Here is a 71361-nt window from a genome sequence, read left to right as displayed (position 1 = left end):
AGAGAATAAATCTGCAGGAGCATCATATTATGAGGACTAAATGCCTCTATTTATAGGATACAAAGTTAGGGTTAGGGTTTGGGGTTAAGTCATTTAACAGGGAAATATATATTTTATATATATTTACAACACGTAAAATGTTTTTTAGCAAAAATTATTTATTGCAAATTAAGGCACATCCTATATACAATCAAATGCGTTCCACGGCATACATATAAAACTAAGATGGAAAATTATTAAAAAAAAATGTAGTTTTGTTTTTCACATATATATTCTTTAATTAAAGTTAAAATAAAGAAAGCAAAAAAAAAAAAAAAAGCAAAATGGAACACGGCAATTAAGGTGCATTCTTAATTCAACTAAGCACAATTGCGTGCATTTCATGTGCATGCTTAGATCCAAAATAAATTTTAAATTGAAGTTAGTCGTATTAATGAGTATAAAAAAATTGATGCATATTTCTCGACATGCATTTATTATACGTTTTTGGAATTCTAAATAAATTAAGCTGGATTTTGAGTGTCGTACGTGGTAAAGCTCGAATGATTCAAAGTCGCACGACCCAACTCCTATCACTAACACTAATACGTACAATGTTGGTAATCTTGTTTTTTATAACTGAAATTTCATAAATTAACACCTCTCTTCATTGTAAACTTGGAATAGTATAAATGAGTGTAAATCATGTGACGGAATTTGGTCCAAAAAAGAAAAAGAAAAAGAAAATTGAACCAAAATTTGAGTGTCATGAAAAAAACTCCCGCGCGATTAAAACTTAATGAAAAAACTCGCACGAACCCCGCACGATTAAAACTTAATTATAATATTCGATTCGGTTCAACTCATATCATTTTATACATGCACCCGTACGTGGGTAGATTCTATTACGAAAATGGATTGGATTTGGGCGCAATAAGATGAGCAAGCTTATGTTGGAGAATCAAATTGGAGAAGGCGAAGATGATAACAAGATTCGTTCACAGCCACCCGATTGCATATATATATGGCTCGTCGGCTCGACATGCATGCATTTACTATAAGTTCGGAATAGTACTATAAAGAGTCTAAATAAATTTAGGCATATTTTAAGTGGTAAAAACTCGCTCAAACTCGCACTATTTAGAATCAAACTCGCTCGATCTCGCACTATATATTTAGAATCAATCTCGTTTAACCCAATTCGAATAAATTAATACTAATACATACAATGTCGCTAACAGTGTTCTTTTAATGGAGATGTCATAAATTTGAGTGCCATGGAGAAAGCTCGCTCGAATGCTGCACGATTAAGATCTCATCAACCAGACGGTGGAGAAGGCGAAGATTGCTCTGAAGTATATGCAAGTGCAGACGAAATATGGGAGTGGGCTGGTTGATTCTTGGGGGATGAGGTCTTTTCTAGTGCTTGAGAATATAGTGATGAAAAAGGAGAGTTTGAAGACAATGTTGTCCTCAAAGCAAGGATGGAAGAAGATTGTTCGTTCTGGACTGGGGCCTTGACTATTCTGAAAGGCGTTATACCTCTTGTGCAAGGATCACATACGAGACCAAGCCAAGGAATCATCAAGGAGAAATCCGCATACGCACCGTTTTGGAAGCAATCGATGATGTTTGGACGTGTTTATCGACCCTCAAGCTGTCACCGGCTTGTGCTGTTGCATTGTTCATTAGGCTGCTCATTTTCATATGCAGGATGGGATTAGTACAGAACTGCCAAAGGTGCCATGGCTGCTGGAGTTGCTGAAGATCGAAGATCAAATATTTCTCCAGGTGAATACCTCTCCCTCTCCCTCTCCCTCTCTCACATATCATATGCCATTCTTCATTGAAGTTTCTCTTCTAAACTGTGTTGTTGTTGTAGCACTTTGGTGGTTGAGATATGGTGGGGAGTGCCCTGAGCTGCAGAGGCTGGCGTGCGACGGAGCAGCCAAGTTTCAGCTCAAGAGAATTAGCAGAGACACTTCGAATGAAGATGGGGAGGAATATAATGGCTGAGTGTTAGAAAATGGAGGTGATTAATTATATAGTGGTTTGAGTGTGGTGAGTAATTGTAGTGAAGTGGTGTAGAGAATATTGTGAGTGTAGTGTGTGTAGAAGATAGAGAGAATGATTTTAGAGTGGAGCTCTTGTCTCTAAAGAACTTAGATAATATTAGATAGAGTGATATTTTTGAGATGTTTGAGATTGTTGAGATTGGTTACAAATGGCTCACAAGAGCTCTATTTATAGGTGTGGGAAGATCTCTCTAGATCCCACTACATTAGTTTGTATCTAGAATTTTCTACTAGCATCTACTTAAGGAATTCTCTAGATACTATATAGAAAATATCTAATCTCTAGAATACATGTCCTAGGTATTATTTAGAATACTCTAGATTATGCATAGCATATTCTCACTTAGAATATTCTAGATAAATGCATCACACTTCAATACTCCTCCTTGATGCATTTATCGGTTACTCCAAGCATTCTTCGCAGAAATTGGAATCTGTCCCTTGGTAGTGCTTTGGTGAAGATGTCCGCCAACTGCTCTTCTGTTGGACAATACTTCATCTCGATAAGTTTCTTTGCTTCAACATCTCTCAAGAAGTGATACTTGATGTCGATGTGCTTGGTGCGATTGTGCTGAACTGGATTCTTAGCCATTGCTATAGCTGACTTGTTATCGCAGTAGATCTCTGTCGATGAGTCTTGCGGTTCGCCCATATCCGCTAGTATTCTTCTAAGCCATATAGCTTGACATGCTGCTTCGGCTGCTGCAACATACTCAGCTTCTGCTGTTGATAGTGCAACTGAGTCTTGCTTCTTTGATCCCCAAGAAAAAATTCCTGAGCCAAGCTTGAAAGCATAGCCTGAGGTGCTTTTCATGTCATCTTGAGATCCAGCCCAATCACTATCGCTATATCCACTGATCTGTGAGTCAGACTTTGGTTTGTACCAGATACCATAGTTGAGCGTACCTTGCAGGTATCTGAGAAGTCTCTTTGCTGCTCCATAGTGGGTCTCCTTCGGACTTTCCATGAATCTGGATAGAAGGCTTGTTGCATACTTGATGTCAGGCCTTGTTGCCGTTAAATATAGTAGACTCCCAATCAAACTTCGATAGTTTGTAGAATCCGTCGGTTTTGACCCATCTTCTTTCTTCAACTTCTCATTTGGAATGAGAGGTGTAACCACTGGCTTGCAGTCTTGCATCTTGAACTTCTTGAGCATATCTTCAATATACTTCTTTTGTGATAGAAAGATGCCTTCTTCCTCTTGACTTATCTCCATTCCGAGAAAATAGTGCATTAATCCTAAGTCCGTCATCTCAAAGGTGCTCATCATGTCTCTCTTGAAATCCTCGATCAATTTTGTGTTATTTCCTGTGACAATTAAGTCGTCAACATAAAGAGAGACAATCAAGATGTCTGTACCTTGAGTTTTGATGTATAGAGTTGCTTCGTTCTTGCTCCTCATAAACCCTTGACCGGTGAAATATCCGTCTATTTTGCTGTACCAGGCTCGTGGCGCTTGTTTGAGCCCATAGAGAGCTTTCTTGAGACGAAGAACTTTGCCTTCTTGCTTTGTGAATCCTTCTGGCTGCTCCACATATATCTTGTCTATTAGATCTCCATTGAGAAAGGCTGACTTAACATCAAGCTGATAGATTTTCCATTTCTTCTGAGCCGCTAGAGCTATGAGTGCTCGAATTGTGTCCATCCGGGCCACTGGAGCAAACGTTTCTGTGTAGTCGACTCCTGGTGCTTGAGCATATCCTTTTGCGACAAGTCTTGCCTTATGCTTCTGGATCGAACCATCAGGATTCAGCTTTGTCTTGAACACCCATTTGACTCCAATGACTTCCTTGTCACTTGGAAGATCCACCAATTCCCAAGTATCATTCTTTTCTATCATTTTTATCTCCTCCTCCATTGCTTTAATCCAAACTTTCTCTTTGGATGCTTCTGCATAGTTACTTGGCTCCAAAGAACAAAAGTTGCATGTCTCATATATATCAGTGGATTCATATAAATCTGCTAGAGTTCTTACCCGAAAAGGTGGAAAGTCTGGTGAGGAGTCTGAGTCGGATCCACTTGAGGTATTGGCTTCTGAAGAGGACCGTGGTGGGCTTTGTTGATCTTGTTCTCCATGTTCTGTGACTTCTTTTAGGAGTGTAGTTGTTGTCTGCCTTTCAACACTTTCTGTCTCCCAATTCTAAGAGGCTTGTTCGTCAAATTCCACGTCCCGACTTGTCACCAGCTTCTTGGTCTCAAGATTGTAGATTCTATAACCCTTGGATTTAGAGCTGTAGCCGAGGAAGATTCCCTTCTCCGTCTTGTCCTCCAGTTTGTGTCTTTTTACTGAGGGAATGTGGATGTAGCAGATACTTCCAAAGACCCTCAAATGTTTGGCTGAAGGCTTTTGCCCTGACCAAGCTTCGATCGGTGTCTTGTTTAGCACGGCCTTTGTTGGACATCGGTTGAGTAGGTAGACTGATGTATACACTGCCTCTGCCCAAAACTTCTTTGGCAATCCTTTCTCCGCCAGCATGGATCTCGCCATCTCCATGACTGTTCGATTCTTTCTTTCCGACACGCCGTTTTGTTGTGGAGTGTAGGCCACCGTTAGTTGATGCTCCACACCTTCATCTTCACAGAACTTGTCGAACTCTTTTGAGTTGTATTCGGTACCTCGATCGCTTCTCAGTTTCTTTATTTTGCGACCACTTTGTTTCTCCACAAAGTTCTTAAATCTCTTGAAGATTCTAAAGACTTCTGATTTTTCTTGGAGGAAATATACCCAAGTCATTCTAGAGTAGTCATCAATAAAGAGGATGAAGTACCTGTTTTGGTTTACTGAAGGTGTGCGCATTGGACCGCAAACGTCGGTGTGGACAAGCTCTAGTATCTCCTTGGCTCGCCATGTTTTCTCCGTTGGAAATGGTTGTCTGTGTTGCTTTCCGATCATGCATCCTTCGCATACACCTTCTCTTTCATTTAGAAGAGGCATGTCTCTCATCATATTTTTCTGATGAAGTAGCCTTAAGGCTTTTAGGTTGAAATGCCCAAATCTTCGGTGCCATAGACTCGTATTGTCGAGTTGAGCCACCATTGCCTTTTGTGGATATTGCCATTGAATGGGAAAGTTTCTATTTTTTCCCATTTTTACTACTGCAATATCTTGGTTATTTTTCTTGTCGTAAATTCGACAAGAATCTTTCTCAAAGTGGAGGGCATATCCACTTTCCATCATTTGGCCAACACTTAATAGACTTTGTGCAAGACGAGGTACTAGGAGAACATTTCTAATAAATCGCGTACCTTTATTAGTTTCTATGGCAATTGTACCTTTCCCTTTTGTCTCCACCAGTTCTCCATTGCCCATCTTCACCTTCGTCTTGACTGAAGTATCTAACTCACGGAAGATGGTCTCGTTGGATGTCATGTGGTTGCTGCATCCGCTATCGATGTACCATTCTTCTTCTTGTGCTTCCGTTGCCGAGTGACATGCATAGAACATGTACTCATTCTCATTTTGATTTTCTGAATAGTTGGCTTGATGATTTCTTCTATCTCTGCAATCTTTTTCCACATGCCCGAACCTTTTGCAGTTTTTGCACTGTGGCTTTCCTCGATGATAGCAGTCCTTCTCTAAGTGATTTGTCTTCTTGCAAATTCCGCATGGTGGAAAATTTGCCTTGCTCTCCTTGTTGCTGGAGCTTCCTTCCTTGTGATTGGTTTTAAAATTTCCGCCGCTTCTTGACTTATTGCCTCTAACGTTGAGCTTGGACTGAAAGGCACTCTCTAGTGAACTTTCATGTCGCCTACTCAATCGTTGCTCGTGTGCTTCCAAGGAACCCATCAGCTCCGCGACAGGCATTTTTGACAAATCTTTTGATTCTTCAATCACCGCCACTACTGGATCATACTTCTCGGTAAGGCTGATTAAGACCTTCTGTACGATCCTTTCATCGGAGACGTTCTCTCTGTATGACCGCATTTGATTGATTATTTCCATTATTCTTGAGAAATAATCTTTTGCGGCTTCTGAATCTTTCATTTTAAGATTCTCTAGTTCTCGCCTTAAACTTTGCAGTTTAATGGTTCGAACTTTAACATTTCCTTGGAACTCCTCCTTAAGGATATCCCAAGCTTCTTTTGCAGTAGTGGCTCGAATAATTCTTGCCATGATAGAATCACTAACAGATTGTTGGAGAAGATAAAGAGCTTTAGCATTTTGTTGCTTTAATTTCTTACGTACCTCGGATGAGGATGTCTTGTCGATATCTTCTCCCGGCATGGTGATTCCTTCTTCAATGACATCCCAAAGATCATGGGATTCAAGGCAAGTCTTCATACGAACACTCCAATAGTCATAGTTTTCTCCATTGAATATTGGAGTCGTGATGGAGAGACTTGACGACGCCATAACGCCCGCTTATGATCGAACAAGCTCTGATGCCACTTGTTAGAAAATGGAGGTGATTATATAGTGGTTTGAGTGTGGTGAGTGATTGTAGTGAAGTGGTGTAGAGAATATTGTGAGTGTAGTGTGTGTAGAAGATAGAGAGAATGATTTTAGAGTGGAGCTCTTGTCTCCAAAGAACTTAGATAATATTAGATAGAGTGATATTTTTGAGATGTTTGAGATTGTTGAGATTGGTTACAAATGGCTCACAAGAGCTCTATTTATAGGTGTGGGAAGATCTCTCTAGATCCCACTACATTAGTTTGTATCTAGAATTTTCTACTAGCATCTACTTAAGGAATTCTCTAGATACTATATAGAAAATATCTAATCTCTAGAATACCATACATGTCCTAGGTATTATTTAGAATACTCTAGATTATGCATAGCATATTCTCACTTAGAATATTCTAGATAAATGCATCACACTTCAATACTGAGGGATATGGTCCTCCTTAGGTATAACATTCAGCTGCAGAACTTTGTACCTGGCAAGACCACCTACGTCGTCTCCGATGAGCTCGACCTAGTCAATGACTGTATCCGGGATGAATCGAGGAACGACGTTCCCCAAAACGGCGTCGCATCAGGGATGGAGATGGATGGTGGAGGTAGGCCATCCTGTTCTTGGTATATATGGGAAGATGATACTGGACTTTTTTATTCAATTTTTTCATCATTTGCAAGTTCTTTTTTATTTTTATGATACTACAATTTTTGTAGTCGATATCTTCTTGCTGTTGTGCTTATTTGATCTATGATGATATAAAAATGATGATATCATGTATATACGATTGAGTGGTGTATAATGAAATACTCCCTCCCTTCCTCCTCCATTTTTTCACTCCTTTTTAATTTGTCCCTCAAATCTTTATATCTCGAAATACTATTATAAGTTTGGATCCTAAGGAAGAGTCTAAACTAAATTTAAACAGGATTTTAAGTGTCATGGTAAAAACTCGCTCGAACTCGCACTATTATAATAGTAATACTATTAATTAATACATATATACGATGTCACTAATAGTATTCTTTTAAACCGACATTTCATAAATTTGAGTGTCATGGAAAAAGCACACTCAAACCCGGCACGATTAAAACCATACACTATTATATTCGATTCAGCTCAGCTGATATCATTTTACACCATCTAAAGTTTACGTGGCTAGATTATTTTATTTAATAAATTAATTAAATAAAATCCATTCAATTCAACTCGGATCAATTTACATAATCTAATAATGGACAAATTTTCAATTCATTTCAAACCAATCATATCGGAACAAAATATAAAAATTAAATACACTCAAGATAAAAGATGTACATTATTGCTTCAAAGTTCAAACACGTTTATTATAGGCTCTGAAACAATATTAAGTAGTGTAAATAAATTGCACCATATTTTGAGTGTCATGGAAAAAGCTCGCTCGAACTCTGCACGATCATGATTCATGCACGATTTGACTCGGCTGGGCTTGAATCATTTCACACCATGCAAAAATGGCATCAATGCAGGTCGAGAAGATGAAGAGTATTCTAGAATAAATTAGTTTCTAAGGAGCAAGTTATTTATGAAAAGAGAATATGAATGGATACAAGATCAGGGTGTAGTGTGAAACTTGATGAGAGGTGTTATAGAAGAAAACAATGGGGTGGTGTCAACTTCTTGCATGCACACGCATGTCTCTCCCACCACCGCCGCTCATGCTTTGACAAAGGAAGCTAAGATGTACATCGGTAGATTCTTTTATGAGAACGGATTGAATTTCGATGCTGTCAAGCTCCTGCAGTCGAGGAGTTAAAAGGATTGTTGGAAATTGGTTGTGAGTAACCAATCTTTGAGAATTTTTCGAGTACCGAAAACATTTAATTTAGCATAATTAAATGGGACAGGATCGATCTACGTTCCGAGTAGATGATCGTAGTATATTTATTTACTCAAAACCGATTTCCGGTGAGTGAGAAATAATTGTTTAAAGTTGGGTACTTGAAACATTGAGCTGTGGGAAAAGATAAGCATTAAATAAGATTTAATGCTTATCCCACATCGGAATGTGGATAACATTTATTACAGTATAAAAGCTATTACATCATAGGATGTAATAAAACTGTGTGCACACGTGACGGGTTGCACAGCCCACACGCGCGCGCCGCCGCCGCCGCCGCCCGCCCGGCCCCGGCCCCGGCCCCGTCGCCCGACGCCCGGCGCCCGGCCCCGGCCCCGGCCCCGGCCCCGTCGCCCGACGCCCGGCGCCCGGCCCCGGTCCCGGCCCCGTCGCCCGTCGCCCGGCGCCCGGTCCCGGTCCCGTCCCCGTCACCCGACGCGCGGCCGTGGACTTGGATCTTGGCAATTGGTCTTTGGGTGGTCTTTGGGCTGGCCTTTGGGCCTACCCTAGGCCCACATCGACCCTTATCCTTTTGGACCAACGAAAACTTGGTTCGAGGCCCAACTCGGTTGGGCCTACGCGCATGCACACGAAGCCCGCTCGGGCTTGGCCCGGGAGCACCCTTGGTCTCCCAGGAAGCTTCCACATTACTGCAGAGCCGTTACTTCTGTAACCGCTGTCGGAGAATTCATGGCAAATTCAAACAGCAGGGCTGTTACGTCCGTTTCTGTCTGTAACTCCCGACACACTTAAATACCATCAATGGTATTAACTCCCCCTATTGATGTGGACTGTGCCCTATAAATAGGACAGCCACTCCATGCATCCATACACCTGAAAATCATCACAACCAACATCACTCTGACACTCTGCATACTGCATCTGTTGAGTTCTGTTCTCGCCTCGTTCCAGTTCGCCGGAGCTCGTTGGTGTGCGGTGCTGCTACCTACGAGACGAAGCCGTTTCATCTTTGGGGACGACACGCCAAACCGAGAGCACTACCGGGGCGTATCTCGTCTTGCGGACAGAGGACCTTCCTCGACTCGGCTGCCTTTACTGGTTATTAGATTGTAATTTTCAATACAGTTTTTCCCTTGTATTCTCAACTCCTACATTTCTGTTTCATTGTACTACGCCCGCAAGCTGTAATTCCAACAATCGCAAGACGAGATAGCTTGCAACGTGGGAGTTTTTGAACTTGTAAACTGAACTTAAAACTTTCGTAACTTAAACACCTTTGCTGGAGATGTCGACCGGTCCTGCGAACTCCACCGAGGCTGCCAATGCCGTTGCCGCTGCCGCTGCTGCCGCCGCCTCCGCCGCGGCCGCATCAACCGTGGCACCCGCCACCTCTGCCGCTGCTGCCTCCACTTTTAGTGGTGGTCCTTTTGGTGGTTCAACACCACTTCCTTTCATGTTTGGTGCTAACCAAACTACACTTGGAGGAGATAGTTCCGTGCAAGGAACGGTTGGCCAAACTCCGTTTGGGTCAACATTTGGTTCCACTTCGAGTGGTTCCGTGGGGTCCATGTTTGGACAGAACGTTGGGGCCTTCGGGACCAACATGATGGGCTATGGCCATGTGGTGGGGTCGGTTCCAACCCAACCCCCAAGGGCGAACGCAACCGCCGACAAGCCACCAAAGTTTTGTGGCTCCGACTATAAGAGTTGGCGTCAAAAGATGTTCTTTTACCTCACGACGTTGGGGTATGCGGGATACTTGACGGACAACGAGCCGCCCACACCGGCGGAGAACGAGACGAGCTTCACCGTTCGTGCAGCCTATGATGCGTGGCATAATGGCGATTTTCTTTGTAAAAATTTCCTTCTAGGTGGTCTAGGGGATAGTTTGTACAAAGTATATGTTGATGTAAAGACCTCCAAAGTGTTGTGGGAGGCACTAGACAAAAAGTATAAGCTAAATGATGCTAGCACTAAGAATACTTGTGTAACCAGGTACATGGAGTACAAGATGGTGGACTCGAGGCCCGTCATCGACCAAGTGCAAGAATTCCAACTCATCTTGCACGACGTACTCGCCGAGGGACATGTGGTCTCCGACTCATTCACCGTGGTGGCGGTGATTGACAAGTTGCCCCCAAGTTGGAAGGACTTCAAGACCTACCTCAAACACAAACGAAAGGGGATGACGTTTGAGGACTTGATCGTGAGGCTTCGCATCGAATGCGAGGAAAGGAGGATCGATGGCAAGGGGAAGGGCCAAGTTGAGGCCAAAGCTAACTTGTTGGAGCGTGGTGGCCCATCCAACTCCAACAAACGTGGGCGTCCTAATTCCAAGGACAAAGGCAAAGGCAAAGCCAAAGCTCCTGCCCGCAAGTTCGAAGGGGATTGCTACAACTGTGGCAAACCGGGCCACTTGGCGAAAGACTGTCGCAAGCCCAAAAAGAAGAAGGCGAAGCAAGATGCCAACGTCGTCGAGAAGGATTTCGACGATTGGAACGAGGAAGACTTAGCGGCGGTTATCACCGAGGAGGTCAACCTTGTTGAGAACCAAGGTGCTTGGTTCATTGACACGGGCGCAACCGTGCACGTGTGCTCCGACAAGAGGCGCTTCTCTACCTACAAAGCTGTTGAAGGGAGGAAGCTAAGCATGGGTAACCAAGCGTCGTCGGAAGTTGCCGGAATGGGTGATGTGGTGCTCAAGCTTTCATCCGGCACGGAGATAACCTTGAAGGATGTGCTGCATGTCCCGGACATCCGCAAGAATCTCATCTCGGGGTCCATACTAGTTAATAAGGGCTTTAGACTAGTATTTGAGTCCGAGAAAGTTGTTGTAACCAAGTTTGGAAAGTACCTTGGTAGGGGTTTTCTCACCAATGGGCTTTTCAAGCTTAATGTTCAGCCTGTCAAGCGTGTAATTGGCAAAACTATCAATGAAAATGCTACTACTTCCTCTTACTTGGTTGAGTGTTGTGATTTATGGCATTGTAGATTAGGACATGTTAATCTAAATGCGATAAAAAGATTAGTAAATATGGATTTACTAAAAATAAACGAGTTTAACACTCAAAACAAATGTCAAATTTGTGTTGAAGCAAAAATGACGAAGTCTCCGTTTCATTCTGTGGAAAGGAGCACTAAACCTTTAGAACTAATCCACACCGACGTGTGTGATCTAAAGTTTGTGCAAACTCGAGGTGGTAAGAAGTACTTTATCACTTTTATTGATGACTGCACAAGGTATTGCTATCTTTATCTTCTAAGAAGTAAAGATGAGGCTATTGAAGCTTTCAAGAACTTCAAAACAGAAGCCGAGAATCAACTTGGTAGTCGAATTAAGATGGTTCGAAGTGATAGAGGGGGAGAATATGTTGCTCCGTTTGAGGAATTATGCAACGCTAGTGGTATAATACATCAAAAAACTGCTCCATATTCACCTCAATCTAATGGTGTTGCTGAACGCAAGAATCGAACTCTTAAGGAGATGATGAATGCCATGTTGATTAGTTCTGGGTTACCCCAGAACATGTGGGGGGAGGCTGTTCTATCAGCCAACTATATCCTCAACAAAATACCACTCAAGGGAAGGGACGTCACTCCCTATGAGTTGTGGAAAGGCAGAAAGCCCTCATACAAATACCTTAAAGTGTGGGGGTGTTTAGCCAAGGTACAAGTGCCTCCACCCAAACAAGTCACAATCGGTTCTAAAACAATTGATTGTATCTTTATTGGGTATGCACTAAACAGCAATGCACATCGCTTTTTGGTTCACAAATCAGATATTCCAACAATGACTGTAGGAATGACGATGGAATCAAATAACGCTGTCTACTTTGAGAATATCTTTCCTTGTAAAGACAAGGGAAAAGAAGCAGCTAGTACAAGCAACGATACTAGAGAAGAAGCTACTAGTTCTGAACCTGTTGAGACAGTGCCCGAATCGCGAAAGCGACCAGGCCCTGACCTTGAAGTGTCAGAACCAAGACGTAGTAAACGAGGCAGGATTGCCAAGGACTTTGGTCCAGAATATATCGCCTTCATGCTAGATGAAGAACCGTCATCTATCAAAGTGGCGTTCTCTAGACCAGACGGACTACTCTGGAGGGAAGCAGTCCAGAGTGAAATTGATTCAATCATGCAAAACCACACTTGGGTGTTGGTTGATTTACCCGAAGGTTGTAAACCTTTAGGATGTAAATGGATCCTAAAAAGGAAATATAAAGCTGATGGATCAATAGACAAATATAAGGCGCGCTTAGTCGTTAAAGGATTTAAGCAGCGTGAGGGGTACGATTTTTTCGATACCTATTCACCAGTGACGAGGATTACATCTATTCGAGTGCTTCTCGCGATTGCTGCTCTGCACAATCTTGAGATTCATCAAATGGATGTTAAAACAGCGTTCTTAAACGGTGATCTAGAAGAAGAAGTCTATATGGAACAACCTGAAGGGTTTGTAGTACCTGGACAAGAGAAAAAGGTATGCAAACTAGTAAAGTCTCTCTATGGACTGAAACAAGCGCCGCTGCAATGGCACTTGAAATTTGACAATGTCATGTTGTCAAATGGCTTCAAAATCAACGAATGTGACAAATGTGTCTACATCAAGAGCACTAGTAATGGGTACGTTATGGTGTGTCTCTATGTAGACGACATGTTGATTATGGGAAGCAACAATCGTATCATTGTTGATACAAAGAACATGTTAAAAAGAAATTTTGACATGAAAGACATGGGGTTAGCTGACGTGATCCTTGGAATGAAAATTCTCAGGACCACCGATGGAATAACTTTGACACAATCTCATTACATTGAGAAAGTGCTCAAAAGGTTTAATGCGTTTGACAAATCGCCTGTAAAAACCCCATTAGAACTCAACGTTCACATGAAGAAGAACACGGGTGAACCTGTTGCACAGGAAGAATATGCAAGAATCATTGGGTGCCTTATGTATATTACAAATTGCACTCGACCTGATCTTGCATGCCCAGTGAACAAATTGAGTCGCTATACAAGCAATCCAAGTAAAGAACATTGGAAAGCACTTGAGAGAGTTTTGAGATACTTAAAGTATACTCTAAATTTTGGAATACACTACACGAGATACCCCCCGGTACTTGAAGGGTACTGTGATGCTAACTGGATATCCGACGCGAAAGACTCGTTATCAACGAGTGGTTACGTGTTCACTATAGGGGAAGGAGCAATCTCGTGGAGGTCTACAAAACAGACATGTATTGCTAGATCAACTATGGAATCAGAGTTCATCGCTTTAGACAAAGCAGGTGAAGAAGCCGAATGGCTACGAAACTTTTTGGAAGATATTCCATGTTGGTCAAAACCCGTGCCGCCTGTCATGATAAACTGCGACAACCAAGCAGCTATTGGGAGGGCGAAAAGTGGGTTGTACAACGGTAAGTCTCGACACATACGTCGACGACATAATACCGTAAGACATTTGATCGAAAGTGGAGTTATCTCAATTGACTATATAAAGTCAATAGATAATCTGGCCGATCCGCTCACTAAAGCTTTGAATCGAGATCAAATGTATAAATTGCTAAAGGGAATGGGTGTCAAATCCACAATATAAGGATGATTATAGTGGTAACCCAACCATGATGACTGGAGATCCCAAGAACGTGGTTCAATGGGAAAACTAAGCTATAAGACTCCAAGTAGAACACTCAAACTACTTGCATTCCCTAGAGAGCAACTGAGTGTTGAAACCTGCTTAGTGGTAAGGTTAAGTCATTGACTTTTAATGATTCCTAAACACCTCAGGGAGGTTGAGTATAGCAGGATACTCGGAAAAGAATCACCTATATAAGTGAGATGTGGGGGCCGCATCGACCTAACGCTTATGAATCCAAAGAGATGTCCAAGGCCCGCAAAGGACAAAAACGTGAGAACGAAATGAGGTTGAGGCGTTAGTGTGTTAATACTGTTGTCTCGGTATACACGAAGGAGAAATGGTTCAAAGACATCAAGTTCTACCAATTCACCAGTATATCCGATAGTATTAACTAAGGATGGTTCAAGGCCGCAAACCACCTATTCTAATGCACTAAGGTCTCTTGAGAACAGAGCTTGTGTCTGCATTTGCATTTGGCTATTTCCACTCATGTGGGGGATTGTTGGAAATTGGTTGTGAGTAACCAATCTTTGAGAATTTTTCGAGTACCGAAAACATTTAATTTAGCATAATTAAATGGGACAGGATCGATCTACGTTCCGAGTAGATGATCGTAGTATATTTATTTACTCAAAACCGATTTCCGGTGAGTGAGAAATAATTGTTTAAAGTTGGGTACTTGAAACATTGAGCTGTGGGAAAAGATAAGCATTAAATAAGATTTAATGCTTATCCCACATCGGAATGTGGATAACATTTATTACAGTATAAAAGCTATTACATCATAGGATGTAATAAAACTGTGTGCACACGTGACGGGTTGCACAGCCCACACGCGCGCGCCGCCGCCGCCGCCGCCCGCCCGGCCCCGGCCCCGGCCCCGTCGCCCGACGCCCGGCGCCCGGCCCCGGCCCCGGCCCCGTCGCCCGACGCCCGGCGCCCGGCCCCGGCCCCGGCCCCGTCGCCCGTCGCCCGGCGCCCGGTCCCGGTCCCGTCCCCGTCACCCGACGCGCGGCCGTGGACTTGGATCTTGGCAATTGGTCTTTGGGTGGTCTTTGGGCTGGCCTTTGGGCCTACCCTAGGCCCACATCGACCCTTATCCTTTTGGACCAACGAAAACTTGGTTCGAGGCCCAACTCGGTTGGGCCTACGCGCATGCACACGAAGCCCGCTCGGGCTTGGCCCGGGAGCACCCTTGGTCTCCCAGGAAGCTTCCACATTACTGCAGAGCCGTTACTTCTGTAACCGCTGTCGGAGAATTCATGGCAAATTCAAACAGCAGGGCTGTTACGTCCGTTTCTGTCTGTAACTCCCGACACACTTAAATACCATCAATGGTATTAACTCCCCCTATTGATGTGGACTGTGCCCTATAAATAGGACAGCCACTCCATGCATCCATACACCTGAAAATCATCACAAGCAACATCACTCTGACACTCTGCATACTGCATCTGTTGAGTTCTGTTCTCGCCTCGTTCCAGTTCGCCGGAGCTCGTTGGTGTGCGGTGCTGCTACCTACGAGACGAAGCCGTTTCATCTTTGGGGACGACACGCCAAACCGAGAGCACTACCGGGGCGTATCTCGTCTTGCGGACAGAGGACCTTCCTCGACTCGGCTGCCTTTACTGGTTATTAGATTGTAATTTTCAATACAGTTTTTCCCTTGTATTCTCAACTCCTACATTTCTGTTTCATTGTACTACGCCCGCAAGCTGTAATTCCAACAAGGATATGGTCTATTAGCGCCTATCTACCACTACAAAACCTACAACAACACTTTTCTACCCCTACGACTACGGTTTTTAACACTAGTCTATCAGCATTTTTCTTGAAGTGGCGATGGATCTTTAAAGATGTGACCAAAGAAATGAACGAACGAGTTGATATGAGGTTAGAAGATGCGATATCATGGGCTGAAACTGGTTGCACCGTCATGCTTGATGGATGCAAATGGCCGGAGTTTATGGTGAGTGTTTTGGTGAAAATCATCACAAGATTTCATTGATCACAATATTGTGTTTAGAAAAAAACTCGCTTCAACGCACCGTGATTACAAACTCAAATTCTTTGCATTTATCTAACATGTACATTAACTATAGCTAGGCTCCGAATAATATTAATGAAGGTAAATAAGTCAAGCGGGATTTTGCAAGCCACTCAAAAGAAAACTCGCTCGAACTCGCACGATTAGGGCTCAACTCTACTCGACTTAGTTGGAATCCTTTTGCACCATCTAATACACTGCTAACACGGAAAATTTGTATATAATTAATATATCTATATATATATTTATAAATAAATATTAAAATTATTTCTGTGTTGTCCAATTAAAAGTTGTAGATCATAAATATGTCTCCTAATTTTCTCTATTCTATAACTTTTGTGTAATTAAGACTAATGTTAATGTCTGCAATAATATTATGGACTTTTGTTAGCACTTAATCCTTATTCATATATTAAAAACAACAAACATCTAAAAAATAGAATGAAGTTTTTATGCCAAGTTTCAGCGCAAGAGAAGTTTAGCAGAGACACCTATAAGAGAAGGATGAAGATGGGCAGGAATGGGTGAGGGATATGGTCTTCCTTAGGTACAACTTTGTACCTGGCAAGACCAACGTCGTGTCCGATGAGCTCGACCTAGTCAATGACTGTATCCGGGATGAATCGAGGAACCACATTTCCCAAAACGGCGACGCATCAGGGATGGAGATGGATCGATGCTGGAGATATATATGTAGACCATCTGTTCTTGGTTTGGGAAGATGATACTGGACTTTGTGATTCAATTTTTTCATCATTTGTAATCTGTTTTATTTCAATTTATGATGCTACATGCTACATATTTTTGCAGTCGATATCTTCATTCTTGCTGTTGTGCTTATTTTATTTATGATGATATAAAAATATGATGACTATCATGTATACACGAGTACGTGGTGTATAATGACATACCCCCTCACTCCGTTCTCCAGTTTCTTACTCCCTTTGCCATTTTAGTTTGTCCCTCAAATCTATATGTCTATTTCTATTTTTCATAAAATTACTTAACACAATCTCATAAAAGTGAGATCCTTATTTCACTTTAACACTATAATAAAAATTAGACTATTATTCCACTTACAACACACTTAACTATTTTATCAAAAGCTCGCGTCATTCTCAAAAGGGAAAAGAATTGGACGTAGATGGAATATATATGAAATACTCCGTATGAAATAAGAAATTTAGAACTCAAAATACTATTATAAGTTCAGAATAATACTATTAAAGAGTCTAAATAAATTTAGACGGATTTTAAATGTCATGGTAAAAATTCGCACGAACTCGCACGGACGTTAAGAATCAAACTCTTCCAATCCAATTAGAATAAATTAATATATACTACTATTAATTAATACATATGATGTCACTAATAGTATTCTTTTAACTGATATTCCATGAATTTGAGTGTCATGGAAAAAGTACGCTCGAACTCCGCACGATTAAAACTCACACTATTATATTTGATTCGGCTCAGCTAAATATCATTTTATATATACCATCTAAAATGTACGTGGGTAGATTATTTTACTAAATGGATTGGATTTGGGTGCTGTAAAATCACCAAGCTTATGTTGGAGAATCAATTCAACATCTCGGAGAAAAAATGCAAGCCATTTTTCACTAAAAATTGCAAGCTAATGTCATTCTCAAAAGGGAAAAGAATTAGGCGTAGATGGAATATATATGAAATAAGAAATTTAGAACTCAAAATACTATTATAAGTTCGGAATAATACTAGTATTAAAGAGTCTAAATAAATTTAGACGAATTTTAAATGTCATGATAAAAACTCGCTCGAACTCGCACTGTTAAGAATCATCAAACTCTCCCAATCCAATTCGAATAAATTAATACTACTATTTAATACATACGATTAAAACTCACACTATTATATTCGATTTGGTTCAATTGATATCATTTTACACTATTAACTCCACCAAATCCACAAAGTTTTTCATGCCTCAACAAGATTTTTCTTTCTACAATTCTCATGTGATTGCTCGAAATTAGAAATTGGATTCATGTGACCCACATAATTGAGTTGAAACCAATTATAGCAACTCGCTCAAACTTTATGAGCCACTTGACATGAGAAAAATATAAACATTAAAAACACTAAAGATAAAAGATGTACATTATTGCTTCAAACACATTTATTATAGGCTCTGAAACAATATTAAGAACGTAGTGTAAATAAATTGCACCAAATTTTGAATGTCATGGAAAAAGCTCGCTCGAACTCCGCACGTGCGATCATGACTGGTCACACACGATTTGTCTCGGCTGGGCTTGAATCATTTTACGTCATGCAAAGTGGCACCAATTAAGTTAATCGTGATGATAAATTTGTGTTGTCTAAGCTAGTAAGCAAGTTGTTTCGAAGGTAAAGAGTATTCTAGATAAGTATAGTTTCGAAGGAGCAAGTTGTTTATGAAAAGAGAATATCAGTAGACTGATATGGATACAAGAGGGCGTAGTGTTAGACATGATGAGAGGCGTTATAGAAGAAAAAATTGGGGTGGCGTCAACTTCTTGCAGGGGCAGGGAGACATATATCCCACCACCGCTAGCTGCTGATGCTTTTGATAAAGAAAGCTAAGATGCACATCGGTAGATGAGAAGGGACTGGATTTCGATGCTGTCAATTCTCCCAGCTTTCATAGCATCATCTCCCGCTTCTGTCAAGCTCCTACAGTTGAGGAGTTAAAAGGATGAATCTTTAAATATGTGATCAAAGAAATGAACGAGCGAGTTGATGATGAGGTGAAGATCATGGGCAGAAACTGGTTGCACCAGCATGCTTGATGGATGCAGATGGCCGGAGTTTCGTGAAAATCATCACAAGATTCATTCGCTCGTCTCACGTAACTCATTTGTGTTCAGAAAAAATTCGCTTCAACGCATTGCGATTACAAATTATCTCAAATTCTTTACATTTATCTAACATGTACATTAATTATAGGCTCAGAATAGTATTAAGTGGGATTTTGCAAGCCACTCGAAAGAAAACTCGCTCGAACTCGCACGATTAGGACTAAACTCTACTAGACTTGGTTGGAATCCTTTACACCATCTAATACATTGCTAACACAGAAAATTTGTATGTACTATACCTATATATTTATGAATTATTTCAATGTTGTCCAATTAAAAGTTGTAGATCATAAATATGTCACCTAATTTTCAAGGTTTTATATAAACGAATTACTAATAATATATGGTGTGATCATTTTTAGTTATTTTATATATTGTATATATCTAGATGAACACACATTATGTTAGGGTTGTATACGAATCAAATAATTTTGTTCGATTCGGTATTCGTATTCGAATTTTGATATTCATATTCGAAAATTTACGAATCGAATCCAAATACAAATAATATTTTTGATTCGATTAGTTACCAAATACAAATTGAAAATTTTGATATTCGATTCGATATTCGTAAGTATTCGATTTGATTAAATATTTATAATATATATATATATATATATATATATATATATTATTTATAACTATCTAATCTAATTATAATTGAATAGAGATAACTAATGAAAGATATAACAACAACCAATCTAAACCTTATGATTAAATAGATAAGCTAATAAATTATAATTAAATGTATTAAACAAAAAACAAAAATGATTAAAACTAAATCTTAATATCTCTAAGCCCTAAATTCAAGAGCAAAACGCTCACCTTTCTTTCACTTTCATATCTCTAGGTTGAATATAGAATTTTATATTGTTTAGAATATTATTTTAGATATTTTTTTATATATAATTTTGAATTGAATCGAATATTCGAATCAAATACGAATAGTTTGAATATCAATTCGAATCGAATACGAATCAAATTTATTATTCGAAAGGTATTCGAATATTGATTCGAATCTTGAATAATTTCATGAATACAAATCGAATATAGTGCTATTCGTTTCGATTCGATTCGTTTACAACCCTATTATTATTAAATATAGTTATTTTTGTAAATATAAAGTATTATTAATCAAAAATATATAGCATGGTTTTGCACACCCTAACCACAATGATAGATATATTTTGGATTTTACAAATATAAAGAAGAGAGAACATTAATTATGCAATTTTTGAATAAGTTATCCATCAAATTCAGATCATGAACAACACCACTCCATCATTCATCGCCACTCCAATTATTCTTCACCTTGGGTCCCGTCGGCCCATCCTTCCCAAAAACCTCATCTATCACCTTCACCAAACCCTCCAACGCCTTCTTCAACTTCCCCGGCAGCAGCTTCTTCACCCTCCTCACTTCCACCGCCGTATCGTATTTCTCCGTCGGCCCCCATTTTCTCTCGTAGCTCAACCACGCCGGCTCCGCCACCCCCTCCGCCGCCACCACCGCGAACCTCGCCCCCGCATCCATCACCTTATCGCTCCTCGCCCAATCATTCCTTATCCCGACCCCATCCCCCGGCCCCTGCAGATACAGCCCCTCCTCATAATTCCCGGCATGCCCATTCCTCGACGCGTACCACACAAATCTATTGCCGCTTTGAAACTGCAGCAGACGAGAATCAACCCATCTCCCGCCGCTGTGTTGGGAGAAGTAGACTTTGTGAAGAGCCCCATCGAAATTGCTCACCCTCAGCGTCACGTGCTCCCAATCGCCCACGTGCTCGCCGGCTCTCCCCAGCGACAGCCGCTTAATCAACCCAACTTTTGCGATTGCATGGCCATTGAAAGGGTAAAACAACCACACCTGAATATCCGTGAAGGTCCCGCCGAGGATCGGTTTGAAGTGGACGTAAGCCTCCGCACTCGGTAAATCCCCAACCCTAACCCTATCCCTGGCTCCGCGCTCGGCCGGGAGGTCGAGCCAGTACAAGCCGTCGCCGGAGCCTCCCCGAGGGAGGTTCGCGCCGTCCGGCTCGACCCGGACCGGGTTCGATTCCTCCCCTTTCTTGTACAGCAATGCACCGTTGCTGAAAAAGCAGTTAACCGAAGCGGGGAGGTAGCTCTCATCGGGGTGGAAGTATACATACGGTGCGTAAGCTCGAAACACAGCTTCCATTTGGCTTCGGCTAAGCCTGCCGCTTGTGTAATTAGGGTTCTTGTTAATCAAACTAGATAACGCGACGGCGTCGTTTTGGATGACGAATGTGCCCACGCTTACTGGCTGCGCGCCGGCGCCTCTAATTCTGGGCCGCAATCCGTAGACGTTTATGCCTTGGCTCCAAATCCAGTCGTCTATCTCGGTATCGGCCGTGAAGTCGGATCGGACGCATCGGATCTTGTCCGGGGACGGCTTTTCCGGCGAGGTGGTGACGACGAGGCCGAGGGATTTGTAACCGTCGGGTGGAATTGGGAGCCAGAAAAAGGCTGGGTTGCCGGAGCTGTTATCGTTGGACCAAATTAGAGAGTAGTTGGTCGGCTGCGTCAGAATTTGCGCCGATTGATCGGTTTTTGCCACCAAAACCCAACCGGAAAGCGGGCGGTTGTTGGGCTGAGCGTAGCTGCCGAGCATCGAAAATCCATCTGGGATTGGGGAAGGTTCGAAAAAGGTTGCACCTGAATCGTCTGGCCCTCCTTTGTCTGTCGCCCAAATTCTGTGAAACGACGTCACTTGTCGGACTTGCAGGCCTCCCAGATCGATCTCTCCCGTCGCAAAATCACCACCTGATCACATTAAAGATTAATTAATGACAAAATGTAACAGTTTTATATAAAAGATTAAAGGTTTGATTTTTGTTGGTATATAAATATATATATATACCTGCAGGCCAATTGGGCAGCGGAGAAGGAAGTGTGAAATTGGTGTCGATGGGCAAAGCGTGGGTTTTGTGGAAAAAGGAATTGCAGAGCACCAACAATTTAAATTTGATAATAAGTGACAATTTGAAATGGCTACACGAACCTAGGCGAATTCCCACAAATAGTAACAGAAACAGATGTGTAATAAGCATATTCCATGCATTATCAACACTGAGAATTGTCATTTTGGGAAATTTTAAACACCGGGTAATAATTCGGTTTGGGGCTGTCCCCAGCTAGCTCCTTCAGTAAAAGATGAAGAGGAAAGAAATGAATTCTTTAACATGAAAAGTCAAATTTTGTGAAGAAAATTACTATATCACTCACTGAAAACCTAATTAATTCATTTTTAAGAAAAAGTTTAACGCCAGATATGTACTAACCGCAGATGTATTGATTCATTTATAAATCTTTTAGGCATAGATCCTTGGGAGATATGATCATGAAAATCGGTTTAATTGATTTCAGAATTTTAGGAATCATAATGGAACTCCCTTTATTATTATTTGTGGGATCGCAAAAATATAGTATCCACCTTCCTTGCTTTTTAAACATATTAATTAGAAAATTAAATGTAATTATAAAAAGTACATTAATACTTCTACATACCTATTTACTGGTACAAAATTAAAAGATTGATAATTAAAAGCAACACAGTAAGGGATATTATAAATAAAAAATAGTAAAAAATAATATAGAAAGTTGACTACAATTTTGGGATGAAAAAGAAAAAAGATAGAGTAGTACGTACACTAGACAGAGAGTATATGTCTTGAATATGAAAAAATCACAAATTTTATATTTTATAAATATATTACATTTACATATATATATTATTGATAATGTGATTTCATGTATTAAATCAACTATTCAAGCTTTATGAATACCACATAATATTGTTAACTGTAAATATTTAAAACACCTCAAAAAACGTGTTGCAATTTGCAAATGCATATATGTAGTTTTAATATGCTTTAAGCGGTTGTGTCATTTTCCATTTTTTTTAGATACCAATTTCTTTCGGTATATATATGCACTACAACAAAAATATTGTTCAATAATGACTTAATTTTAGTGATATCAAGATACACACAATTCACATCACCGGGACTGCGGTACACATCACAAAATCTTTAACATTATTGTAATTTCAATTATTATTTGAAAATTACATCTGTTTTATTTTTTACACACCAAAAAAAAACATCTTTTACATACCTCTCCTCTCCCCCTCCCAAACTAGTTTTTTTAAGGAAACAAAACGAATAAGAAGCAATTACAAATGTAATTGAAATGAAATAATAGCCAAAACGTTTTTCCAAAAAAATAAATAAAAATCCCTACCTTTTAGATGGAAAAGCTTGATGGATCCTTAATTGCAGTAGCCGATATCGAGCAGGATTTAGATATGATATTTTCTCTTCTTCCCTTTTTTTCTTTCCTTTCCTTTAATTAGTGTTACTCTTGGTTGGATTAATTTGATGTGATCTACAATTTCTACACATCATTCAGTTACTATTTACTGAAAGAAAATAGTAAAATGGGCTTTGTAAAGTTGAAACAGGTCTTGAAAATCCCTAAACTCGGCCACAGCATACAAGAGAGGATGAAATAACTCACTATAATTAAAGTGAATTTCTTATCGTGCGTATCATGCATACAAGAGAGCTATTCTAACGTAGGTTTGTTACTTTCTAACCACTTAACATTACTTAAATATTGCTCTTATTAACAATATTTAATGTATAAAGGATTAGTGCTCAATATCTTAATTTGGACCCGGGATTTCTTATGCATTTGTTGAGAATGATCTAGATAAAAATAGAGATTATCACATATTAATGATTGGGCACATCAAATGTTTGAACTATTGATGTGGTAAGGCCACATATGAATTTATATGTTATGTGTTTAATTATTTAAATGTTTATTTATTTGTTTACTTAGCCAACGCATGAGTCATAAATTAATCTCTTATTATCATTAGAGGAGATAAGTATATATATCTAATACTCCCTCCGTCCCACGAATCTTGATGTATTTGTTTTCGGCACGAGAATTAAGGAGTTGTAGATTAGTGTTTTAAGTGTGTAGATAATAAAGTAAAAAAGTGATAAAATAGAAGTGTGTAAGTAATAACTAATAAAGTAGAAAGATTCGTGAGACAGAGGGAATAGTAGATACTTTAGTGTTAGATGTGCTTGTAAAATTATAAATACTTTTAGTCTACGGAGGATATATATAATTTTGAAGATGTATTATTACAATTTATTTGAAAACAACCAAAGAATATAAAAACGAAAAGACATAGTATATGAAATAAAAAAATACTCCTATGTATATAGAATTAATTATAAGTTGGGCTTTTGTTTATGTCTGGAGTTGAATGTGGAGCTAAGTTTAGCCCGCTATAAACTCAACTCCTTCTCCCAATAGGTTCTAACACAGATCGAATGGGTATTGGGCCTACATAGCCTACTCTATTTTTTTTTCTTTCTTCTTTTTATGAAAAATTTGTCCAACATTATTATCTTCTAGATACATGGTCATATCCAATTAAATTTTGGTTAATCATAATTTACTAGTATTTGCTGTTATGCCATGCATGATAATGATCTTATATATTTTTAGTTATAAAAAAAATCTATAAATATTTATAGTATAGTAATAATAGCTAAAAATGTGAACTTTTAATAATATTTATTTAGTTATACATATTCTGCATTTATTTATATAATTGGATACGATATTAATAATATTATAAAAATAAATTCTAAATAAGTCATAACATTAATTGACACGGATATTGACTTTTTTTAATATTTTATTTTATTATTTAGCCTATCTATTATTTATGTTTCACTAATTAGTAATGTTTGGTTGTTAGTGTGACACATAATCAATTTGTGTAACCATTTATATTTGAAAATTCAAAGAGGTTCAGCTGGTTAGCGAGTATATTATACTCCCTCCGTCCAATGAGTCTTGACACATTTTCATCGTTTTTTTTTTAAATCGGGCATGAATATTACTTGATATTTCCATGTGCACTTTTTTAATGTTGAATCTTTTATATTATTATTATTATACTTATCACTAATATTTTATTTCAAATTGTTATTGCAAAGGATATTCTTGTGCTTAAAAAAATCAGGTAACTAGCGAGCATTGTTATGTATACTTGAAAATAGAATGAGTAATAAAATTATTTTTTAATTATATTTATGACTGGTACATAAGTACATATATTTTAGATCGATTTTAGTGGATAAATTGTACTAATTTTATCATTTTAGTTCATTGTCCTACTTTACTACGATTAATGAGTTTATATGACAAATACCTACACAAAATATAAAATTAATTTTATACTCCCTTTGTCCCATTAAAAGTGACTTGTATTTTATTTTGTGCATGTCTCATTATAAATGGCTTGTTTCCACAAATGAAAAAATTGAATCCTTAAAAAAGTATGGGCTCTATCACTTTTAACACATTTACATATTATCCTTAATTATCGTGTCAAAAAATTTTGAGTCACTTGTAATGAGATGGAGGGAGTAATTTTTAATTATAAATTACAATATAAAGTAAGTTATATACTAGTTTAGTTGTAATACGTATGAGGCAAATATGAGCTACTAGGTATATGGTAGTATTTGTCGTTTTTTAAAAAAGAAAATACGAATTAGAGAACAATATTTTGAAGAATAACGTATATTACGCCCATTTACGCCCCTTTCAAAGCCGTGAATAAAGTGTAAAACCGCCACGTTCCAACTCAACATGAGGCGCCCCGTGCTCCCTAATTGGCTCGGTGTAGATAGGCCATACGTAGGCAATAGCTTTCTTCCCCTGTAGGCCTGTACTAAAAAATATTTCATCGTTTGGCGCCCATTCTCCTCTTTCCAGTTTTTCGCTTAGGGTTTTAAAATCTCTCCACCTCCCCCACTCTCCCTCAAATCCACGCACTCGACTCGACCAACAAAATCTCCCAAATCTGAAACCCTACATCGCCTCAAAATGGATGCGGTTCAATTGACGGAAGGCGCAATATCTTCTTTGTCGAGCCCCGACACCGACAAGGCTAGCTTGAAGCCGGTATTGCAGGTCTACGATGTACGCCCCGTCAGTCCTCAGAATCACAACTCCGAGCGATACCGGCTCATGCTTTCCGACGGCGAGTTCCTTCAGCAAGGAATGCTGGCCACCCAGCGCAATGAAATGGTCAAATCGAATATGCTGATGAAAGGCTCCATCGTCCGGTTGATGCAGTTCGTCTGCAACGTTGTCCAGAATCGCAGGTGAGTATTCTTCAATTGACGCTGTGTTTTTTTTTTTCTCATTCTTCTTTTTATTGAAATTGAAAATTGCGGTTGCTTTGAAGTGATTCAAGTTATGATTCTATTCCTGGCTATAGATTCCGTGAGAGCCGCTGTAGTGGGGAATCTGTTTTATTTCTCAGAGGGAAATACTAAGTACTCCATATTTTATTATCAAGATGGAGTTTTTGGTGATATTTGATAATTAAATCTTATGATCATTGCTTTTTTGCTTTTGTAATGAATTAACTGCACTATCTTGTCGTGTACTTGTGAATACCTGGAGCGATTTCATTTGAATCTAGACTAGTTCCCAATTTCGCCCTCCAGAGAAAAAAAGTTATAATCTATGTCTACTAACCTGTGGGTTTAAGAACAGCATCATTCCCAGTTCTTCTACTTCAGATATCTATGCCCTGTCAGATTTTTAGACAAGCTTCGAATGTGGTAATATAGATATGGAACCAAATGAATACTAGGTCTATTAGTCCACCATCTGTCATTTCATATATATGCACAATAATAGAGATTTACATATTGGTTTTATTTATTTATTCATCGTTAGTCTTTTTCAGTAGGTGTAGTATCTACATAATTTCATTACACACACATCGTTCTTGTACAGTCATAGTTTTATGTTAAAGATTCTTATCCATGTCATGGGCTTTGAGCAGGATTATCATCATCATTGATCTAGAGGTGTTAGTTAGAGAATGTGAGATTATTGGTCAACCTAAGACATATCCATTCATGGCTGATGGCACCCCTCATGTAGCCAAACCACCTGCACGAACTCAGCTGATAAATCAGCCAGCTAACCCTGCTGAGTCATCATTTAGCGTTTCCTCTCCAAGGCCAACTATGGGTGCTGGCCCTGCTGTAGCGCACTTTCAACAGTCAGGGGAAGACTACAATTCAGGCTCACATTCATACAGTAGTTCTTTTTCTGGAAATATGAACTCAGGAAGATATAATCCTTCGAACGCGTCGGCAATATATCCCAAACCTGAAGTTGATTCAGGCATTCCACGGGCTCATATGAACAATTATGCCCGCCCACCTAGTTCCTTGTATCAGCAGCCGTCTCCAATGTTTGCAAATAGAGGACCAATTGCTAAAAATGAAGCTCCTCCAAGAATAATTCCAATTGCAGCACTGAATCCATATCAAGGCAGATGGACAATCAAGGCCAGAGTGACGGCAAAGAGTGAACTCAGGCTGTACAATAATCCTCGAGGTGATGGAAAAGTGTTTTCATTTGATCTTCTTGATTCTGATGGTGGAGAAATAAGGGTCACTTGCTTCAATGCTGTTGCAGATCAATTTTACCATCAAATTGAGTCCGGTAAGGTTTATATGATCTCCAGAGGGACACTGAAAGCTGCACAGAAAGCTTTTAATCACCTACGCAATGATTATGAGATAATGCTGGACAATACATCAACTGTGCAACCTTGTTATGAAGATGATAAGTCCATCCCACAGCAGCAATTTCATTTCCGTCCCATAAGTGATATTGAAGGCCTGGACAACAACAGTATTTTGGATCTAATTGCTATTGTTTCATCAATCAATCCACCCAGCTCTATAATGAGGAAAAATGGTACTGAAACTCAGAAAAGGACTCTCCAATTGAAGGACATGTCTGGGAGAAGTGTTGAGTTGACTTTGTGGGGAAACTTCTGCAATGCTGAAGGACAAACGCTGCAAACCATGTGTGATTCTGGCCAATTTCCTGTTTTAGCAGTGAAATCTTGTAGGGTTAATGATTTCAATGGAAAATCTGTGGGCACCATATCCAGTAGTCAGTTGTTTATAGAGCCTGATTTTCCTGAGCTTCAGAGACTTAAAACTTGGTTCAACAGCAATGGAAAGAACACACCTGCTATACCTCTATCAAGGGAAGCAGGTACAGCCCGCACTGATGTACGCAAAACCATATCCCAGATCAAAGATGAAAAGTTGGGGACCTCTGAGAAACCAGATTGGATCACAGTTTCTGCCACTCTAATTTACATAAAAGTTGATAATTTTTCTTATACCGCATGCCCGATCATGATTGGAGATCGACAATGCAACAAAAAGGTTACTAATAATGGGGATGGAAAATGGCGTTGCGAGAGATGTGACCAGTCTGTTGATGAGTGTGATTATAGGTATATCCTCCAGATGCAAATCCAGGATCACACTGGCATAACATGGGTGACTGCATTTCAGGAGAGCGGAGAGGAGATAATGGGTAGATCAGCCAAAGAGCTGTACTACATGAAGCATGAGGAACAAGATGAGGAGAAATTCAGTGAGGTGTTGCGTGATATCCTTTTTACAAAATTTATGTTCAAACTGAAAGTGAAGGAAGAGACTTTCAGCGACGAACAGCGCGTGAAGTCAACAGTGGTGAAAGCAGAGAAGGTTAACTTCCAAACAGAAGCCAAGTATCTACTGGATTTGGCGGCTAAATCCAAAAATGAGGACTTAGGTTCACTACCTCCTAAAAGTGAAGGTATGTCAGCATCTGGGCTGACTACTGTTGGATTTGGTGGAAGTGGAGAACCTGCGACAGCTGCTGCTATGAATTACAGTGGAGTTACTAATAATGTGGCCAGAGAGGGTGGTGCAAGTATGAGTCAATCTGGTAACCAGTATGGTGGCTCGAGATATCCTTCCACTGGAATATATACAAGTTGTGGTAGCTGTGGAAGCTCTGGGCATAGCTCTGCGAATTGCCCAAGCCTCATGACTGCCCCGGGACAATCTTATGGAACTGGTCTTGGCAGTAGGGCGACGCTTGGGGATAATGGTGTTGGGGCTAGTGGTGGTGCGTCTGGCGAGTGCTTTAAATGCCATCAAACCGGGCACTGGGCAAGGGACTGCCCAGGTGTTAGCAATGCTCCTCCTGCTTATGGAACCTATAATGCCAACTCCGTATCTGGGGCTGGTGGTGGTGCGTCTGGCGAGTGCTTTAAATGCCATCAAACCGGGCACTGGGCAAGGGACTGCCCCGGTGTTGGCAATGCTCCTGCTTATGGGACCAATAATGCCAATACCGGGCGATATGGAATGGCACCGAAGCAATACGTGGGCGGCTTTTGAGATTCAAGTAGCTGATGATATCTTTTGCCTCTATGAAATGAAAGATTTGTGTTTTTAACGAAGCAGGCTGCCAGGCCATGTGTTTTGATTTCTGCCAAGTGGTTTGTTATGAATATGATGCGTAGTGCTTTTGTAAATTAATTATTTTTCTTCTATGAAATACATATTAGACTTTTCATCATAAGATCATGGTAGTAACTAACTAAGAATATGGAGTAATAATTTTCTACGGTGAAGCAAATTCTCTCGTTTCCACCTTCGAACAGATCGATATCTTTAAGTGTAGGAATGCTAAATGTGTTAAAATTTCTTAAGCTGATTTCGAATTTAACATCAACTTTTATTTAAGAATATTTGGCGAACATGCTAAAATAATTTAGGCAAGGAAGGAGCACCAAGGCTTTCATCAAAAACAAAAAACCACATTCCCTCGGAAAAAAAAAAAAAACAAAAAAAACAAAAAACCACCAATACAACTAAGAAGGTAGCAAGTCAATTTGCAACATCGGTGCATCAGCGCCAGAAGAAATTAACAATTTCCAAACTAGCTATATGTTCAAAGCCACAAACATAACAAAGAGCTGTGAGTTTGATGATAAATTCTTACTAACAGGAGCACCATTCCTCTAGCCGCTTTCCTGTCCGGGCAACCTATGCTTAAAGATCTGGCATTCCCTTACCAGTTGTAGGATCATAAGTCTTCTCGAGAACCACATCCATAGGAGTGTCCTTGGGGCCGGCTGTAGAACAAGATACGAGATTGAGCACAAATTCTATTTCAACTACAAACAAATAGCTTCATAAAGGATTGGATAACTCAAGGCTGGTCTCGGCCTTGAACTATTATACATAATTGCTGAGAGAGTATATTACGTGACCTCATATTCATATAGCAGCTATCTATTAGAATAAGGATCCTGCAAGCTTATTTTTTCCTTAATTGTTAGTTTGTCTGTTAGCAAATGGCAAAATTAATTGGTACTAAATCTATTTACAAGTTGCCCAATTAAGACCATTTCTTCCGCAATTTCTATCTCCATCAAAACAAACACACAGCCTACAAATGTTATATTTTTGTCGTTGTCTCTAGAGACCTGGATTCTTTAGAGTTTTAAGTGAAATATATATTCAACTAAAGCTGTAAAGCATATGCAAAGGCCGTATTGGCATCATGCAGATTATGTAGAGAAAGTTAGAGCTCATACACAGCCCAGTATAAAGCAAAAACAAGAAAAAATAAAACAGAAATTTCTCAGTTCATATTTGATTTAGAGTTCCTAAATTTCATTTTGCAGTGTCAGATTAAAATTGATGTATAAAAATCAGACTACATCTATTTGAATTTTGAAGCTCTAACTTGAGTACCGGATTTCTTATTTGACATGACATCTCTTATGGGATGCAATATATGACGTTCATCATATACCTTTCCTCCATTAGTTAACTTTCGCATTGTTGTGAGCCAAGAGAAGGTAAAATTATCAAATTTCAAGCTACAAACTACAGTTCAACATACTGCACAGTCTAATCACCAGCGTTCCTACACTCAAGCATAACAATTAACAACTCTAAAAAAGCATCTGCTCACAAATAGGTTTCCAGGCTGCATGTTGCAATGTATTATGTCTTGCATTGAACATTAAACGGCTGGATACAAAATGCAAGAATCTGAAAGTTACCAATAGTAGGTCTAGGGGTTGTCCTCATCTTCAAGATTTCTGGACGAGGAATTATGGCTCCTGATGTTCCAATGCCTCTTGCTACTCTTACCTTGGTACCATCTTCTAAGTATTTAATCCCAACCTTGCAGGGCTTCCTACAGGCAAACGTTAGCCACCACTCAAGTGGGAGAAGAGGAAAACAAGCAAAAGGTATTATCATCCCACCCTGTGACTGGATCGACAACTTGAACATTTGAGACATGAAGGGGGGCTTCTACTGTGAAAATCCCGCCTTCGTGACCTTGACCTTGCTTGATATGTTTCTTCACCTGCAAAGAGATTATTATCAGAAAACAATTCAAGTAAGGAATCAAGACACTGAGAAAATGCCAGAAATACCAAGTATGAACTATCAGTGCCAAAGAAAGATATATGACGTGATGCAAACATCACAACACAAACAAAATCAAACAGAAAATAACAAGAGAGAAAGCTTGTTTCGCATTTTTCACTTGAATCAAACAGAGTTTTTTTGAGGGGGAATCAAACAGAGTTTTTGGATTAGAAAAATCACATACAATAAATACAAATTCCTCTAATAACTAAGCCAAATAGCTTACCAGATTCTTGCCCTCAACAATAACACGATTCTGAGTTCGAACAACACGCTTAACAACACCAGTCTCCCCTTTATCTTTCCCCCTGATTATCATCACCTGCCAATCATAATGAACGGAAATTTTAAGAAGAAAATCCCTGGCAATAGCAGCAAAACCCGTCAAAAGATTCAGAAGAAGAGGCATATGATCTCAGTTCCCTTACATTATCACCTCTAAGAATCTTCCAGTGATGAATCAGTTTCTGCGCTGCCTTCCAACCCATTTTATCCTACACTATTCAGCTTCCTGAATCAGCTCAAACAATCTTTTAGACAGCAAAAACCAACTATAAATTCTACAAATTAGGAACCATTAGAAAACTAATAAGCAAAAAATTGAACGAATACCTGAAGATTTCAGAATGCGCAACGAAAATGAATGAAAAGGGTTTTAGTCTGGACTCTTAGAGCTGTTCAAGAATTGGGAGGTTTATGAAGCTAGGATGCTAAACTTTCGGGCCGAAGACAATAGGCTTTAACATGGTCGGCCCATGATTCAAAAAAAAAATCATGGTCGGCCCATCACTTGATTGGTTTGTAGTTTGGATCTCAAGATGCAGACTGCAAGGGTGAGCAAAAAATCCGAAACTAAATAATCGAACCGATTCAAACAGGAATTTTATAATATGGTTTGATTTTTCGGTTCAATTTGTTTTTTTTTTTTTTGCATAAAATTTCGGCTTTTCGGTTCGGTTCGATTCGGATTTTTTAAAACGAATAAAACCAAAAAATCGAATTATATGTGTAATATATATATATATATATATAATATTCTACTATTTTTTAAATTTTTATAGTTTTTTTCGATTTTTTTTGGAATTTGTTTTTTAATTTTCGGTTTTTTTCGGCTTAATTCGGTTTTTTGGTTCGGTTCGATTTTAATTATAAAAATTTCAGTTAATTCGGTTCGGTTCCATTTTTTTAAAAAAAATCAAACAAAAATATGGTTTGGTTTGGTTTTAGCAAAAATCAAACTATATAATCGAATGCACACCTCTAACTGCAAGTGTATTTATATCTGCGTTACCTGAACTCGAATCTAAAACCTTTAACTTTAAATTTAGACATTAAATATTCTATCGTTAGATCAACACATACACAAAAAATTAAATAATACTATTAATGACATTTGGGCCAATTCATTCGGGTTCCGATTAGCCGTTCTAGTTGTCGGCCTATTTGAATTAAAAAAAGTTCGGGACAAAGAAGAATGAGCTCTTATATACTAAATTTTGCAGTTGATAAAATTAGGGGTTAATGTTGATTATCTATACTAATAGAAAAAGTGCCTAAGACAGTTTAAGGCACAACTTGTGGATTGCCTATTTTACCTCTGTTATATATTTATTACTATTATATTTATAAAATAAAAATCTATTTTGATATACATTTATTTGTCACACAAATCTATAAAGAATACTTTATATCTATAGCTATTGATAAGACTTATAAATAAATATATCCATCCAATAAATTATCTAATAAAAGTAATGAATTAATAGATTTTTTTTTAATAATAGATTATCAATTAAAATAACATTAATTACACGTACAACGTACGTTTTTTCTGCTAGTCGTGAAAAGTAGTAGAATTTAAGATATGAGCTTAGATTGTCTAATTGTTTGTAGTTTGGTAAAAAGTTGCTCCCCAATTCAATTATTATTATTATTATTATTATTATTATTATTATTATTATTATTATTATTATTATTATTATTATTTATTTATTACTTTTCTTTACGGCTAAACTAGAATAGTTGAACAATATTACAATAATAAACTTCATCTTGTAAGTTGCCTCATTCAACTTTGTTCTGGGTCAAACGAACAACTCCTCAATCTACGGTGCAAAATGCAAATCATGCCTAATTCGTGTGCCCTAATTTCACTTCGACCCATTTTGTAAATTTTTGGGATGACAATTTAGCTCTTAGATTCCCACCTGAGAAAAAATGATGAAATTTCTACCATGTCTACGCATTAACTATTATATGTATTATCCTCTAGCGGCCTTTTAATTTTTTTATTTAATATTATTAATTTATCAAATAAAAAAAAAAGTTACATTAGTTAACAGAAGCAGCACAAGATGCCAGACATGATCATATTTCCAAATTTCACATTACGTCTTAGATACATATATTTAAGACTTCATTTAGTGAAGCTGGTTGAATATACTCCCAACTGATTATTTAGGTTAGAGCCCATGGGTGATTTCAGAAACACACACTAGGTGGTGGAGATGAGATCTTGGCAATCTTGTTGGCGAGTGGGTCCCACTCGCCTCCCTGCTTCCCACAATGACCAACAGTCAGCACATCCGCCTGGACCGAACCGTACCCCGAAACAACTGCCGGCGGAGCTTGCGCAACCAGCTTGGCGCTGTCGGCCTTCGCCTTCAGTCGAAGGCGCTCGGCTCTCGAGCCGATGATCTGTCCAAGGATAGAACCTGCAATGGTTATTGCCATGGCAGTTTTAGGCATCAACACAGACTTCCTGAGCATGGCTATGAAAGGGACTGCAGCATGTACTGCAGTGAACCATGAGAGTGAGAACTTTCTGGTATGTTCTCTCCATATGCCCAGCGGAATGTTGGCTGCGATGCCCAAGCAGCCAATAACGAGTATTTTTGCAGGTAATGGCTGTGGACGAATGGTTTTAACAAGGGCGGTCTTGGCGAGGGCTGCCCTTGCTGCAACTACTGCAGGTGGACAATTGAGCTTGATTCCTGGTGGTGGTCGAAGAGCTGTCGCCACAAGAGGAAGAACGCCACTTACAGCTCTGTACGACTTGGCAATCGGACAGTTTCCTGTTTCCAACCACTCGTTTCCAAGTGCCTCGTGTTCTGAGGAACCGCCCTGAAAATCACATACACAATCCATTAATCATATGCCTCGCCTAATGTGAATGCAGTGCCAGGAAGCAAAAATGAAAGTTTGGCAAATCCAGTCACCCAGTTGCATGTGCAAACCAAATAAACTTTAAATAGAAGAAAAAGAGCTCTTCTAATTGTCCCCCACAAACACCAGATAGCTCAAAAGATAACATTCAAAAAAAAGAAAAAGAACATAATAGCTGTTTACGAATGACTCCTAAAGGCCCTTAAAGGTGCATTTTGAACGCGTCATTTTTGTAATATATTTGTGCATCTTTAGACTGCAGATTTGCAAATGACTGGCAGGAAATAGAACATTGTGCTTAAATTTTTTCAACAGCTTGACGGATATTAACATCGAACACACAAAGTACTTGAAAGAAAATACACAAAGGTGCTTTGAATTTTAACTATAATATGTGAATCAATCAATAAGAGGTTTGATAAACTGAGTGATGCAAGTACCTATCAATCATATTATGAATCGAACATCATTTAACACACTGCTTATATCAGAAACCCATGAAACTCTTCTAACGGGACAAAATTTCTCACTGCACTGCAGTCAGCATGTGTCATTCATGATAGAACAATATAGGATGCCTAAAAAATACCTTAGGGGAATGCTCTTTCTTTCCTGATGACTCAGATTCCTTATTCAGTTTCTTTCTAAAGAAAGAATGGAAACCAAAAGGCCCTCCTGGTCCAAATGCTGACATACTGATAGATCCCGCTTTAGATGCAAAATGGTTGAATTCTGGCACAGGCTCACTTTCCATTTTGTCAAGGTCAGGTGAGAGAGGGAGTACCCCATCTTTCCCATGAAAAAGCTTGAAGGCCAAGTCAAAATTGGGTCCATCCTCAAAAATTGGGCCTTTGGCTCCTTTACACTGAACAAAAATTGAAAAAAGGAAGAATGTAAAATACTATGTTTGCCGTATCAATGGAGCAGAAGGTAGCAATGGAGAATGGTAATGCAGGATACAGCAACATTTGCTTTTAACTAAATTCTGTCATGCATAAATTCTGTCATTAGAGAAACCAAAGGCAGCGCAGATTATTAAATTACGAGAGGGGAAACCAACTTACAGGAATAGGAAAATTCAAAGGAGCAAAAGATAAGTTGGTTGGCTTATCAATATTCCTCAAGAATGGACATTTATTAATATCCTGCTCGACGAAGGAGCAATCAGAAGGTTCCAAATTCAGTGGCTTGAAGAGGAAATCCATTAGTTTCTCCCTGGAGCTATTTATCTGCAGGTAGGAAATAATTTACAAGATTTAGTGCTTTAAAGGACAGAAAACATAGTACCAGGATTTATCAAGGACAGTTGAGTAATATGAAGAGGACAAGTCACACGAATGAAACAGAAAAAAAAAAAAAAAAAAAAAAATCACCATCATTTGTAATCAGAGACTTGGAATTGCTATCAGGAGCAACTCAAGGGCCAGGATTGTTCTTGGTCGTTACAGCATGAAATTAGTGATATTTAATCTATAGCAATAAGAAAAAAGTATAATACAAAACAAGTCACATTAGGAACTCTTACACCAATAGAAATTTAATCAAAGATACACAGTATCTTTACATACATCTATAGGAGGAACTTGGTTAGGAGTATGATTTTTCTTCTTTACTTATTCTCTTTTTCCTGAATTTGTGCCCCTCAGTCAGCTACTGATGCTTTTTTATGTATTGTTTTTCCATTCCTGGAACCTTCTCTTTCTGCATATATTGACAATTTCCACTTGATATCCCTACTTCCCAAACAAAACCTATCATACCATAAAAGCAGATTATAAATAAAAAAACATCTGAGATGATGGTGCATCTCAATTAGTCCTTCTCAGACCAAGAAACTTCAACAAGTTGCGATATAATCTTCCTCTCTAGCAACAGAAGGTCAGACATGCGGCAAATAAGGATTCTCCGCAGCAGCCAAACCAGAAAATATCAACAGCCATACAAAGCAGCGAAAATTTCTGCATCAAAGATTAAAACCTTAAAGCTAAACCTTAGCAGCTCTTCTGTTTCATTTGGATGTAATTAGAATCATCTAATTCCAAGGACTCAATCCTAACTAACTACCAAAACAAGTTCAAAACTTCAAATATGACTATATGAGCACAGTCTTACATTCACACATACGCGTCACAGATAAATCGAAGATTCGAAATAGACAAAAGGCATATAATGAGCTAAAAATATAGGGAAACAACGGTTCTAAACTAGGAAACAAGCCACCTGTCCAACTACATGAAGCCAAAATGATCACCAAATTGAAATAAGCAACAATCCGGATTTACAATGCAAAACAGAATACAATAAACTTACTTCCAATTCATCTCCAAGTTCACTACCCAACCAATAACAACCGAATCACCATATGATTAAAGAAAAACAAATAAGAAAAAGAACACGACGAAAATTAGAGCAACAAAATTGCAGAAAATAAAGATAATTTCGATACAAGAATGTGGGGGAGTGGAAAATAGCTTACCTGCCGGTGGCGGCGGCGGAGCTACGGCAGTAGGAGAGACGTGTGGATAGCACAATACCGAACGACGCCAGAATCAAAGAGCTGAGAATTATTGTGGTCAGATTTTCCACATCTTTTTATTTAGATTTTTGTATGATCACTCCGCACGTGGAAAACCTGCTCGTCCGGTCGTACTTGGCAGGTTACTTATCTTTGCCGGTCAATTTCTGGACTCATCTGTTCATTTATTCATGGCTCGTGGCTAAAGGTGGGGCAAATCTAGTGCCTCTTAATCATAGGCCCACAACAAATAGGTGGCATATACTTTCTTTAGCCAACAAGAAAAAATTGATCATAAAATGTGGGGAATTCAAAAAATCGAAGGGCAAGTAAGAAGTTTGATAGCCATCAAATTTCATATTCTCCCTGTCCACAAAAATTAACACTAGCTTGATCCCAATAATATCATTTCAAATTTTCTTTGTAGACATTTTATTTATAATATTTCAAACTAAAAAATAAAATAATTTATTTTAATAATTCTATCCTCATTTACTTTATCTCTTTTATTTTATTATATCTTTTAATTTACAAATTTTATTTTTTTGAAACGTTATTATTAGAATCGAGGGGGTATTAAAAGAAGATGGTACGAGTTTTAATAAAATAGTTGAATTTATCCCAGTCAAAAAAAAAATAGTTGAATTTATTATAAGTGAAAAAGATGTCTCATTTTTATTTTAAAAAAATGTCTCACTTAAAAATTAGTGCTAATAAAAAAAAATGAGTCCACCATATGATATATTAATTTTTATGGATATTTTAAAATGATAAAAATGAATAATTTTTTGTGGACGAAATAAGTACTATAATAATATATCGATAAAATAGATCATTTTATGGCCAACGAGTAACGAATCTGATTGCTTTTGTTGATACGACTCGACCTCATCTGATGTATGATGTATCACATTTTCTTTTTCTCCCTTAAAAAAGTTTTGAGATTTTTCTATTCAATTTCATGCAAATATTAAAACATAAGAAAAATACACAACAAATAGTATTAGGAGTATGATATACTATCTAGAAGGCCCAATTTGCTTGACCCACTAGTCGTATGAGTTTGATCGGTAAGAAGCCCAATGATGCATCTTGAGCTTTTCGTATTGTTGTCAAATAAATTTTTATCATTGTTTCACCCCAAATTGGCTATCAATTACTTCCAAAATTACTCTAAAAACAAGTTTTTACTGTACTGAATTTATTGACGGGTGATTTTATTCATAGCCCCATTTTATTTTGTATAGCCATCATTTAAAATAATAATTAAAAATTTACTTTATATTTAATTTATCTTATATTTAAATATGGGGAACTATAAATTATAGTAAAATGATTAAATGAGGGGCTATGGATAGAATCACCCTATACTAATATACGTATATTTTTAATTTCTTGAACGAAGTAGAATCTTAAATCCATTAATTACTTACAAATATACTCACAAGTGACTTCTGTTTGTCTCTCTCTCTCCAAAAAAAAAAAGTTATCAAGGGACTGTATATATTTATAACCACACTTTGTAGTTCAGTGATATATGTTAATAGATGTAAATATCAGATTTATGCATAATTCTACACTCAATAGTACAGGTAAATACCAACCTATATTTCGCGTTACGTAAACTATGGATTTTCATTTTCAAGATTAATTACTTAAAGCGTACTCACATAGCTAGTCACATATAGTATTGACTATGGGTTTTCATTTTCAATTTTCATGCTAAAAAAATGCCCTAAACTGGATGAAGAATAAAATATATATTCGTTTGCTTTAACGGACTATTTACATTGAATAGTATAATAAATTTATTGTACATATATAAGAATAAGATTGAGTATTTAAAATATTATATAATCTAATAAATTCAAAATTAATCAATTCATGAAAACAAATGATAGATTAATTAGCATATGTATTTTGCCGATAAGGTCTGACTCAAGTGGCAAAGCTGAAGCACTCAAAGACTTGTTTTTGTATTCCTATTTTGCCCCTCTGCATTTTTATCTTGGAAGACCTCTATCACATGTCGCGCTCTTAATGTATCACATGAACAAAATTTGTGCTTCATATTTTAATCTACATACTACCTAAGGACTAGGCTCTACAAGATTTTGTCCCTATATATAAAAAGATCAGTGAAAATGGATAAATGTGGTAAAAAATGAGAATGAATCTAAAAAGTTATATTTTCAAATTTTATAATTAATATTTATTTGGAGAGGACGAAATTTTACCTGGAATCAAATCATGGATGAGACGAAAATATACACCAAAAATATCTCTTTTGTTCCCACACAATGGATGGTCTAGTACCACATTATTCCTCCATTTTAGATGAGGATTGCAGTTGCACCCCACTAGAAGAGGGTACTATAAATCTGTAAATGCATGTTTGTAACACGTCATGTGAGAGAATGGGCTTTCAATTTTATTTTTTAAGATAAGGATGACCCGTAGTCGCCTGCAATTAAACCTTGTAACAAAATGCTCAATCATCATTCAACTATTTTTATTCATTCCGTTTGTGTTGATTTCAGCTCACTTATAACACCAATACATATATATAATAATATCCTTTACATGCTGATATAAGTAGATCACTAATAGAGTTATTTATTTCAATTTTAACGTATCATTGAATGAAGTGATTTCTACCGGTTAAGTAGAAATAACTAACCAAGTAAAAGCAACAAAGGAAAAAAGAAAACGAGAGAGGCCAAATTAAAGGGAAATATATGAGTAAATAATAAATATGGAAAATTGTGGAAGGAAGAGATATGGAACGCCGTAGCGTCGCCAATAAGCGTCGATGTTTGCATACAGTGTGGAAGGGCACATGGCACATGCATGCACATGCACGGGCTTCTTCTTCCCAATTATTAATTACTATTCATTACCTACTAATTGTTTTCACATCTAATTTGACTTCTAGTTATAATTCAGCTAAAAACATTGAAAAAGAAGTAGGCTTGGACACCCATAACTGCCAATTGTCATGTTTCTCAGACGCAAAATATCTTTTTTTCAAAGCGATGTTACATTTTTTCTATTTTAATTGTAGAAATATTGGGCCGGATCGATGAGCGTATGCTTTGAGATGTTCATGAGTATTTAAATGGATGAGCTCAATTTTACACTTAATTACGTATAAATTCAGGGTATTTATTTATTATTCTTATATATATATATATATATTAGTAAAGAATGGATGACGGCGACTAATTAAGATTTTTGGTACACAAGAAGTCAAAATTGTTGTTACTTTTCTAAAAGAGAGGTAATGCAATGATAGGAGAGGAGTACTCCTATTAAAGCTTCCATAGTTTTTTTGGGTCTGTCATACTTGATTTTCTTAATATAATTTATCAGTTTTATATAATTCACAAGCTATTGCATAAAAAGTAAGTTGATTTAGTGTGCATCAAACTAAAGATATCGATTATAAAGTCTCATATTAAAAATAAAAAGAGTAAAAATACTAATTATATATGTATGTGTTTTGCGTATTCTTCATGAATGACCGTAATTTTAGTTATATCGGAGGTAACTAAAGATGGCATAATATAAGATTTATTCTTTATTTGTCACATGATTTTCCTTTATTAAACTCTAAACTCTATTAGGATTCTAGTACCAAGATTTAACATATACTTAGAAGCTAGAGCCCATGTTCTTTGTTTTTTTTTTTTTTTTTAATTTCCTGTAAGTATTCTCCACAAAGAAAAGTATGATTCGAAAATGGAGAGAGAGTAATTAAGATCGACTATATTTTTTATTAATGACGTATTAATTGAACATACTTAGTTAATCATCTTATATTTCATTCTCTATAATAAAATTTTTGTATGTGATCATATATACATTAATAAAGTAAGTTCAATATTTATTTATAGATTATAAAAGAGTGAATCAAATATAAGACGACGAAGTGATTCTGTTAAAAAGTCATCAATAGAAATTAAATATATATAGTCTTAAAAGTTAAAACTATCTTTCATTAGTATATTATATAAACTTACCTTCGCGGCCAAAGTTTGGATTTCTACTTATTAATTTTTTTAGGAACTTTCCCCTCAACTATCTAGTCCATCTAATGATCTCAAACATAAAAAAAGTTTATTTAGTTAGAGAAATCAGAGACTAGTCCATTTAAAACGAAGCCTCTCAAAATTATCTGGATTGTGGAGATATACTCAATTAATATAAATAATTGCGTATAAATAGCGTATATATTTTGACATTTTGACAATGTCGCTGTCAATTTTATGTCATATAACTATACACAGACGCGTTGATCTCATCATTTGCGCTTTCTCATAAATCTTCAATCTCTTCTTTTCACTCACATTGAATTATCATCACTCAACCTTAATTAATTATCATCACATTGAATTATTTTACTTTCTAATAATTTCATAACACATTGAACTAAATATCTTGCCTTTTTTACACAAAATCGAAGTTCATATCGATCGTGTCAAACATGAACAATGTTTTATTTCTTTATTATTGTCATGATTAGAGAAAATAAAGAAATTTAAAAAAAAATCTACATTTTTTTTAAGATAAAAAAATTTCTACATTATTGTCATTAGTGTCAAAATTTCCATTTTTCGAACTGCTTTGACTTTGGGCTCTTCAACTTAGTCATTTCTTGATCAGTAAAAAGGCACCGTATTTCCTTTCAAAAAAAAGGCACCGTATTTGACTACAACATTTCTTTTTGAGGCAAAAGAAAAGAATTTTTAAAAATGAAGAAAACCAATATATATTATTAGAGTAACTTTATTTATCACTTTGCCTATTCTAATCATAATTCTTGTCTTACCGTAATACTCATTAGATAGATGTAAAATTAATTAAAGTGAGAAAATCAGAAGAAATGTATCCACAATAGATTCACTTCTTAAACAGCTCTACCTTTTAGATCCACAACTAGTTTTCTTTTCCAAATAAAAATATTCTAAAAATTAATAATAACGGGCACAACACGTCACGACTAATTAATTTACCTTTGACCAAAACCCACCAGTAAACAAAGAAATAAAGAACATTAATAAAGAAAGAATGAAATAATAAAACTTGAACCTAAAAGATAAAACTCAACTCCCAAAACCGATCTCCAGCATATGATTAAACTTTCGGTAAAAACAGTCTTATTTCAGATGGCTTTAACTTTAAGCTGATTTAATACTCCTAATAGCTAAAATTAAAATGCAGGCTTGACATATGGATTAATTTAAAGGTAGCAAATAAATATAATTTGTCGAATCTTGTTAGGTAGAAACTACATATGGAAGCAGTCAAAACACAGCGGTTGTCGGACTAATGCCAGGCGAATTTTTTTCAGAAAAATATAAACTTAATCAATAAAACTGCAAGTCTTTTTCCCTTCCTACTACATTAATATTATATTATGAATAATTAATATTTTATTTTTATTCCAATATATCAAATTTGTCATTAACTACATATTGACAGAATTATTACTACTTATCAAATATATGCATCGTATATGAATCATACTGATATACGAGATTGTATATCAGTATGAATTTGAGCCTAAACAAGAAAAGATTGGTTGGTGAAAGCGGGTTTTGGGAGGGAGGGTCGTGGGTATGGAGGTTGGAGTGGAGGAGGGAGTTAAGGGAGAGGGAGAAAGGGCTTGAGGAGGATCTCCGGTTGGTGATTGCTGATTTTGTTCCTTGTGTAGGTGTAACAGACGGATGGAACTGGAAGGCGACAACAGATGGATGCTTCACAATCAAGTCGGCATATGAAATTGTGGCAAAAACAAGAATGGAGCAACAAGTTTTACCTTTGGAGATGGCAAAGGTTTGGAAGGCCCCAACACCAAATAAAGCCAAGGTGACGGCATGGAGATGTCTTAGAAACAGATTGGCAACATGTGATAATTTGAGTAGAAGAAATGTCCAGATCAGCGTGGAGGAGAGATGGTGCAATGCATGTGTTTCTAGTGAGGAAACGACGGAACACCTGTTCCTCCATTGTCCGAAAGCAGCGGCGGTGTAGGACCAGATCTTTCAATGGCTCGACATCAAAACGGCAAATCCGAGAGGTATCTTTCAACACTTCATTTCTTTCATTGCGGCTGGAAAAAAAAAAAGAGAGAAAGAAGACTGCTTAAAGCTTTGTGGGTTGGAACAGTGTGGTTGCTCTGGGAAAGCAGGAATGGTAGTCGTTTTCAGGACAAGGCTTGGGATATTGATAGACTTGTATTACAAATTAAGGGGAGACTTTGGAGTTGGAACGAGGCCTACAAAATAGTGGAGTTAGGAATTCCTTTTACTTCTTGGTGTTCCAAAGACTTCAAACTTGTTTTATTGTTTTGATTGGCATTCCTGATGCCTTGATCCCTTTTCTTTCAATAAAAGTTTAACTTTACTGATCAAAAAAAATGAATCATACTGATATAGAAGAGATAATACAATTTGAAATAATACTCAAATATGTAATCATTTAATACACTACCCCGTCCTTGAAGAATGCATACATTGTTTTCAAGCACGAGTTTTAAGAATGTTAATTGAGCGTATTGTGAATTAAAAATGAGACCCACATTATTTATAGTATTGGGAGTGCAGAAAGAAATTCAAAACTAATATTTATTGCAAATAAATTAAGATATTATGGTAATGACTGAAAAATATAAACTATACATTTTGTAAAATGAATGAAAATGACAAATTAGGTATTTTTGCGGGAGGGAGGAGGTGTGTATTAAATCACGTCTGAGAAAAGGATGGAATTCTTGAGCTGTATTATTAAAGTGTGACAATGGCCAAGCAAAGAATAAAGTAGTAGCAAAAAATAAGTAATAAATAAATAAATGATGTCGGTGATCCCAAATTTCTTTTCAGTTCATTTATCACAGGCCCCACCTCAAACATAAAGAACGGGAAAGAATAAAGAAACGCCGCTGGAGGAAGGGAAAATAGAGGTTATGATGAAATATATATTTGTGTGTGTATATATATTATTCGTATTGTTTTTCTTGAAGGGAATATTAATCAACGTATAACTTATAGGATTATTGATTAGTGAAATTCATAATTATGAGGCAATATGATTTTCCTTTTAGAAACTCGCGCTTGAGTGACCTAAATTAAAATAACTAGTCAAACTCTATGTTTGTTTTTTCCATTCATTTTTATAGTATCGTGAGTGGAAATAATAATTCACAATTATGAAAACAATATACTCCATAACTGTGATTTAATTAGTTTCAGTTCGGTTGAGTTAATTCTACAAATTATGTAGTAATAACATGATTTTTGTGAAATCGTCAAGAGAGGTGTCATAAAATATTGTTAGATGTAACAAAATTTAATTATACTCTTATAAAATGTAAGTAAATATATTGCTACTTTTTAAAAATAATACTACACTATCAAGCCATTACAATAACATAATTTTATTTAGTGACATTTATAGGTCTTACTCAAGTCGTCAAAAATCTTGTGAGTACTGAAATATATTGTCATAGATATTATAACACGAATTGAGGGGGGGGGGGGGGGGGGGGAAATAACTTTGTCTTCGAATATAATTTCTAAATTTAAAATATTAGTTAATGAAAATGAGTGCTGGTTAGGAAATAATATATAAACTGACATAGAAAATATGAATTCACAATTTTTACAAATGTTCTTGTGCTTTATGACTATATATTGTTTGCTTATATATGTTTGAGTATCTATATATTAGTAAATTTATCATCAAACACTTAAAAAAAATACAAAAAATACAACACACAAATTATTCTTTATATATTCACATCCAATTGACCGAAAACTTTAATTGTAACTAAATAGTTCATTATATAAATATAGCATGAAAAAGTAAAGGAGGAAAAAAGGATGAAGAATGTGTTGCAAAATTAACAATGAAAATATCAATCGTGGTAATGACATGTGATGCGACGTTACCACAACATGGAAGTTGGGTGCTTCAATTCAATACCATGTGCATTGTGTTGCTCCTAATTCAGCCAACGATAATGATATATTAACGCTCACTTCCTAACTTTTTACAAAATAATTGAAGTATGCATGCTTTATCAAACAATTATATCATGGATCGTGGGTAACACTCTCGTAAAACACTATTTTGCATGTTCGCATTCATTTCTTTTCTATTGGGCTATTGCCTATTGGTGTTTAAACACCCCAACTCCCACGACAGAGAGAGAGAGAGAATTGTAGTATTACGAAAGCAGATTCTACGTTAATTTTTATGCCTCTAAAAATTGAGACCCAAATAAGATGACACGGATTTTAAGAAAAAATGTGATAATTGTGTTTGAGTGGAGATTGGGCCCCACACATTTTTGTAAATAGTAAGGGTTCGTTTGATTTGCAGTTTAGGATTGATTATGATTAAAATTATCTTGAAAAATTAGTGTGGATTAATGTGGATTTATACTATTTCATGGGTGTTTGATACCATGGCTACTTAATCCTATATTGTGTTTGATATCCATAGGATTATGTTGGATTATATTATCTAATACCAAAACTATCCTCATACAATTTTAAAAATACCATGTGTGTCCACCATTACTTGGGCATTTGCATCGATATGCGTGAGGAAGGGTAACAAAACTTTTATCCAACTTCGCAGGATTAAATTATCCGAGGGGGAGTGGGCGGATTATTAGTATGGGTTATTCCCACAAAATAGCATGGAGAAGTGAGATTAAGGGCCTGTTTGATATGGGTTTATAGGTAGGATAAATTAAATTAATACAGGTTAGTGTGATGTTTGATATCATGTTCTATTAATATGGTCAACTCCTACTTAATCCTACTTCTACATATTATTTTGTGGGAATAACTCATACTAATAATCCGGCCTCCCCCCTCGGATAACTTTAATACTGCGAAGTTGGATAAAAATTCTGCTACCCTTCCTCACGCATATCGATGCAAATGCCCAAGTAATGATAGACACACATGATATTTTTAAAATTATATGAGGATAGTTTTGGTATTAGATAATATAATCCAACATAATCCTATGAATATCAAACACAATATAGGATTAAGTAGTCATGATATCAAACACCCATGAAATAATATAAATTCACACTAATTCACACTAATTTCTCAAGATAATTTTAATCCTAATCAATCCTAAACTGCAAATCAAACGGCCCCTAAGTAGGAGTTGACCATATTAACTGCACATGATATCAAACATCACACTAATCTGTATTAATTTAATTTATCCTACCTATAAACCCATATCAAACAGGCCCTAAGAGGAAAAGCTTGTGGGGTCAATGTCATTTCCAAATAAGGAAATATCACAATTTTCAGGGACATCCCAATATAGTAATAAAGTCACTATTTTCAGGGACGGATGGAGTATTACCTTTTAAATTTATGTATTATCTTGAATTTTGTTTTGGAAAATAATTAGCTAGGATGTAATCTAATCAAGCCCAGTTAGGTGCTGTCAATCAATTTCAAACCAAGTTGAGAGAGAGTGCATTGTAAATAACACGAAATTGAATTCCGCAATTTTTTAAAACGTTTTAAGAAATCTGTATCAAAATATTGTCATATAAATAATGTTAGACTAGTTTGTATTTATTACAGATGGGATTTTTTTTATTAATTCTCTCAAAATCATGTGTATCGCTATCCGAGGACCACAATCATGTTTCCTTTGGATTATGTTCATATTATTAGCCTAGTAATGATAATGGTGTTTTTATTTGACTTTTTTACTTGGTAGGTAGTTGGTTCGGCTTGAATAATAATTTTTCTATTAATTAAATATTGTAAACTGTGTATAGTAAATACACGCATATTTCTATATATGCGTAATATATTTTTCTTTTGACATATGTATTGATTCTGAGTAATGCTAAATAACCACATTGTGGTCACCCACAATCTACTTAAATAAAAAATAACTTAATTTATTTAACTTATTTTTTAAAATAAAAATAATATTTAGTTATTTTATCATATTCTCTACATTGTAGTTATTTTTTTTGCAATTTTTTGGTAACTTTTTTATTTTTATTAAAAAATAAATAAAAAAATAAAAAATGCAAAAAAAATATTAAAAAATAAGTACAATGTAGAGAATATAATAAAATAACTAAATCCTATTTTTATTTTAAAAAATAAATTAAATAAATCAAGATTTTTCTTATTATATTAGTGTGTGGGTGGCCACAATGTGGCTACATAGATTTATTGATTCTAGTAATTGTATTGAAAAAGAAAATGTTTCTAAAAGTCGGTGTAAATGGCGGGGTGCCCTCAATTTTGGCCAACTACTCAACTTGACCAGTTTGGGTGTTTCATTAGATGGGTCTAACACGTGGCGCAACTATGAAATTGATCATTTATAACTACAACTTTTATACATATAATGTCAAAAAAGGAAGGTGGTGATTTAAGTTTTGAAATCGGACAGTTTCCATTTCTAGATTTCCCTTCAGGATTTTGTAAAATAATGATAATAAATCCAATACGTCTCATGAAGCATGACCAAGTTTCTTTTTTGGTTTGACCCGAAAAGAACTTGGTCATGCTTCGTGAAACGGATGAAGTACTTCATTTGTTACCAAAAAAATATGCATCAATTTTGATGACACGATTTGTGAGTGGAGAATGCATTCAATTTTATTATAAATTGAATAATGTTCAAAATAAAAAGTAAATATTTTTATGAAACATATTAAAACCAGAAATTGGATGAATGAAGTATATAAAACGACTAATTTTCGTTTATACCCAACTTCGGAGCGTTTTTCAAATATGCTCCAACATTTAATAAATACAAATTGATTATTAATATACCATAAATTAATATTTTTACAATTATATATCCGATGTAGTAATATTTTATGCTTATGAAATCTCACGTGGCACCTCAACTTCAAGTAATTTAAGGAATCTGGAACATATATATGGGAACACTTGGACCCAATATAGCAGGTGGAGAACTATATCTTAGAGGCAAATACATGTATATAATAGCAAAATTAAAAATAGCCACGCACCCTTATCAAATATGAAAATGTCACATTTACTATGATACTTAATTGCGCAACAATTCAATTTGAACTAGGATTGAAGATTCATCGTGTAACAACATTATGGACATTGTTGCACAAATGCTCAAAATGTAGATTCAAACATTCGTGTAATCATGTAATAAGCAACTCGCACGTTATGGGATCTTTACATCACATAAAAATGAAAAAACGATCTCTCATGAAGAAAAGTCTTTAGATACCTTTATTTTGTCACTTAAGCTATGTCTCATTGGCTTGGTTATGAAATACTTCGTATCATTTATGGATATCATTACATAATTAGTACACTGTTGTTAAGCATGTTTTATATACATCAACAATAGAGATTTCAAATATAATTCAAAATATTATATCGATATAATTTAGAAAAAGATAAAACACATGCTATGATTCCAGTAATCATGTTTATTATTATCGTAATCTATAAGTTAAGTATGCAAATAATTATTTTCGAAAAGTTACATTATATTTTGATCCATAAACATCAAACACTGCTGTAATGGATTTAATTAAGTAGACATTTAGATCTACCGATAACTTAACCAATATTTCATGAATTATTATTCAATAAACACAAAACTTGGGTACACTGAGTATACTGTACAATCGGATTGACCCGCACCCAAAATAGTGTTATTTATAAGGTTCGGATCAGGATACAGGTTCAGAACAGTGTGCGGGTCAAAGTCTAAGTGGGGGTGCTACTCGATTCTACGGTATAACCGATTGTACCCAAGACCATCTCTTCAATTAATATATATATATATATATATATATATATATATATATATATATAGGTATATAGGCCAAGGTTCAATGAAGAAGGCCTAAATGTAAGAAAGAATGGAGAAGTAATCTCATCCGTTGATCTAATCTAATCTAACGGACATGATTTGTTCACGCCATGTTCAACGGATTTTTTCGTTGAACATATGGGGGGTCGAAACCCAGAACCCCCAAAAATATTGTATATGTTCACGAATGTTCAACGAAAAAATCCGTTGAACATGGCGTGAACAAATCATGTCCGTTAGATTAGATAAGATCAACGGATGAGATTACTTCTCTCTTCTTTCTTACATTTAGGCCTTTTTCATTGAACCTAACCCTATATATATATATATATATATATATATATATAGGGAAGGGCTACCGTGAAAACACTTCTTAAAATAAAAATAAAAACGTTTTTCAATGTACGAATTTTATGCAGAACACGTATGAATTCATCCAACAGGGTTACAAATTGTGAAAAATAATTTTTTGCTACCTTTGGGATTCGAACTCAGGACCACGAATTCATCCAACAAGGTTACGAATCAACCGTAGATCTTGATGATCTAAGGGCTGAAAATTGTTTATATTTTATATTTTAAGAAGTGTTTTTATTTTAGCTATCTCCTATATATATATATATATATATATATATATATATATATATATATATATATATATTGGGGGCGGTTATTCAATAAACCACCCTTATTTTAAGAATTACGAACCATAAAAAATGCATGAATTTTATGTATAACACGCATGAATAAACTGTATAAAGGCATGAATTGCGAAAAATAATTTTTTGCCACCTTTGGGATTCGAACTCAGGACCATGAATTTATCCAACAAGGTGATGAATCAACCGTAGATCTTGATGATCTAAGGGCTGGAAATGGTTCCTAATTTATATTTTAAGAAGCGTTCTTATTTTAGCATTCTCCTATATTATATATATATATATATATATATATATATATATATATATAGGTGGGCTAAAATAAAAACACTATTTTTTGTATAAAATAGGAACCGATCTCAGCCATTGATTTGTCAAGATCCTACTGCCATAGTTAATCCCAATTGATAACCTATGTTTACACGTCTAGATGGTGAGAGGATAGGAATGTCATTTTAATTATTCATTATTGGTTACCATATCTTATTTAATTACTCACATATTATTGCCATATCAAATCAAATCTTCACACCGTAGATAAATTTGGACTTCACTTTTTTATATAGATGCAAAACACAGAGCAGATCAAAAATTCAATAAATCAAAAATTAAATTGAACAAATCGAAAATTAAATTGCATGAGTTACCTGTTGACAGATCGAAAATTAAGTTGTATGAATTGCGTTTTGATACAGCATGAATTGAAAATTAAATTGTATGCATTACGTGTTGATACAACACGAATCGAAAATTATTTTAATTTGCATTACGTGTTGTTAAAATAATTCATGCAATCAATTGTGTGATTCATTACTCGTGTGAATATCATAGCCATATTAATTATAAATTACGTTTTGATACAGCACGAATTGAAAATTAAATTGTATGCATTACTTATTGATGCAGCACGAATCGAAAATTAAATTGTATGCATTACGTATTGATGCAGCACGAATCGAAAATTATTTTAATTCGATTAAGGAATTGCTAAAATAATTCATGTAATCAAACGTTTTAATTCATTTAAAAAGTTTAATGAATCGATGATTAAATAACCCACCGGAAGATAAAACTTTTTAATTCATTTAAAACAAAGAATCAGAAAATCGGTGACGAAGCCTCGTTGCACTCATCGCGGGGATTAGATTAGGTCTTCGCCATTAACACAGAATATAAATCTGGGCTGTTTGTATTTTTTTTCGATTAAACTGGACGAATGAGATTCGCAAATTTTAGAAAAATCGCCTGCGAAAATAAAAACCAGAAACCCTAACTCTATACCGCTTCGTTCATACGCAGATTTCTTGTGTACTGGGTTTTTTAATTTATTAAATACAATTGATTTGATACACATTCATTGATTCAAATATTTTAATTGATTCACTCCCTGGCTCCCTGCGAATATGCATGCAGCCACCAATTGTAATCACAAGAAGATTTAATTTCCTTATTGATTGTGCACAATTTTTGGAGAAGAGTAATTGAGATAAAGAGCCACAAATAAAATTTCCAATGTACCCTTAGCTTTAGAAACGTATGAATATTGATTAAAAAGCTTCGAATTAAATTAATTGGTAAATCTAAGATCTTGGCCGTCCAACTACTACATATCTATGGCTTAGATTAGTTCCTATTTTATACACTAAAGGGTGTTTTCACCCTAGCCCTCCCCTATATATATATATATATATATATATATAGGGGCGCGCTCCAGTGAGACCCCCTATTTTTCGTGTAACATGAGTACAATGAATAAGACATATAATACTAATGAACAAAACGTATATTTAATGAACAAGATGAATATACTGATGAAAAATAAAAATTAAAAAATTCGTAATGAATAAGACATATATATACTGATGAACAATGTCGTATATACTAATGAATAATGTAGTATATACTGATGAATAACAAAATTTAAAATATTCTGCTCCCTCCAGGATTCGAACCCTGCGAAAAAAAATCTCCCTCCAGATACAATATCAGCCATAGGATTGATAAAATAAACGCACTAGATCGTGCCCTAGATCTCACTAAAATTAGGGGGTCTCATTGGAGCGGCCCCTATATATATATATATATATATATATATATATATATAGGGTGCGGTTATAGTGAGAACCACTATTATCGTGAGAACATAAGAACCAATAAAATTAATGCATCTGCTATACAAATTAATGCATCCGCTATTAAATTTAATGCATCCAAAAAAAATAATTTTTTTGCTCCCTTCAGGATTCGAACCCAGCATCTGCATCCATCCACCAAGATGATGCATCCACCGTAGATCTTGATGATCGAATGGCTTAAAATGGTTCTATGTTCTTATTTTATTAGTGGTTCTTATTTGAACCTCTCCCTATATATATATATATATATATATATATATATATATGACAAAGTTCTATATAAACACAAATATTTTCAAAGAAAGGAGACGAAATTTCAATCATTGATCTTATTTAATCCAACATTAAATAGTATCCGATGGATTCAATTAGTCATATTTTTATAATGATTTTCAGATATTTTTACTCAACTTTGGCTCCTACATACGTTGTCTATCAAGTCCTTTACTTTGCGTTCATATGGTAATTCTCACTCTCACACTCACACTCACACTCACACTCACACTCACACTCACACGCACAATCATTAATCGCACTTACTTAAAGGAATCGCTTTTGACACTAATTAGGTTAGCTACTAAATTCAATTAGCTAGCTACACAATGAAAGCAAACACAAAAATCTTTTATTAGGCAGTCTCATAATTGGAAATGCTCTTTGATTATTGCGGCCTAAACACGCATTTGCTCTACTCTCTCTCTGCCCTTTTATAAAACCAAACTAATGCTATTCCGTATATACATACATACCTCATACTCACTCAAAATTCGACTTCTTTTCCCATTTTGAGAAATTTGCATTTATTGATCCCAAATTAGATACTTACTCGCTCGTAAAGTCGTAATACGTAACACGCAAAATTCTTCGGATCTTTTTGTTTGCAAAAATGGGTAAATACGTCTTGCATTATTTGGTTTTATTTTCAATTTATATAGGAATTATATATTTCCTCCTCCTCTTCTTCGTCTCCTCATTTTTAGCAAATATATGATATGGGAATAGAAAAGGTAAAATAAGAATATATGAACAAAAAAAAAGTGAATAAGAATATATATTGGGGATCTTATACTTGGAAATTGGAAAGAATAGATAGTTGTGGCGATAATGTTATCCAACAAAAATATTCGACAGAAAGGGAAAAGAAAAAAAAAATAGGAACTGGAGTAAAAATTAAGTGATATATCTTCGTGATTTTTTTGAAACTGGATGACAAAAGGTCTCTGAAACTGGACCCTCGAAGTTGATATATCTTTGTGATTTTTTTGTCTTCAACCAAAACGTCTCGCCATTCAAATTCTTTTACCAAAAATATATATTTTCTATTTTTAACATGTAGCTCATTCGTATATGGCCCATAAATTCAAACGGTAAGACTTCTATATGCAAAGACAAAGAGTGAAGCTAGCTAAGAGTGCATTCAGAAATAAATTGTACATTTTCTGATATCTAACCGAACAAAAATTAAGAAATTTGAAATCATTCATTTCATTTCTTCTCCAAACCTCTAATATTATATTCCTACATATAACATGAAGTGAAAAATAAAATATACGAGCGCATGAACATTTTGGAAGTATATTGAAAAAACAATGGCATTTAATTTATTTTGGACGTTGAAGGGAACAGACATATATATGAAGGGGCGACCGACATAGTAATTGTGTGCATGGGAAAAAAAAACAAATAAAACAAAAGGGAACGTTATTAATCAATAAGTCAAAATCCATGTGAATATATATCTGGGGAGGGCTGTGGGCACTGACTATATTCATGTTCATCAACAAAAAAATAGAGGAAATGAATTATTTTATTGATGGGTCAGGGTAATAAAAAAATCATTAAATTTACTATTTTGGTGATTAGCATTCAATATTTAGCTGCAGCACCGTCAAGGACTATATACTAGGCATCAAATCCAAGATTTTCATTCTGCTCCCATTTCGTTTTATTTGTGTAGTGAGATCGGATACACTAATGAATCTCGTGAAATATTTATATGCGGCACTATACACTAATTATTTAGATACTTCACTTATTATTTGTAAGTGTAACTGTAGCATCTCCTAAATTATTATTGACTTAGTAAATTTACAAATTACATAAAATTCTTATATACTCCCTCCGTCCATGAAAGAACTTCCTAGGAGGGAGTGTCACGGGTTTTAATAAAATGTTGTATAGTGTATTGAGAGTGCAGAAAAAGTTGTAAAGTGTATTGGAAATTGTGAAAAAGTATTAATAATTTATTGTGTTGTTTTAATTAATGTTATTTGAGTGGTGAGAATTGTCTTAAAATGGGAGTATTTTTTAAGTGATGAGGTATTGTCCCAAAATAGGAAAAAGTAGGAAGTTCTTTCGTGGACGTCCCGAAATAGAAAAATAGAAAGTTCTTTCGTGGACGGGGGAGTATAATTCATTCAGAAATTAATTCTTATATATAATTCGTTCATAGGAGTATTGTTTTATACTATAAAACTTCATTCATTCACTGAAAAAAAAAACTATTTAGATATGCATCCTCTAAAGTACTCGCATAGTAGTGCATTAGTTGCTTGCCATGAACCTAATAGTCAAATAATATAAGCCATAACAGAATTTAATGATTTGAAAACACAAAAACAAAACATATTCACAAATTAATTTATCTTTTCGATTTATAATCTGGAGGCGAATAAAATTTAACAGATCGGCTAATAATTCGAGATATGTTAATCTAAAAGTGGACCCCATTTTATATATATTTCCGCAAAATCCTACCGACAAACCCGACCCATTTGCAGTTAGTTTTCGGCACTTACGTGGCGTGCTCTCACTGGACCAGTTTTACCATCAGTAAGTAGTAATATTATCGGGTGAAAAAAGAAATACGGAGATCTCATCCAAAATACTCACAAAGCTTAAAATGGAATTCTATGCATTTCCTCAATTCTTTACTGGTTTATCCTATATATTACGGCGTGGGATTCACCCCAGATGGAAATACGGAAAGAATCAATCAAAAAGGGTAGAGAGAGAGAGAGAAAGGAGAAGGAAGTTACCTGTAGGCGATGGAGAATAAAAAATATAGACCAGAAAGAAGACAGCTAGCGAGGCACACGGCATTGTAGAAAAAGTTGCAAGTTTTAGAGAGAGATAGATATAGATTGAGAGAGAGAGAGTTTCACATGCATTTTCTATATCTATGACTGCTTTCTTGTGACGGTGTGAGGGCACATCCACACTTCTCCTCATCCTCTTCACTAGGATCCAATTCTCTCTCTCTCTCTCTCGCTCTGATTGCATATTTAGAGGGCTTTCTTTTCTCTCAGTAGCCTGCAAAATTCAGTCTTTGGATTCTTTTACAGAACAGAGCTTTTCACGTAGAAAGTGCACTCAGTTCTTCTCTTTAGCAGAAGTGTGCGTATTTGCACACACTGAGTCTGAAATCCACTCATTATTTTGCACAAGGTAGTTACTTGCTTGCAGATCTCTCCATCTCTGCAAAAACAATTTCGTTTTAGCTCTGTCATTTCACTTTCGAATTATTCTCTGTTTTCGAAGGGTGTCTGATTGCGAATTGGGCAAACTTTTTCCAGTGGTTTCGCAATTCGTTTTCTGTATTTTTGTTTGATTTTGGAAAAAAATTGGCCTACATTGCACGAGCAGATCTGAGTTGGACCTTGCACCTTTTGGTAAATCTGAAGTGAAAGATTTGTAGTTAGAGATTTAATTTGATGTAAAGATTGAATCTTTTTAGGTAATTTCCGTTATTAGTAGGGTGTACTTCACCCTTCTCAATCGGGTGTGTTCTTGTCACTTAGCTTAATTTCTTCTGCTTTTGGTAGGCTGAGAGTGATCCTTGACTAACAGAAACTAAAGTTTAGCTGTTTGTACTGATTTTCATCACTCTCTCTCTCTCTCAGTCTCACTCTGTGTACATGAGTGATGCATATATCTGTGTCCTATTTTTGTTGATTTTGCATGTTCATAGTTAGGTGAGATTGATTGAATTGATTTCCTTTTCTGAACTAGTGGTGGAGGGGGCCCTCATTAAGTCGACTCAATTCATCAAGCGTTTGGGCCCAATAACATGTGCAAAATCAAAATCATGCATGTAGAAAGTTTAAAGCGTCTCTGTTGCTTTCAAATCTGGAAGTTTTCATTGGAGGTTTTAAAGTCAGTTCATAATGGCTTCTTTTTGACCATTAGATCAACAAAAAAAATCATGTTTCTCTTTGACAGTGGATGCTCTTTGAGGAGGTGTTACATGTTATAAATTATCTATCCCTCTCTCTCTCTCTCAAGATCCATAGCCTAGTTGAGATGCTACGTATTAATTTCATAATTATAGTTATTATTTGTTTGCCTATATCATGAATCCAGAGATTCAACAGTGATGCTGATTTAGATTTCTCAGGTCATTCATTTCCTCTCTTTGTGCAGCCTGTAGAAAATTCTTGAGACAATGAAGCACAAGGATGGAAAACCAATTCTTCAGCATGATAAGAATTCTAGGAAAGTTCCAATGGCCATAATGTTTGTGGTGCTGTGTGGATTTTCATTCTATCTGGGTGGAATATTCTGTTCGGAGAAGGACAGGTATGCAGCTAACGGCGTTGCTAAGGCGGTCGAGAATCCAAAGGAAAAGGCTGCAGTGCCTGCTTCAGGTGCACTGCAAATGAAAGCTGTGAAGTTCAATGAATGCCCTGCTGATTTCCAGGATTACACCCCGTGCACGGATCCTAAGGTGATCTCGATTTTCTGAAGTTGTTTGTTTTGTATTGGTGAGACTTTGATGATGGTTGTGTTGAACTAAGAATGACATTGTGAATTTGTGATGCTTTTTACAGAGGTGGAAGAAGTTCAGCCTCTACCGGCTTTCCTTTATGGAGCGCCATTGCCCTCCGGTGTTTGAGAAGAAGGATTGCTTAGTTCCGCCTCCGGATGGTTATAAGTTGCCTATTAGATGGCCGAAGAGCAAGGATGAATGTTGGTACAGGTATTATTCAGTATTTGCCGCCCAACAACTCCCATTTCCATAGCTGTTTATGATGTTGAATCTGTTGAATACTTTACACATTTGATATTTGGATTCTCTCAGGAATGTGCCGTATGACTGGATCAACAAACAGAAATCGAACCAGCATTGGTTGAAAAAGGAAGGGGAGAAGTTCCTTTTTCCGGGCGGTGGCACTATGTTCCCCAACGGTGTCAGTGAGTACGTTGATTTGATGCAGGACTTGATTCCTGGAATGAAAGATGGGACAGTTCGGACAGCAATTGATACTGGATGTGGGGTGAGTCCGATTTTATATGCTTCAAGCCTTCAACAGCATGCTTGATTAGTATGAAGCACGTCTGCTTTATCTATCTGTGTTGTTTACTGAAGGATCCATGATTCCATTAGGACTATCTTGAAGTACTTTAAGGCCACTGCTTACTTAGTTGCTTAGGATTGATGTAATATTGATCTTCATAGAGTCTCTGTATCATTCATAAATGATGCAAGTCCTGCTCTGTTTGAAACAGCCACTGATTTGATTTCTACCATTGTGTGTCATTACTCGTTGAGACTGCGTCTTCCTCTGTTTCATAGAGTTAGTTTTTCTTCTTAGAGAAATCACAACGGTAGAATCAACAATAAGGAAATGTGGTTGTTTTTGCTTGAGAATTTGTCCAACTTTCCTCGCTTGATTCGTTTAGGTGGCTAGCTGGGGTGGTGATTTACTAGACCGCGGTATTCTCACAGTCTCTCTGGCCCCTAGAGATAACCACGAAGCCCAAGTTCAGTTTGCTCTAGAACGTGGAATTCCTGCAGTTCTAGGCATCATATCAACACAGAGACTTCCTTTCCCCTCCAGCTCTTTCGACATGGCACACTGCTCTCGATGCCTCATTCCATGGACTGAATTCGGTAATTCACAAGTTCCCTTTGTTTTCCATTGTCATGTCCCTTAAATGCATCCATTTCTTTTGTGTTAATCAAACATAGCTCTTAAGATTTTGGGTTCTCCTACTCCATTTTGCATTCCCTTTTCGTTATAAGCTCTCGTCTAGATGCTATGGTGCTAGACTATCAACATGACAGAACACTGCGCTTGCTATCATTCTCAGGTGGAATCTACCTCTTAGAGGTGCACCGTATCCTCCGGCCTGGTGGTTTCTGGGTGCTTTCTGGGCCACCAGTAAACTACGAGAACCATTGGAGAGGATGGAATACCACCATTGAAGACCAGAAAACAGATTACGAGAAGTTGCAAGAGCTGCTAACATCAATGTGTTTCAAATTGTACAACAAGAAAGATGACATTGCTGTCTGGCAGAAATTATCCGACAGTAGCTGCTACAAGAAGCTCGAGGCCCCGGATACGTACCCCCCAAAGTGTGACGACGGTACTGAACCGGATTCAGCTTGGTACACTCCTATCCGGCCCTGTGTCGTTGTTCCTGACCAGAAGTACAAGAAAATAGCACTGAAATCCCTTGCCAAATGGCCCGAGCGGTTGCACACTGCCCCCGAGCGCGTCTCTGATGTCCGTGGTGGCAGCGATGGCGCTTTCAAGCACGACGACAGCAAATGGAAGACGAGGGCGAAGCACTACAAGAAGCTGGTCCCTGCAATTGGAACTGATAAGATCAGAAATGTGATGGACATGAACACACTGTATGGAGGCTTTGCTGCTGCTTTGGTCGATTATCCATTGTGGGTGATGAACACCGTCTCCTCCTACTCTTCCAACACACTTGGCGTTGTCTACGACAGAGGCCTGATTGGAACTTATCACGACTGGTAAAACATCACTCGCATTCGACAATCAAATCTCCCATTTATTCACCTTGTCTGATCATTGTTGATCTGCCCTGTTTTAGGTGCGAAGCTTTCTCAACTTATCCTCGTACATACGATCTTCTTCACCTAGATGGCCTCTTCACTGCTGAAAGCCATAGGTAAGCCATCCATCAAAACTTGGGGTAGAATTTCATCATTTCAATGATTGAATCACATTGGAATCAAGTATATATATGCATGGTTGATTGGCAGGTGTGAGATGAAGTATGTTCTGCTGGAGATGGACCGGATTCTCCGTCCCAACGGGTATGCTATCATCCGGGAATCAAGCTACTTCGTGGACGCTGTGGCAACGCTAGCTAAAGGGATGAAATGGGGTTGTCGGAAGGAAGAAACGGAGTATGGCGTGGAGCAGGAGAAGATCTTGATCTGCCAGAAGAAGCTGTGGTATTCATCTAAGCAGAGCTCAAGATGATATTGAGAAAAGTGACGAGTTGGGATCAATGGAAGCATATTTACATATAGAGACATTATATTTATCCATACAAAGACAAGTTCTACACTGCCATTTTGATCAAATCTTTCAACCCAAGGAGGAGAAGAACTAGCACATTCAATAACCAAGGTCTAATATTTTAGTGTTTTTCTTTTTGTTTTTAATATATATTCTTTTCAAGGTGGATTGTATCTTATTCTTATTCCATCTGTTCTTCACCCTCTTGAAGCTGGGAAATGTGTTGAGGGTGTTGGAAGTGGGAATCGGCGGCCAAACTTTTTTACAGTATCTATTTATTTGGAAACTCTTTAATTTTAGTGTTTCTATCAACCAAGCCTTCTTCTTTCTACACATTTGTTTTAGCATCGTTATTTGGTGTTTGCGATATTAGATCTATTTTTAGTTTTGATTATGAGTATTGTGACAAAAAGTTAAATCTTATGACATGTTTTACCATTTGGAAAGGAACTTCGGCAAATTTCCCCAAAAATAACTCTTTTTTGCATCACTTCACCAACTTGTTATCCTTCACCTTTTCTATAGAACAATTTGGGCTGCAATGATTGATTTTGCATCAATTTTATTGCACTTTAATTCTAACGTGGAGCGTAAGACTAAAATTTCTTGTACTCTCAAGACCCTATAGTTTTTATATTATGATTTTCAAATAGATAGGCGTGTAAATTCTTCGCTTATTAAAATCAATAGCACTACACCAAAAGCCTTGTAGTTTAGTGATTTGTCTCGAGGGTGAGAGGCCAAGGGTACAAATCTCAATTATTTTTTCCTAACTTAAAAAAAAAAAAAAAAAACAACGACACCACATGATTTGCCATTAAAATATTTTTTTGTTCATTTAAAAAAACACAAGGTGGAATAGATATCGACCAAAGACAGATTACAATATGACTTAGTCAAAAAGTGACTAAGGTCTCAAAAAATAACTGATAAGCAATCTATGTATCATAAAAAAGTAAGATGTCACGAGTGACCCAAAATAAGAAGCTCAAAAATCAAACCATAGAATAGGATATCCAATTGATCCATTCTAACAAGTTTTAAAAAATACCTAAGGAGCAGTGAAAGCATTGAACAAGAAATAACTGAAACATCATGTCTATGACGAGCCATAAAGTATGCTGGGCAGTTGCCTTCTCGATGAATGTGAGTGAATCAGACCTGTATACCGCGCATGATAAGTCAAATCTTGGTTCATGCATTAATGTATGATGAATAATATTTAGGGCTAATGGCCGCTAAATCCTATAACTATTTTGGTTTTCGCGTTTTGCATCGTTTTCAGAAAATCTGCCTCAGTATATCACAACTAATCCTCATGTCGCGATTTGCATCATGCGAAGTTTTTCGGCAAAATTGAAGCTGACTTGGCAGCCGGACTAATCTACGTGGCATAGAATTCCGATAGGCAACGTGGCGTCGTTTTGCCTCACGTTTATTTGATTTTATTACTATCAAAACGTCGTCGTTTTTGGTCTTTTCAGAATTTACATCCCTAATCTTATAACTAGGGTTCCGTTGGATTGAACCTCATCATCACCGGAGCTTTCTCAAAGGAAGAGGAGGACGTCGTCGTGCATCCAACGAACCTCAGAAACAGCAAGCATCGCCGGATTTGAGAGGAAGGCAACGATGGGTTCGATTTCATAAATGAGAGGAAGGCTCCCTTCCCCTCTTCTCCAATTGATTGTGAGAGATAGGCGACTTGAGAGAGAGGGAGAAGAAGCCACAACGGTGGCGGCGGCGACCCCTAAATTGGAAGAATTAGGGCTTGCCCCTCTGCCTTGAGCATGGGTATTAGGAGAGGTCGTTGGGCAAGGATGTGGCGCCGACATTCGTCGGAGAAGAAGCCACAACGGTGGCGTTGGCGACCCCCTAAATTGGAAGAATTAGGGCTTGCCCCTCTGCCTTGAGCCGTTGAGCGTGGGTATTCAGAGAGGTCGTTGGGCAAGGATGTGGTGCCGACAACAGTCGACGACCGCCGGATTCGAGAGGCGGGCGCAAGCAGCGGAACTCGCGAGAAAGAGGGAAGTGGGTCGTGCGTATTTGAGAAATTAACAGTGTGAGTTGAGACTCAACAGGGAATTTGGAATTGAGAAGAGAGATTGATGGGTGGCAGTACAGCCTCGCCGACCCTCAGCAGCGGCGTCGTTGCCAGAATTTCAAGGGAGGTGGCGGAGCTTCTGAAATTTTACCGTGCCTGTGAAACGTCGTCGTTTTGTGCAATGCAAAACGATGTCGTTTCACTACACGTCATTAAAAAAAATAATAATAACAGGTAGTTGCCATGTAAATGATAATCAACCTTGTCAGCAAATAAAATGCCACATAGATTAAGTTATGTTGCCGGAAAACTTCGCCGGATGCAAATCTCGACTGGAGGATCAGTTGTGATATACTGAGGCAGATTTTTTGAAAAAGATGTACGCGAAAACCAAAATAGTTATAGGATTTAGAGGCCACTAACCCTAATATTTAAGTATAATCTTATTGAAAAAGAAATAGCATGTGCAAAAATAAAGTTTTTAGGTAAATATGGAAGCTTGGTTCCGTGAAAGAATAATTTCTGCGCGCTTCAATAAGGAAAAAAAGGTGAAGAACTTTCCCATAAATATCTGTTTCAGCACCAAAATTTTCCAAAATGCGCAACTTATACATTGAACAGTGGTAGTGGTGCCTTAATTGGCTTGGATATTACTTGAATGTTGATATATAAATTGAATGATTTTGTCCATTCCAACTCAACTATATGTTACATTTCCTTTTTTTGGAGGACAAAACTATTTGCTATTTTAAAGGTCTTTCTTACTTGTATTCCAATGAACTCATTTCGATAGAATCACATTCTTCTCACAAACAATAATTTGGATATCTAGCCACCTATTTCAAACAATCATATTGCATTTCCCTCTCAATCTCTTTTCTTCTTGTTAGACTTCATTTTATTTTTGTGTTTTGAGTAAAATGGCCGTGCCATTGTGTAATAGATATTTCAATTTGCTCTTTGACTTGCTAAGTCCTTAAATCATAGTTGTCTTTTGTGTTATTTCAAATTAATTCAACATTCTAATTTTCTTACCTGATATTTCAACCGATAATTAAAATATTGCATTAATTTGAAATAACATAAAGACGATCCGTCCAAATATTGAAATATTGAAAATTCATGTATTAATTCATGCGGTGGCAGTAGCAGACGAAGGCAAGGAGCTTCGGTCGAAGGTTTGGAGAATTCCAGTTCCTCATAAAGTGAGAGCTGCAGCGTGGAGAATCCTACAAAACAGACTTCCTACTTGCTCTAAATCTTAGGAGGAGAAATGTTTTGCTGAACGACGTAGAGGCCAGCTGCAATGCTTGCTTTCACCACTCTCAAAAGCACAAAAGATCAACAGGCGATCGCTCAAACTTTCAACCTCCCGGCTTATTGATATTTTAGAAGGAGATTTAGTCAAGTATGCTTACAAACAAATTAAATACTTAAATCAAGAAAGCACATAATCAAAGGAAAGAGGTAGAAATGATAAATCATATTTAATGTTTTGCAATCTTCAATTTTCTTTCCTCTTATCTCTTCTTCAATGCTCTTCGATATTTGGTAGTTTAAAGTAGTAATAGAGGCTAGGGTTTAAAATTAGAGTGTTGATAAGTAGATACATGTGGAAGTGATGAATAATGTCTCAAATTAAAGGAGAAATGGTGTTAGAGCTCAAAATTCGCGAATGGGTCCCATACCGTTTTTTTCCCATAGTCATGGTAGTGACCGCGGGATAGACATGGGGGAAGCAAGGGGGAGGCATGCGGGGACTCCCTGTATCGGTTTGGCTCTTGCCATGGCTGTGGGCTCCTGCACAGTCGGTTTGCATGCTCGGGTTCGTTCTTCTTCGTTCGAGCTCCGCTTCAATCGTTGTTTGTGTTCACGGATTCTTCACGAACTGTACTTTAACCTTATGCTTTCACAATTCTTCAATCATATCTATCTTTGATTTTCTCTGAAATCACATAAAAATTACAATTAAGCATTAAATTTTTATAAAACTCAACAATAGGGTAGAAACAAGCATACCCAAGACAAATATGAAGGGAAATGACAATAAATTATACGAAATTATGTACGAAAGTCATATTTTTCATTATGATAATATAATTTATAGGCAAAAATTCTTAGCTTCCTTCAATTTTTTTCAATGTCTGCAGACTTGCTAACTATAGTTTTCTCTCTTTCTATTTTCAAATTTTGCACATTCAATATCCTATATAGTTGGCTTCCAATTAGCCATATACGACGAAAGATGTTGGAAAATTAATTAAGTTTCATTTTCTTTCGAAAATTGCAAATACGAGATAATATTAATATGCAAACTTTGAGAGATTGGTTTCATTACTTTTGTTAAAAGTTTGAAAGATAGGACTTCTTTTTTCTTTTTCTGGAACGAGGACAAAATAATAAAAAAGACAAGATTAGAGTATGTGTGAAACATCCTCCTAGAGAAAAGGATTGATTAAAATAAAAATCATTTTAAAACATAAAACTAAAAATTATTTTCAGTTTTCATTTTAATTTTAATTTTAACTATATCATTTTTTGCAATATGATTTATCATGAGTTAACGGTTGAACGTTTAATTATATTTTTGAATGTTGGTAGCCTAATTAGGCTATTCGCATGACGCATGTAATATGAAAATTATACCCAAAATATTCGCATGTAGCCTAATTAGCCTAATGAGTTGGATTATAATCATTTGTATCTAAAGATATCCAAACTATTCGCATGTATTAAAAAATATCGTATGTTTTCAATAGTATCTACCCAAACTTAAGGGGCATCCATTTGTATCTTATTTGTTTAAAGAAAAAACAATAGTTGGAGATTAATTTCATAAAAGAACAAGAATAAAGATGATATTTACAAAGTCATTTTGATATTAAAAATAAGGGTTAAATGTATACGTGATGTATGTCCAAATCTTGATCTTTAATTATACTTTTTTTTTTGTCAAAACATACACGATCTTTTAATTTTTCAAAATTCGATCTAATAAAAAATTTGATCACACTTAATTCTACATAAAAATCAAAAATTAATTATATAACAATTTCGATCACACTTAATGAACTTGTTTCCCAGGCACCTCGTCCGTGCGCTGCTGTATGCCCATTCTGAAATCGCGATTGTTACACATTTTTCGCGATTATTATACGATTTTACAAAATCATACAAAGCGAAAAAAATGTGTAACAATGTATTTTACATTGTTACAGACTACAAGAGTATTTTGATTAAAAATGTAACTATTTTTACAATTTTATTCGTATGGCTAGAATTTCATTTTATTATATGATTTTGACTAGAATAAGGCGTTAATAGCTCTTGAAAAATTGAGTTTTATTTAATAATGACATTATAGAAAAAGTTTCTATTAGTGACATGAGGGTTTGGTAGCTAATATTCGTGCCATAAAAATTAATAACGTTTAAAAGTGTAACTATTAGTGATTAGCTATATCATCAAATGTCACTAATTTTTATGATACACATAATAGCTACCAAGCTTCATGTCGCTGGTGAATTTTTTTTTAGTGTGAAAACACATTATTTAAACACTATAGTTAGTTTTTTGAATTAAAACACTAAAGTTAGTATAACACGTTTTAAAATACACGCAAATAATTTGTAACATTTGAGATAATTCTCCCTATATATAAACCCCACGACGAGGCGATACGAGTGAATCACACATAAACACAAATCACAGTGAAGACAGCAAAACAAAAAAAGAAAAAAAAAAAAAAGAAAAAATGGATGATACAACAACGTCTTCTGATCATCACGTCATTCATTTCATGGATGATCTAAACCAAAACCACAACGACAAGCCCCACCCCCACCAAACCAACAACCGTGCCTCCGAAGCAAACAAACTACGTCGTTTAAGCTTCTCCAAACCCAAATCCCGCTTCGGCGAGTTCTCCCCCCTCGAAACCCTCAACGAAGCCACTTCCCCCACCGACGACGACGACGACAGCGACGGCAGCGTCACCACCGACGACGACGACGACGACGATCGCGCCCCCGCGTCGTCGTCGAGGCGGAGGAAGAACAAGAAGGCGGTGAAGATCAATTGGAGAATCCTCGTGGAGTGGATCCTCTTCATCCTCATCTCCACCAGCCTCGTCTCCTCCCTCACCATCCCATCCCTGAAGGCGAAGCTCTCCTGCGGCCTGGAGTCGTGGCGGTGGTGCCTCATGATCCTCGTGACCTTCAGCGGCCGCCTCGTCTCCGGCTGGATCATGCGCGTGTGCGTCTTCCTGGTGGAGCGCAACTTCATGCTGCGGGAGAAGGTGCTCTACTTCGTGTACGGCCTGCGGAAGAGCATCCAGAACTGCGTGTGGCTGGGCCTCGTGCTCCTCTCCTGGACCTTCATCTTCAACGCCAAGCTGCACAAGAACAACCGCCTGCTCAAGAAGCTCTTCCAGGGGCTCGTGGCGGTGCTCATCGCCGCCACCATCTGGCTCGTCAAGATCATCCTCGTCAAGGTGCTCGCCTCCTCCTTCCACGTCGCCACCTACTTCGACCGCATGAAGGAGAGCGTGTTCCAGCACTACGTGCTCGACACGCTCTCCGGCCCGCCCATGGACGCCGCCGCCTACGAGGCCGCGCACGAGCCGAGCGTGGGGTCGCGGTCCATGCCGGCGAGGATGAGGGAGGCGAGGGTTCTGTCGAGGAGGTTCGGGACGAGGAAGATAGACATGGAGAAGCTGAGGAAGCTGAGCATGCAGAACACGGCGTCGGCGTGGACCATAAAGAGGCTGGTGAACTACGTGAGGTTTTTCGGGCTGTCGACGATTTCGAAGACGGTGGATCAGTTGGGCGGGACGGGATCGGAGATTACCAGTGAATGGGAGGCGAGGAATTGTGCTAAGAGGATCTTCAAGCATGTTGCTAAACCTGGGGCCAAGTAAGTAATTTTACTTAATTAATTAATCCCGTTTTGGATTAGTGAACATTTTAAAACTGCGAATGTGTACTTCACCAAAATAACAACTCATAGATAATGTTTATGAACAAGTGTAAATTAGTATAGGGAGAAAACTTAGTTTTTTTTTTTTAACAAATAATTTTAAAGTCCACATGATAAAGTTAAATCATACATCTGGTCTCAGACGTTAACCACTCTACCATTAGACGAACACACGAGTACTTAGTTATTTATGGTTAGAATGTATTCTCTTTGATCGAAAATGGTGGAAAAATATATATTTCCATCCTTTTCCCTTCCTTTTTTTCTACCATATAGAATATGTATGGGATAAAAAAGATGGGACCACTAAAATGTGATAAAATTTTCATATTTTTTAGAGGCAACATCGTAATTTAGCTAAAAGTATATTACAAATTATGGCCATATAAATAAATATATGAAAATAATAGTCATTTTGGAGCTATATGCCCTTGCACATTTACACGGATTTTAATTAATTACGTACAAAATTCATATAAATCATGCAGATGTGTAAGAGCATTGATTTCCATCACCTTTAATATATTGGCCAGTGTATATATGTTTCAACTACTACTACTACTTCTTTCTGATAATAAGTGTTGTACTATATATTTGATGTGTTTCAATGTTTTTAGTATCTGTACTACGCATGCATGATGTCAGGATTGGATAGTTGTCAATGCATGATTTTGGTTGAATATCAATGATGTAATGTCCAAAATTCAATTGGAAGTGGGAACAGTTTAATTATGGAGATGTGGAGTGGACTCCATTTTTCCCATTGCATCGCCTCTTTAGTCTTAAGTGTGCTTCCTGCGTTAGCTATTGGATTAGATTATTTATAGAAAACTCTTGGATAACTAACCTCGTCATTCAAAAAAATGTTTAAAGTGTGCTTCCTTTTCAAGTTGTACTAACAAAAGTAAGTTGTTTCCTTTTTTGGTAAAAATTAAGAAAGTTAAGACTCCATAATAAATTAATTACACTCTTATTTTTCTTAATCACTCTAATTAATACTCATCTCCAATTCCATTTCGCTTTTTCACACATGCTCTATCTCTCTCTAGTGGAAGTTTTTGAGGAAGTACTTCTTCTCCGACGATGTCTTGTCTATTGTCTTTGCCGCCCCCCTCTGTCTCATCTCTCTCTCACACACACAAACTCACATGCAATCGTCCTTGTTATCTCCATCTCTTATTCTTCGGCGGTAAACAGCAGCCAAATATCGTCGGTCCTCCTTCAATTCTTCATCAATGGCGAAATACCTTCTGATTTTTCACTCTATCTCTTGTTCTTACTAATTTGTGACCCAAAATTCCTAACCTTAATTTTTTTCCAAATTTTGATATTTCCCCCAAATCAAGGGGCTTGTGCCACGGCTTCTAATTCTAGGCGTTTTTGCGAGAAACGCCGCCCTCTTCACCGCCACGGCACCGTTGCAAATTTGGCGAATAACTCCCTCTGATGATGAATTAAGCAAATATAAGCAAATTTTTTTAAAAAAATATAAGCAAATTTATTGAAAAAAATAGATTATTAAAATAATAAATTTGAAAATCATTAATTACACATCTATCTAACTTAGGATGGGAGGGATGGAGTACTATATACTCCCTTCGTCCCGAAAATAAGTTCTTCTTTTTCCTTTTTGGGACGTCCCCCAAATAAGTTCCTCTTTCTTTCTTTCCATTTTTGGACAACTACCCCACCACTAAAAATACGTTATTTATTCTTACTTTTCACTTTTTCACTACTCCTTATACTAATTATAATACTTTTTCACCTTTTCATCCCTTCCAATACTAATTACTAATATATTTTTCTCCACTATTAATACACTTTACCATTTTCCTTAAAATCCGTGCCGTCCCCAAAGAAGAACTTATTTTGGGGACGGATGGAGTATTACGTATTGACTAGGGGAGGCAACAGTTTGTGGATGTGAGTTGTGGTATGTACTTTTATGATTATATTGATGCATGAGAATCTAAGGCAATCTACCAAATTTGCAATAGTCTTACTGTGGATCCACTAGATCGTACGTTGTAGTTGTGGGTGTTGATTGAGACTATGAAATATGATGGAACCATTCCTTTTAAGAATGCGCAATCCTCGCCTCCAAAAACCCTACTCAATACTTATCCCACCACATACCGACGTCCCTATATATATAAAAGACCCATTTTAGTTACCCACAGGCCACACTCCACCTTCAATTTCTAATCCAATTGTCACTTTTCTTCTGTACAAACACATTAAAAATATGTAAACACAGAAAAAATGAGTGGTGGTACAACCTGAGAAATCCTGAATAGAGCAGGTAGCACTACCTGGGAGATGTTAGTAGTAAGATCCAAAATAATTTTAGGTTGCATTCTCTTTTAGTACTTTTTATTTTTATTTTTATTTTTATTTTGGGGCTGAGCGTTCCTCTTTACTTAAGAAAAGATGAAAAATAATTATCATATTTTAATGATCCTCACCTTATTTGTTCCATGTTCTCTAAGGTCGGGGAAAAAAATTAAAATATGAAAAATATATTATCACATCAAATATTCTACAATAATATTATCATAAATTAGAGTAAGAATCAAGAAAATGGTTGCCCACATTTTTAACATCTTGTTCGAAAAAAAAAAATACTACTCCCTCCGTCTCAGCTTTTAGTATCCATTTAAGAGCAGCACGAGTGGAAATAATTTTATCTACTTCTACTAAAAATAGAAATGAATACTAAAATATGAAACTGTTAAAAAAGAAAATATGAATATTAAAAGTTGGAAGGGAGGGAGGGAGTAATATAATATCAAGTAAGTAAGAAGACTGAAACAAACAATGCACCCTCAATGAATTCATTATCACATTATGTCACTTTTTGTTCTCCACTACGGAAGGTCAGTATCACTTTCCCTTGGGTCCCAATTTTCATGTCATTTTGTGTGTCGTACAATATTTCACAGCCACAAGTACAACCAACTCGTGTTATTTGACCACTGCAAACACTAACCCATTGTCATGAAACATCACATATCCTCACTCAAAACTTGGCCCTCCCACTAAATTTCATGTGCACTCATCTAAGTCTATATATTCCTAGCCATATGCTTATATGTGTGTGTAATGATGTTATATTGAGTCTTCATGAGTACTAATGAGACTATGAGACGAATAGGAGATAGGTACACTGTCACAAACAAATGCATTTGCCCTTATGGTATATTCAATTGCAAGATATCTAAATTATTCACTTCAATTGTTTTAATTCTATATATGATGGACAAGTTACATTCAGTTAAAGCTTCGAACCAGATTGTGTATGAAGTTTCATATTAACATTGAAATTATACAAAAACTATTATGACTACTTCAGATAAAAGTATGATTATTATTGACATTCGAACATTGTATTAATGAAACATACTTGTTCTCTGAAGATACATTGAGGAGGAAGATCTGATGAGATTCTTGAAGCGAGTTGAGATTCATACCATATTCCCACTCTTCGAAGGTGCACTCGAAACTGGCAAGATCTCCAAACCTGCCTTCAGAAATTGGGTGGTAAGCCTTCTCTGCTTCTAATTGTGCTGCATGAAATGAGCTTACATCAGTTATATTCGCCTTCACCAATAAACGCACGATAACACGCCTGTGTATATTAGTAGAATCAACAAAAATGCTAGAAATTGCATAGCTGCATTCAGTTCGTCTGTGCTAGATTCATCGGTCTGAATAAACAGGTGCGGGCTTACTATGAACGGAAATCTCTAGCACATTCCTTAAACGACACGAAGACAGCAGTGCAGCAGCTTCACAAAATAGCTAGCGCCATCGTCAGTATGATCATAGTAGTGGTAACCGTGTTGGTGATGGGGCTGGCTTCGACGAAAGTAATAGCGTTCATCATAACTCAGCTCCTACTCGTGGGATTCACCTTCCAGAACATGTGCAAGACCGTGTTTGAGTCCATTGTCTTCGTGTTTGTGATGCATCCATTTGACATAGGAGACCGATGTGTGATTGACGGTGTCCAGGTAACAACTGCTCACACCAAAATGTATCTCGATGAGATCAAATCAAACATAATCTGATGTGTATATAGCTATGTATATGCAGCTGATTGTGGAAGAGATGAACATACTAACAACAGTGTTCCTCCGATATGACAATGAGAAAATCTACTATCCTAATTCAGTCTTGATCACGAAACCAATTAGCAACTTCTACAGAAGCCCGGAAATGAGTGACGCAATCAATTTCAGCATTGACGTCTCCACACCAATGGACACGATAATCACACTCAAGAAATCAATACAAACGTAAGCATTCCAAGCCACATCCCCTAGCTATACATGACATATGAATTTCTCAACAAATCAAGAGTATTAATAAGGCCCTTTTCATGATTTGCAGGTACATCGAGAGCAAGCCAAACTATTGGAACCCCAAACATTCAATCATAGTGAAGGAGATAGAGAATTTGGACAAACTGAAGATGGCTTTATGCGTGCAACACACAATCAACCATCAGAACTATGGAGATCGGAACATCAGAATAACAGAACTGTTCCTCGAGTTGAAGAAGATCTTCGAAAACCTCAATATGAAATACCATCTTCTACCTCAGGAGATTCATCTCACACAAGTCAACATGAACTATTGATTGGAAGCTAATGTTGCCTTAGTGAAGTGTAAACTCTTTTCCATGCTCTACCAAAGGCATACCTAATTAGTTGTTTATTTTCTTAAATTACACGCATTGTAGCACATATTGTCATCAGTTGAGAGATGAATGGTCTGAACATACAAGAACACTTTTTTACCATCCAAATCAGAAGCTATTAGTGTGGTGTCTAATTCTTAGTGTAAATTTATTGGATCAATCCTCTGTCAACTCGTACTTTTCCATTTCCGTTTATTCATCTTCCAAGCATACCGTTTCTTCTTGAGTGAAATACATCATGAATGCAACCATTGAAATCATTATATGCCAAATCTGATTTATTTGTGTTTAATCTGTCAGCTATTTATGATATGAATCTCAGTTACAAAATAAACAACATAACACATATAATCACAATTCACAACCACGTAACTCTACATATGTCATTCATTGGAGCAGTAATCGATAGTCGTACAAAAATGTCACTCACCTCATTCATCGGTTTCGTCAGCTGCTTCATCGTTTATATATTAAAAAAAAAAGTAAGAAATTTTCTAAAATATACTGAGATTTACTTTCTTCATGGGCCGACCCAAATTAGCTATGATGGCAAATCACCTGGGTTCAGATCAGCCCATTCTTTGTTTCACTGGCTTCTTGGCTTATTTCAATAATATTTTTTTTTTTTATATAGGGCTCGTTTGCTAAATTGCTATACATGATAAGTGTGGATAGATATCTATGACACCCTAATATATTACTCCATTTGTTTCAAAATTTAACGTCTTTTATAAATTGATAGTCTGTTACCTATTATC

General features: G+C 36.8%; 6 protein-coding genes across 17 annotated transcripts; 3 read left to right on the top strand and 3 right to left on the bottom strand.

Annotated features, from left to right (window-relative positions):
- Positions 1 to 20023: 20023 nt before the first annotated feature.
- Positions 20024 to 23311, bottom strand: LOC131004073 (hypothetical protein At1g04090-like). Of its 2 annotated transcripts, none has more exons than XM_057930670.1 (2): positions 23121 to 23311; positions 20024 to 21641 (listed from the first exon to the last, which is right to left on the bottom strand). In XM_057930670.1, the coding sequence occupies exon 2, from the start codon at positions 21487 to 21489 to the stop codon at positions 20137 to 20139; it is 1353 nt and encodes a 450-aa protein (XP_057786653.1). In that variant the 5' UTR covers positions 21490 to 21641; positions 23121 to 23311; the 3' UTR covers positions 20024 to 20136. The 2 variants fall into 2 exon arrangements, with proteins under 2 accessions (XP_057786653.1, XP_057786652.1); XM_057930669.1 differs by lacking the exon at positions 23121 to 23311 and adding an exon at positions 21739 to 22085.
- A 2336-nt stretch (positions 23312 to 25647) lies between these two features.
- Positions 25648 to 29369, top strand: LOC131004071 (replication protein A 70 kDa DNA-binding subunit A-like). The gene is made up of 2 exons (XM_057930664.1): positions 25648 to 26080; positions 26773 to 29369. Exons 1-2 carry the CDS (start codon positions 25800 to 25802, stop codon positions 29189 to 29191), a joined length of 2700 nt encoding a protein of 899 aa, XP_057786647.1. The 5' UTR covers positions 25648 to 25799; the 3' UTR covers positions 29192 to 29369.
- Positions 29370 to 29566: 197 nt separating this feature from the next.
- On the bottom strand, positions 29567 to 31983 carry LOC131004072 (uncharacterized). 4 transcript variants are annotated; one of them, XM_057930665.1, is made up of 6 exons: positions 31859 to 31983; positions 31675 to 31757; positions 31473 to 31568; positions 31078 to 31181; positions 30871 to 31007; positions 29567 to 29931 (listed from the first exon to the last, which is right to left on the bottom strand). In XM_057930665.1, the coding sequence occupies exons 2-6, from the start codon at positions 31732 to 31734 to the stop codon at positions 29849 to 29851; spliced, it is 480 nt and encodes a 159-aa protein (XP_057786648.1). In that variant the 5' UTR covers positions 31735 to 31757; positions 31859 to 31983; the 3' UTR covers positions 29567 to 29848. The 4 variants fall into 4 exon arrangements, with proteins under 4 accessions (XP_057786648.1, XP_057786651.1, XP_057786649.1 ...); XM_057930668.1 differs by having other exon boundaries at positions 31675 to 31745; positions 31859 to 31980; XM_057930666.1 differs by having other exon boundaries at positions 31675 to 31740; positions 31859 to 31953.
- A 1598-nt stretch (positions 31984 to 33581) lies between these two features.
- On the bottom strand, positions 33582 to 37048 carry LOC131004069 (uncharacterized). Of its 5 annotated transcripts, XM_057930660.1 has the most exons (7): positions 36888 to 37029; positions 36240 to 36369; positions 35980 to 36162; positions 35785 to 35881; positions 35476 to 35640; positions 35001 to 35276; positions 33582 to 34369 (listed from the first exon to the last, which is right to left on the bottom strand). In XM_057930660.1, the coding sequence occupies exons 4-7, from the start codon at positions 35788 to 35790 to the stop codon at positions 33728 to 33730; spliced, it is 1089 nt and encodes a 362-aa protein (XP_057786643.1). In that variant the 5' UTR covers positions 35791 to 35881; positions 35980 to 36162; positions 36240 to 36369; positions 36888 to 37029; the 3' UTR covers positions 33582 to 33727. The 5 variants fall into 5 exon arrangements, with proteins under 5 accessions (XP_057786643.1, XP_057786642.1, XP_057786644.1 ...); XM_057930659.1 differs by having other exon boundaries at positions 35785 to 36162; XM_057930661.1 differs by lacking the exon at positions 36240 to 36369 and having other exon boundaries at positions 36888 to 37014.
- Positions 37049 to 54514: 17466 nt separating this feature from the next.
- Positions 54515 to 59179, top strand: LOC131004068 (probable methyltransferase PMT20). Of its 4 annotated transcripts, none has more exons than XM_057930655.1 (8): positions 54515 to 55044; positions 56020 to 56323; positions 56427 to 56575; positions 56678 to 56873; positions 57280 to 57490; positions 57691 to 58366; positions 58447 to 58524; positions 58619 to 59179. In XM_057930655.1, the coding sequence occupies exons 2-8, from the start codon at positions 56042 to 56044 to the stop codon at positions 58839 to 58841; spliced, it is 1815 nt and encodes a 604-aa protein (XP_057786638.1). In that variant the 5' UTR covers positions 54515 to 55044; positions 56020 to 56041; the 3' UTR covers positions 58842 to 59179. The 4 variants fall into 4 exon arrangements, with proteins under 4 accessions (XP_057786638.1, XP_057786641.1, XP_057786640.1 ...); XM_057930658.1 differs by having other exon boundaries at positions 54578 to 55333; XM_057930657.1 differs by having other exon boundaries at positions 54678 to 55044; positions 55994 to 56323.
- Positions 59180 to 64613: 5434 nt separating this feature from the next.
- Positions 64614 to 70763, top strand: LOC131004067 (mechanosensitive ion channel protein 10-like). Its single transcript, XM_057930654.1, has 5 exons — positions 64614 to 65838; positions 69318 to 69441; positions 69621 to 69914; positions 69997 to 70199; positions 70294 to 70763. The coding sequence occupies exons 1-5, from the start codon at positions 64679 to 64681 to the stop codon at positions 70541 to 70543; spliced, it is 2031 nt and encodes a 676-aa protein (XP_057786637.1). The 5' UTR covers positions 64614 to 64678; the 3' UTR covers positions 70544 to 70763.
- Positions 70764 to 71361: the final 598 nt, after the last annotated feature.

This window comes from Salvia miltiorrhiza, unplaced genomic scaffold, assembly GCF_028751815.1.
Source record: "Salvia miltiorrhiza cultivar Shanhuang (shh) unplaced genomic scaffold, IMPLAD_Smil_shh original_scaffold_306, whole genome shotgun sequence".
Classification (NCBI taxonomy): domain Eukaryota; kingdom Viridiplantae; phylum Streptophyta; class Magnoliopsida; order Lamiales; family Lamiaceae; genus Salvia; species Salvia miltiorrhiza.
This window is presented reverse-complemented; position numbering and strand designations above follow the sequence as displayed.

Excerpts from the sequence above, each read along its gene's own strand:
- LOC131004069 (XM_057930659.1), bottom strand. Across the intron at positions 35,277-35,475 it reads CTTTGAATTTTCCTATTCCT|TGTAAAGGAGCCAAAGGCCC; the intron begins GTAAGTTGGTTT and ends ATTTTTGTTCAG. Across the intron at positions 34,370-35,000 it reads AGAAAGAGCATTCCCCTAAG|GGCGGTTCCTCAGAACACGA; the intron begins GTATTTTTTAGG and ends TGTGATTTTCAG.
- LOC131004072 (XM_057930665.1), bottom strand. The coding sequence starts at position 31,734 with ATGGGTTGGAAGGCAGCGCAGAAACTGATTCATCACTGGAAGATTCTT. Across the intron at positions 31,182-31,472 it reads TTGTTGAGGGCAAGAATCTG|GTGAAGAAACATATCAAGCA; the intron begins GTAAGCTATTTG and ends ATCTCTTTGCAG. Across the intron at positions 31,008-31,077 it reads GTTGTCGATCCAGTCACAGG|GAAGCCCTGCAAGGTTGGGA; the intron begins GTGGGATGATAA and ends GTTTGCCTGTAG.
- LOC131004067 (XM_057930654.1), top strand. The coding sequence starts at position 64,679 with ATGGATGATACAACAACGTCTTCTGATCATCACGTCATTCATTTCATG. Across the intron at positions 65,839-69,317 it reads GTTGCTAAACCTGGGGCCAA|ATACATTGAGGAGGAAGATC; the intron begins GTAAGTAATTTT and ends TGTTCTCTGAAG. Across the intron at positions 69,915-69,996 it reads GTGTGATTGACGGTGTCCAG|CTGATTGTGGAAGAGATGAA; the intron begins GTAACAACTGCT and ends ATGTATATGCAG.
- LOC131004073 (XM_057930669.1), bottom strand. The coding sequence starts at position 21,961 with ATGACAATTCTCAGTGTTGATAATGCATGGAATATGCTTATTACACAT. Across the intron at positions 21,642-21,738 it reads GCTGCCCAATTGGCCTGCAG|GTGGTGATTTTGCGACGGGA; the intron begins GTATATATATAT and ends TAATGTGATCAG.
- LOC131004068 (XM_057930655.1), top strand. The coding sequence starts at position 56,042 with ATGAAGCACAAGGATGGAAAACCAATTCTTCAGCATGATAAGAATTCT. Across the intron at positions 56,324-56,426 it reads CCCCGTGCACGGATCCTAAG|AGGTGGAAGAAGTTCAGCCT; the intron begins GTGATCTCGATT and ends TGCTTTTTACAG. Across the intron at positions 58,525-58,618 it reads TTCACTGCTGAAAGCCATAG|GTGTGAGATGAAGTATGTTC; the intron begins GTAAGCCATCCA and ends GTTGATTGGCAG.
- LOC131004071 (XM_057930664.1), top strand. The coding sequence starts at position 25,800 with ATGGATGCGGTTCAATTGACGGAAGGCGCAATATCTTCTTTGTCGAGC. Across the intron at positions 26,081-26,772 it reads AACGTTGTCCAGAATCGCAG|GATTATCATCATCATTGATC; the intron begins GTGAGTATTCTT and ends GGCTTTGAGCAG.